General features: G+C 36.8%; 5 protein-coding genes across 5 annotated transcripts; 1 reads left to right on the top strand and 4 right to left on the bottom strand.

Annotated features, from left to right (window-relative positions):
* Nucleotides 1-35,569: 35,569 nt before the first annotated feature.
* On the bottom strand, nucleotides 35,570-36,337 carry LOC141638040 (putative mitochondrial protein AtMg00310). Its single transcript, XM_074447490.1, has one exon. The coding sequence runs from the start codon at nucleotides 36,335-36,337 to the stop codon at nucleotides 35,570-35,572; it is 768 nt and encodes a 255-aa protein (XP_074303591.1).
* A 2,629-nt stretch (nucleotides 36,338-38,966) lies between these two features.
* On the top strand, nucleotides 38,967-42,187 carry LOC141638044 (O-fucosyltransferase 36-like). The gene is made up of 4 exons (XM_074447493.1): nucleotides 38,967-39,125; nucleotides 39,357-40,671; nucleotides 40,940-41,189; nucleotides 41,736-42,187. The coding sequence occupies exons 1-4, from the start codon at nucleotides 39,032-39,034 to the stop codon at nucleotides 41,910-41,912; spliced, it is 1,836 nt and encodes a 611-aa protein (XP_074303594.1). The 5' UTR covers nucleotides 38,967-39,031; the 3' UTR covers nucleotides 41,913-42,187.
* A 7-nt stretch (nucleotides 42,188-42,194) lies between these two features.
* On the bottom strand, nucleotides 42,195-49,629 carry LOC141638039 (uncharacterized). Its single transcript, XM_074447489.1, has 2 exons — nucleotides 47,355-49,629; nucleotides 42,195-44,488 (listed from the first exon to the last, which is right to left on the bottom strand). The coding sequence occupies exons 1-2, from the start codon at nucleotides 49,545-49,547 to the stop codon at nucleotides 42,305-42,307; spliced, it is 4,377 nt and encodes a 1,458-aa protein (XP_074303590.1). The 5' UTR covers nucleotides 49,548-49,629; the 3' UTR covers nucleotides 42,195-42,304.
* A 1,982-nt stretch (nucleotides 49,630-51,611) lies between these two features.
* Nucleotides 51,612-56,215, bottom strand: LOC141638045 (methyltransferase-like protein 2). The gene is made up of 10 exons (XM_074447494.1): nucleotides 55,807-56,215; nucleotides 55,395-55,632; nucleotides 54,444-54,583; nucleotides 54,249-54,282; nucleotides 53,895-53,970; nucleotides 53,091-53,268; nucleotides 52,860-52,949; nucleotides 52,683-52,779; nucleotides 52,322-52,464; nucleotides 51,612-52,226 (listed from the first exon to the last, which is right to left on the bottom strand). Exons 1-10 carry the CDS (start codon nucleotides 56,161-56,163, stop codon nucleotides 52,215-52,217), a joined length of 1,365 nt encoding a protein of 454 aa, XP_074303595.1. The 5' UTR covers nucleotides 56,164-56,215; the 3' UTR covers nucleotides 51,612-52,214.
* Nucleotides 56,216-56,532: 317 nt separating this feature from the next.
* Nucleotides 56,533-62,900, bottom strand: LOC141638043 (protein STRUBBELIG-RECEPTOR FAMILY 6-like). The gene is made up of 16 exons (XM_074447492.1): nucleotides 62,468-62,900; nucleotides 61,285-61,417; nucleotides 61,108-61,179; nucleotides 60,945-61,010; nucleotides 60,709-60,780; nucleotides 60,550-60,621; nucleotides 60,277-60,348; nucleotides 60,108-60,173; nucleotides 59,960-60,022; nucleotides 59,582-59,865; nucleotides 58,883-59,166; nucleotides 58,274-58,542; nucleotides 57,937-58,069; nucleotides 57,513-57,637; nucleotides 57,266-57,422; nucleotides 56,533-56,885 (listed from the first exon to the last, which is right to left on the bottom strand). Exons 1-16 carry the CDS (start codon nucleotides 62,553-62,555, stop codon nucleotides 56,742-56,744), a joined length of 2,100 nt encoding a protein of 699 aa, XP_074303593.1. The 5' UTR covers nucleotides 62,556-62,900; the 3' UTR covers nucleotides 56,533-56,741.
* Between the last annotated feature and the right edge of the window lie 9,189 nt (nucleotides 62,901-72,089).

Genomic DNA, 72,089 nt, shown 5'->3' with positions numbered 1-72,089 from the left:
TTCATGTGATGCCATATTTCCCGCTAATTGCTAGTCTTTCTAAACGGTGGTTAAGTTATATCATCGTAAATGATAATTTTGAACTAGATATGTATTGCGTATTCATGTTACAAAACAAGTAAGCAATTTTCACACACATTTGGTTTGATGCTGCTGCGTTTCATGAACTCGTTTTTCGTGTGTTTTCCCGAAGTATATGCACATGTATATATATTACCTAAGTAATGTAAATGAGGTATTATGATAGTTGTTGGTCTCAACGTATGTTAAACTTGTTTCGTAATGTCAAGATTGTGTGGAGTTATCATTTCGTGTAGTTTGTGTAACTCGTCTTGAAGGTGAACTTCGGGGACGAAGTTCCTTTTAAGAAGGGAAGAGTAATGTCACATGAGGAAAAATGATAAATTATGACAAAGATATCATGTTTTGAGCTGACTGTTGGTAAAAGTTTATTAGGTTAGTTGTACTCCATTTTGTTTGCTTAAAATTTAAACTTTGGCTATGTGAAGGTAATGCACGTAGTTGTTAAGTGAAATTTGTTAAGTAAATTCAAATTGGTACATTGCTGAGTAATATAAATGTTGTGGAAATGATTTAAATCAATCTTACTCTATTATTGTATAAGTGACTGATAATTTACTATACATTGGTGATTAATAATTAATTATTATCAATGATTAGTAGTTGGATGAGTAAGTAGAGAGTTGTGCCAGATGGGTACGTCAGGTGTGGTGTTTAGAATCGTGCAGTGTTAAAATTCGGTTAGTAAGGTAAAAGTAGCAGTTGGTGTTAGTGTGTTTTCTCGTGTATGATACGTGATTGATGACCCGGTAGGAAGTTGTATCTGATGATCATGTTTGCAGAGGTAGATGATGATGATGATGAGTAATGGGCGTAAAAACATGGGTAGTATATGCGAATGGTTGTGTTTGTTCTTGTCGGGGTGAGTTGTCGTCAGTTACCTTAGTTCACGTTACACCTTGAGTTGCGAGCGGGGGGGAAGGGGGGGGGGGGGGTTATAAGTTGAACTTCGGCGGCGAAGTTCTTTTTAAGGGGGGAGACTGTAATACCTGTCCTGTTAGGGACCCGCTGACCGTCGTTGAGTGACCTTAGACACTTATCTAGACCTTTGGAAGCCGTACGAGTTTAACCTTGTGACATAGTAACCCTTTGAGTTTAGGAAGCTCGATCTAGTGCTGAATTCCAGTTACTTGATCGAGTACAAAATATTCTCGATCGAGTGGCCTCTACTCGATCGAGTCACTGAGCTACTCGATCGAGTCACTGATTTACTCGATCGAGTAGCCTTCGCTAGATCGAGCTTCCTAAACTCAAAGGGTTATTATGTCACAAGGTTAAACTCGTAAGGCTTCCAAGGTCTAGATAAGTGTCTAAGGTCAGTCAACGACGGTCAACGGGTCCCTAAAAGGATGGGTATTACAGTCTTCCCCCCTTAAAAATAATTTCGTCCCTGAAGTTCAACTCATCATTCCCCACAACTCAAGGTGTAACATGAACTAAGGTAACTGACGATGATTCATCCCGACAAGAACAAACGCAACCATTCCCATATACCATTCATATGTTTACGCCTAATATTCATCATCATCATCATCATATACCTCTGCAAACATGATCATCAGATAAAACTTCCTGCTGAGTCATCAACCACGTATCATACACGAGAAAACACACTAACACCAACTGCTACTTCTACCTTACTAACCGAATTTTAACATTACACGATTCTAAACACCACACCTGACGTACCCGTCTGGCACAACGCTCTACTTACTCATCCAACAACTAATCATTAATAACAATTAATTACTAATCAATGTATAGTAAATTATCAGTCACCTATACAATAATAGATTAACATTCATTTAAATCATTCTACAACATTTAACAAAGTTCACTTAACAACTACGTGCATTACTTTCACATAGCCAAAGTTTAAATTTTAAGCATTTAAGCAAACAAAATGGAGTACAACCTAATAAGCTTTTACCAACAGTCCACTTAAAACATGATATTTTTGTAATAATTTTACATTTTTCCTCATGCGACATTACTCTTCTTCTCTTAAAAGGAACTTCGTCCTCGAAGTTCACCTTCAAGACGAGTTACAAAAAAAACTACACGAAATGATAACTCCACACAATCTTGACATTACGAAAAAAATTTAACATACATTGAGACCAACAATTATCATAGTACCTCATTGACATTACTTAGATAATATGTATACATGTGCATATGCTTCGGGAAAACAAAATAAAAACGAGTTCATGAAATGCAGCGGCATCAAACCAAATGTGTGTGAAAATTAGTTACTTGTTTTGTAACATGACTACGCAACATATATCTAGTTCAAAATTAATTCAATATGATACAACTTAACCACCGTTTAGAAAGACTAGCAATTACCGAGAAACATGGCATCTCATGAAATTAACACAAACCGCATCGATAACACATGTAATATAACACGAAATATAGAAGCATGATTACTAAACACGGTAAAAGATGTGAGCACTCAATTCCTCTCACAAGTTCAAAAGAACGGGGTATAGAGTCAACAGGGGCTACTCGATCGAGTTGAAGGCACTCGATCGACTCCGGGATGGGCTACTCGATCGAGTAAGGCGCATTCGATCAAGTATCAAGAGATTAGTATACTGCCTAGGTTACACCTAGTAGGTACTCAGTCGAGTAGAGGGTACTTGATCGAGTATCCACTGGCCAGGTCACCCTCCAACGACAACAAAGAGTGAAGAAAGCATAGCCAAACTCCGGGGTTTCACCCCGACATGCACACCTGCATTACGAATCTAGACAATCCAAAAAAATACGGTCTTATGGCCAGTTACAAACCAAAAAAAATCCAATGTATGAAGAAACAAAAGAAACAAGTGTCACAAGTCCACGAGACAACAACAACAAGAAGAAATCACTAGAGAGCACCACCTCGATCCTCTACCATCTCCTCATCTCCTCCTCCTCCAGCAGATGTGTCGGCTTTAGATGTCCCTCCTTCTGTGGTAGCTCCTGTATTTGGGTCTCCTCCTGCTCGTCATGGCGCCAGACAACCGAAAGGATAGCTCTCATGAACTCTCTATGTGGCCGGATCCACTCTATAAGAGTGAAAAACTTGACTATCATTTTCGACACCTCGCCACCAAACAGGTTGGGCCAGGTTGGTCCCAATGCCCTGCATGGATGCCATCTCATGAAGATTATGGAGCACCAAGGTGTTGGACACCCTCTCTATGAGCTCACTCACCTGCATCTCGGGGCTAAAAGAGGAATGGTAGCTAGGGGACTGGTATTATGGATGCCTGGGCTGCACGGGCTGGGTCTCACCAACCTTCTCTCTCTCACTCATCTAGGACCTCTCCCCATCCTAGGTGCCTGGTCCTCAAGCCTAGCCTGGTCTCCCCTGGTCAGCTCCGGCATCACCTCCAAAAGACCATCATCAATGAGGTAGTATTGTCGGGTAGGGGCGGCCTCATCATCATCCGAGTCCGATGTAACCACCACCATAGCCAAAGGCTCGGACACAGGGAGATACTCTAGGTCGGGTACTCTCATCCAACTCATACCCCACACCCTCCAAGCTAACCCACTACCCTTCAAAGTCCTCATCCCTTTCTGGCCGATGAAGTAAGCTCTGTCCATAGTGGGCACAGCTGGGACCATAGGTTTGAGAGCCGAAATGGCCTCAAAGCTAGTCAACCTCTCAGCTAAATGGGTGGCAATGGCACCACAACTCAAGTACCGGGCCGAAAAGGTGGCTATCAAGGCCAAACTAGCACAAACGATGGTCGGGGCACTAAAGGAGACTCGCTCCACTTGGGTGGGGTATAGGTAGTTGACCAACAACATAGCCTCTTGCGAGTTTAGCTTACTCACATCCCTTCTATCTTAAAGCAAACAGGTCAAAACTCGGAGGATGATCTTCAGAGTGACATGTTGAACATCATTAATCAACATGCTACTCGAAGTAGGAGCAGGCCTACCAGTGAAACATCGCATATAGCTATTAGCCCCACACTCAGTCGGCATATCTCTAAGAAATCCCTTCTCAGGTCGGTCAAGTCTAAGGTGAGAAGCAAATTGTTCCATGGTCAAGAAAAAGCTGGTGTTCATAAGATGAAACTCTATAGTCTTTGCTACCGCGTCATAATCAAAGGAGCTCATAAACTCCAAGGTCAAGAAAGGGTAAGAGTGCTTCCTAAGATGATACAACCCCGTCAAACCCAGGGTCTCAAAGATATGTCGCACATCCACCTCTATCTTCGGGTCATCAAGAATGCTCGTGTTGATGCACCTAGTGGGTTTCATACGACGTTTCATCAACTCAGCAAAGGCATCTCTTTGCTTAAAATCAGTAAAGACGACGATAGGATACTCAGAAACTGGTGGGGCAGTAGGCTCCTGACTCCCCTCTCCCACCTTAGGCTCAGCAGCCCTCGATCTCTTGTTCTGACGGGTTACAGATGCGGCTCTTGGCATCTATTTCTAGGGTATAGGTGACTAATAATTTACTATACATTGGTACTTAGTGATCATTATTAGTATACGCTTGAATGCTTGATGATATGTGGTCATTAATCATTATTATTCAATCAATTTGATACCATGGATCAATGTACAATTATGGTCTTTATGGACAAATTCAATTTGATAGCATGATCTATTTCATTTATATTTCGTAGTGATAGCATGATTGGCATCTTAACTGGTTTGTTGGTACTATTGCAACTCATAATAGTTTATTTTCTTTCATCATTAGATGACGACCTCATCATCCAAAAAGAGGCGACTTTCCGAATCAGAAGGGCCGGCAATAGCTGATAATAATGTGGAGGAGATGGAGAATGTTAATGCTAACAAACCGGTAACACCTTTGCTACCTCCCCTGCCTTTAGTTCTCGGATGAGAGTATATCGCTGTCAAAAGACGAGCTGGATATTGGGTTCATTTCAGGGAGTATATTGAGAACAGTATGCGCAGGTCAGAATGCCTTCATTGTGAAAATAAAAAATTTGCATCTAATGGAAATAAGAATGGCTCAAAAAATATAAGAAATCATTGGCTTTCTTGTCCTGCTAATCTTAATGCTCTTGTAAACAACCCTCTAAAACTAAGCAAACCGAGTTAGTTTTTGATAAGGGAGCTAATGGCGGAGAAGGGGAATTGAAGGGTTGGACTTTGAATGTTAATGAGGTTAGAGAGGTTATAGTTTATATGATAGTCATTGATGAACTACCCGTCTTGTCGAAAAACCTGGTTTTCAGAGACTTATGTTTGTCACTTGTCCTAGTTTTAAAATTCCATCTTGTATGACTATTGCTCGAGATTGTAGTAAGCCCTATTTGTCTGAAAAAAATAAACTCAAAGAGATGTTTAAGGTTTCATCTCAGAGGGTATCTTTCACCATTGATACATGGACCAGTATCCAGAAAATCAACTATATGTGCTTAACAGCCCATTTTATTGACAATGATTGGAACCTACATAAGAAAATTATTGCTTTTTGCCCGATTCATAGTCATAAGGGTAAAGATATTGCTGCAAGTCTTGATAGCTGCTTTAAATCTTGGGGCTTGGAAGATAAAGTTTTCACTGTCACAGTTGATAATGCAAGTTCGAATGATGTTGCATGTAATGAATTGAAGAAACTTTATCAAAAGAAACATAATGTTGTTGCTAAAGGAAATTATATGCATGTTAGATGCATGACACATATTATTAACCTTATTGTGTGGGACAGATTAAAGCAGAACAACAAGTCTATTAGTAAAGTTAGATATGCTGTGAAATTTATTAATAGTTCTCCTGTTAGAGTGCAATTTTTTAAAGACGTTGCTTATAAGTATACAAAATGTGAGTTGCAACTCTCTCGATGTACGAACAAGATGGAACTCTACCTTCACTATGTTGGAAACCGCTTTGAATTACAAAGAAGTTTTTGCTGAAGTAAACGTTCTAATTAATCATGTGCGTGATGAACTTGAACCTAAATTAGATGATGCGGATGAATTTGGAAACCCCGTTGAAAGTGAAATTGAGCATTCTGGTGCACCAACGGATTCTGATTGCACTGTTGCTGAAACTTTGATATTATTCTTGAGGGATTTTAAACTCTTGACTGATAAGGTTTCTGGTTCTTTGTACGTGACTAGTGATTCAAGTGTTTTTTACATTGCTCGCGCACTTGCTCAATTGAATAAGTGGAATAAGAACAAAGATGAGGACATTAAACTTATGGCTGCTGCTATGAAAGAAAAGTTTGATAAGTATTGGGGGGATTTTGAGAAGATGAATGTTTTAATAATATATGGGGGTTATTCTTGATCCAAAAGTTAAGTTAGTAGGTTTAAAATTTATGTTTAATCGTGTTTATGGTTCATATGAAGATGAAGAACTCACTAATCAAGTGTATCGTAAAGCGAGTGCCTTATTTGAAGAGTGCATGAGGTTGTATGCTTCTGAGTCTTCTCAAACTGATCACTCTACACATGTAGAGAATTCTGTGTTTGGAGAAGATGAATCATTAGACTTCACGAAAGCCATAGAAAATCAAGTTCGAAGGACGCGGTCTGATGGAGGGTATGCAAAATCCGAGTTTGTTAGACATTTAAATGAGGTATTAGGTGAACATGATTTAAATTGTCCCGTCTTGACATGGTGGAAATTAAATGGTCATCGATATCCTATTTTAGCACGCTTGGCTGAGATGTTTTAGCCGTACCTATATCTACAGTAGCTTCAGAATCTACATTTAGTGCTGGCCGCCGTCATCTTAGTGCATTTAGGAGCTCTTTGACACCTAAGGTAATTTCTTTACTTAGTATTTTATTTACTGTTTTCTAGTTTTCTTAGTGATGATATTAAATTTATTCAAATATGATACATCATTATGTTATTTTAAGATTGTAGAAGCACTCATATGTACACAAGATTGGATTCGCCCAAGAAAAGAGAGTGTACTTGATATAGAGGAGAAGTTACAAGATCTGGAACGACTTCAAAAAGGTTCTAATCCCAACTTAATCTTTGTTCCATATTTCCTAATTCTCTAAGTATTAACAAAACGTACACTTATTGTTTTCATATATTTAAACTGTGTAGACTTGGAGAATACGACAATAGTTGATGAAGATCACCCGGATATTGTTATTCTTTGAACTATTGAGGAACTAGAGTACTATACTGAAGAATTGAGGAACTGGATAAGCGACATTCAATGACTTTTGAAATTTAGTTGGATACTTGGATTATCATTGTTTTTATATTTTGAGTTTTTATTTACATCCTAAATTTTTGTAATTTGATAAGCACACAAACACTACATTTTTTCAAAGTCTTGGAGCTTAATTAAGAAAGCTACATGGGCATTGGGCAGTGGCCACTAAGTTTACCAGTTACAGGACTACAAGCCTATATCATCAGGAAAACAACATTATTTACACGCCCGGTCCACCCGGTCCGGTTTCGGTCCAGGACCGGTTATACAAGGTCGGTCCGGGTCCTGTCCCTTAATAGCAGGTCCGGTCTTCGGTTTTGACTTTTATGGAGTTCCGGTCTCCGGGTCGAAGTGGTCCGGTCCGGTCCGATTCTGGACCGGTGAGCAGCCCTATCTGTTTCAGCATGTTTTTAGCCACACAAATCAGATTCTTACTTGATCAAAAAGGAATTTTCAAAACACACATGGATCGAGAAACAACAATTTAAAGTAAACCTTTATAACACAACCAAAAGTTTTCCAATTCACCTTACTCTCATACTTCATAAAGACGGTTTCATAGTTTCAAAGACCAAGTTTTAACCATTACTAGGTATATTGGAATCTTAATCCCCAAAAATAGCTTCACAAAAAGATTATTATTACAAAATTTGGACAAAAAATCAGTTTTGGGGCAGTTTTAAGACGAACATTTTGGGTGAAATTAGCCAAAATCAACACTAAACATGATACCCATAACATTTCTTACTCTATTTTCCCTTTTGGGTATGCAAACGATGAATAAAAATCAAATTTGTAGAACAAACCCTGGAAATTTCGGCCCAAACATACTCACAAATCGGTATGATTTTGCAATTTCTAGCATCAACAAAAATGGTTTTAAGTGCTTACTACCAAAATACAACAACTATTAAGCAAAAACTTGAATGTAAAATGAATTTTTTTCCAGAAAAATCCCCAACTTCCACATATACTAATTGATTAAAACAAAGAAAAAGGAATAACAATCTTACCTTGGATGAGTTACAAATAGGTTGAATGAATTAGCAAGAAGATTTCAAGACGATTCAAACACAAATTTCCCAAAACTTTGAGAGAAAAGGTTTTAAGAGGAATTTAGGGTTTGAGTGACAAGAAGAAATAAGGAAAGAATGAAAGAAATAAGGAGTAGGAATCCCGTATTAATCCGGGTACTGTAGCGACTTACTCGATCAAGTGACTTGGTTACTTGATCGAGTGGCCTCTACTCGATCGAGTTGGAGTTGCTCGATCGAGTTTCTGCTGGCAGATCCAACGATTTTGATCCAATAACCCAACTACTAGATCGAGTAAGGTTTACTTGGTCGTGTAGGCACTCGTACTCAGTCGAATAAGACTAGGAATAAGGTCAAAGGTTACGAATTCGGTTAACGGTTCCTACAAAACAACATCTCGTTCCGAGTCCAGGGTATACTTGGATCTCGTCACTGATTATTTCCATCCAATCTATATATATATATATATATATATATATATATATATAAAAGAGAGTTTTTTCGAGCGATTCTAGAGCGTCCACGTCATCAAAAATAAATTTAGGAAAGTATATTTTTTGATGTAAAAATAAAGTGGAGAATCTTTTAATTATTATAATATGTATATTTCCTAAATAATATTCAAGTGATATATCCAATTTTTATATCAAACTTTTACATTTCATTTGTCAAAAAAATATCGTTAAAAAATTATGAAAATAATATAATTAGCTTTGTGGTAAAAAAATGCTATCATTAGAGTATAAATTTCATATTATTTGGACATATTAAAGATGGTATTGTTGGAATATGTGTCCTCCGACAATAATGCGATCACGACTGTTGATCATGATGATCACATGTTTAAATCTCATTATATAGAATACAATTGGGAAGTAATATTGTTACTGTCAACTGGTCAACATATATCGGTAATGGTTGGCTGACTAGAGTTTGACATTACTTGTCGTGCGACGGTGGTGATCGATTGACCCCTAGGTCATACCTATAGGGCAACACTCTTAATTGATTATTTAATTAATCGTATAATGTTACGAGTTAATTAAATTACTTGAAAATTGACGGACGATTTTTGGAAGAAAAATTTACGTATCAAATTGAAATGTGATTAAATGAGATACGGTCTGAGTAATTGAAGTGTATCATTACTCGGATGAAATTATTGTTTAAAGAAACAATCAAAATTGAATGAATTATTATAAATACAATCTGTTGTGATTTATAAATTGGTAAAATATTTTGGCACAAGTAATTGTGAAATTACTAAGTCGATTTTTGTATGTGACGTATTTTTATTAATACGTTGATTTTTAATATGTTAAAAATTACATAACAAATTTATGTCACATATGACATGTGACATATTGACAATTGACAAAAATAAAATGGATTACTTGTTATCCAAATGTGCCGAAATTAGGGGATGTAATGGGTTAATATTGTGTTTGATTAAGATAATGGCAACACAATGATTACCTATTATTTAGCCATGCAAGCCTATTGTGTATTGTAAAGAACAACACTTGCATGTATTGGCTACCCAAAAAGCCCCCCTCCACCCGGTTTTTGATGAGAAAACCATCATTGGTTTTTCATCCAATTTTACCTAATATTACACTAAAATGTGTTAGTGATAATGCCATTCATTCAATCATCCAAAATTAGTATTCTAGAGAGATAAAAAGCTCTCTACTTCTCCCTCCATAATACCGAAATATATAAGTGTTTTATAAATTTTTGGTTCAATTTTCTACCTAATTAATATTATACTAGTTCTTGTAATATTAATTAAATTAAGAGAAAGCCTTGGGTATAAAGCTTAGGGAGAGATCCTATACTTGGATCTTTGTTCTTCCATAAGGGAAAGCTCAAGAACAAGAGAGAAAGGTGATCTCTCTTGTGCCCAATATAACCGAAATCCACAATGTAAGGACATGATTTCTCCTCTATTTATATTTTGTTTGCATGCATAAAATCCGTATTTAATTTTATGACAAATTAATTTCTACATATATGAGTATGTTAGTATGTATATGAATCTACATTTCCTTCAATCGGTATCAGAGCCACGGTTGTTTGCATGCAAAGCGGTTAAAAGTTTTTCCGAGTTATAAGAATAACAAATAAAACTTGTAAAATTTGTGTTATTATGATATATCACGAAATTAATCCATGCATGTTAATATTTCTGGTCCTAAAATGTTTTAGGATATTTTGGTTAATTTTTCGGATTTTTATTGTTCATATTTTACAATAATGACATTTAAATATGATTTTATGAGTAAAAATGTCATTCTTGGTCTAAAATTAGCTATGCTTCGAATTTTCACTTGGTTTTTGGATATGTTGTCACATATATTATTTTGAGATAACCTGTAAATTTTCATAATTTTTGGACTTGTTATGCTCGAAAATTGAATTTTTCTTTATTAAATTCGGATTTAAGTGAAAAATAGGTTAATATGAGTTAAATTTCGAATATGGTCATAGAAACTTAATATGTTGCACATGCAATTTTACAAGATGTGTGTAAAATAATTGGCTATAAAGAAGTCTTTTTTCATGATTTATGAATTTTTGAAGAAAAATAGCATAAATAGTGACATTTTTAGTGGAAAATTAATAAAACATAATCTATGACTTAGGAAAAACGTCTAATGTTGCATTTTATTATCTTTTTCAGATCTAAAATTGAAAAGTTAATGAAAATAATTTTTCCATGTTTTTATGATTATTTTATTAAAAAATCGATAAACCGCAACATTGTTTTTCCGGAAAAATTTCGAAATTTTTAAACTAAGATTTTGAACATTATGAGTGTCATGGAAATTTTCCAGAATGTTCATGAGTTTAAATTTCAAATTTTGAATTTATTTGAAATTTTGTGATTTATTTGAAGTATATGGCTTATTTTTGTAATTTTTGGTCCATTTATGAACAATTTTATAAAATAAGGGTTAATTATGGTCAAATTATTAGTGAAGACTAAATTTTGAGTCCTAAGAGGTTAGGGTAATTAACTTATGCATAAATATGAGTTTATGTATTTTTGTGATTATAAAATGTTAAAATCACGCAAATCCGTAAAAACCGAGTAATATACGATATTGGCTATTTAAAGGCGATTTAGCATTAAAATTGAGCATGTTCATACATATTATAATGCTGCATTTTCTTTATGATTGTCATAATTTTAATTTATGTAATTTTTGAATTATGTAATTTTACTTAGTATGGCCTTAGATTTAATTGGTATTTCCCGAAATGTATGGGAATATCGATTCGGTTGTAATTTTATTGTGATCTCGTATCACCGTTTTGTAATTTAATAGATTTATTTTATTTTTAGTTACAAATGTATAATAGGAAATTATGTAATTTATTATGTAATTTTATTCATTCCGGAGTTCCCAAAGACGGATTTCTTCAAGAATGGCGATACATAAAGACGATGTTACCTCGAGATGCATGCCACAACCGAAGTTCAAGGGACCAATGGAGTTGGTTTTCGAATATGTAATAGTTAAATAGTTTTTCTATTTTAGGAAAGGCCATACTAGGATTTATTTATCTTTATGCTTGCATTTTATTTTATGTCGCATGCATCGCTAAATCGCCATAACTAAAACATGCATCTTTTTTTTTATCGAGTTTATCGACCGTGTCAGTTCGAATTATCGTAGTTCACCTCTTTAGTTCACTTAAAACGTGATAGATAATAAATTGACATGACCTCTCGCTAAAACAATTAATTGAGACATAGCCTTACCAAATAGTAGAAACCATGAAAACCTATTTCGCGAGGGAGTGCACTCGGCTACCCCGGGGTACAAACCTTGTTACGTAGGGGAAGTGGGTGATGAATGTTAATCCACCGAATTCATGTTGATAAGGGATGTATCGGCTACCCCGTGCCCAAGTTGATGTGGGTTTGGATAATGGACACATTTATTCGAAATTTGGATTGAACTCAACAAAAGTAATTGATAAGGGTTGCATCGGCTACCCCGTGCCCTTGTTGATGTGTTTTGGGCTATAGATAAACATTAGAGTAATTTTATCGACCAAGAGTTCTAAAAGTAGAATCGATTAAAAGGTTAACCCACCGAGTTATATTGATAAAAGTTGCATCGGCTACCCCGTGCCTAAGTCGATATGAATTTGGGTCTTGGAATCATTTATCTAGTTGGGTAGAGGTCACTAGAAAAATGCATAAAACTTGTTTAAATCATACATTTTACAAGTATTATTAAAACGACAATTGTTTTACTCCTTATATTTTGTTTTGTAGACCACTTCTTTTTCATAACAAATGGCAACACCAACACCAACTCCTAATGCTACACCTCTCGCTAGTTCATCTTGGCTCCGATCCTTTATGGATCGATGTAAACTTGAAAAGAATGGGTCAAATTTCTCCGAATGGGATGCCCAACTCAAATTAGCCGCCGAAGGTGACGACAAGCTTCGTTACCTTACCGAGGCCTCTCCACCCGAACCCTCCACTAGGTCCACCGCGGCCACTAGGGAAGCATATGAGGCTTACCAAAAGGAGTCCGCCGCAATGAAAAATGTCTTAATATTTGCGATGGAGGCGGACCTCCAAAGGAGAGACTTTAAAATGGGCAATGCTAATGAGATTTACTCCAAACTTGTGACCATGTTTTCACAAACTCCGCGGATCGTCCAATATGAGACGGCCGCGGCATTCTTTGATCTCGACTTCAAAGAGGGCCAAAAGGTTAGCCCTCATGTGCTCAAACTCATGGAGCTTGTCGAGACCTTGAAAATTCAAAAGGTTGAAATCCCCAAAGAACTCATCGTAGATAGGATTCTACACTCCTTGTCTAAAGTCAAGGCATATGTGCAATTCCGGGTGAATTTTAACATGCAAGACAAGGACGTGTCTCTTGAGGAGTTGCACAAGTTACTTGTGCAAGCCGAGAGGGACATGGGGTTAAATGTGAACCCTCCCAAGGATGTGCTTAACATAAGCACAAAGAGTAAGGGAAGTTCAAGAAGAATGGGAGAAAGGGCAAGAAGCAAGCTCCCACATTCACCAAAGCTAAGTCTTGTGAAGCTAGCACCTCCAAAGTCAAGAAGGGTCCTCTTGATAAATGTCATTATTGTAATGGCATGGGACATTGGAAAAGAAATTGTTCCAAATACCTTGGTGATATCAAAGCTGGAAAGATCACTCCGAGGGTAAATGACTATCCTTCTTTTATGTTTCTAATTCAACTATGGTAATATGATGCAAAGTTGTGATAATGTATCTTCCTTTTTATTGTAAATAGGGCCTCCACCAAGCAAAGACAAAGGAAAGGAAAAGCAAGCATGAGAAACCATGGAGAAGCTAAGGATAGCTTTTATGGAGCTTTGCTTTTCATTGTCTTATTTTAAGTTGTGTTTTGGATTTTTAGAACTTTAAGTTTCCGTGTTCGACATGGAAAGGTATTTTGGATAATGGTTTGTATTTTGGATGATGGTGACTTGGTTTGCAACCCAAGTCACCCGTTTTATCATTTATCCTTTTATGTTCTAAAAATTCATCTTTAAATGCTTGCACTTTGAAACATAAGATTAGTCACTTAAAGTGATCTAATAGACAAATATAATGACGGGTTTCATTATATGTCCACATGCTTAAGGCTTGTGTATGATCATTTATAAAGCGATTTTGAGTCTATGAACTCTCATAAAGGAATGTCAATCACCAAGTACACATATGATATCAATAACTATTAGTCTATCTATGAGATAGTTCTCCTTATACTTCAACATCATTAATTTGTGTCTCATATGCTATCTTTGAATGTTTAGTGTATTTATTCTAAAGATAGAGTGGGAGAAAAATGAGGACACAACACACAAGGCAAGATAAAATTGTGTACTTGTGTATATGAAGATCTACGCAAGAGAGAATGATTTGAGTGAAGGTATATTTATTTACATAGTATGCCGAATAGATGAGATCTATGGTCTCAAGTTAATTCTATATGACTAAAGAGACCAAGTGTAGTTAACATAAGAGTATATTCTCAAGATAACTACACGAGGAGACCAAAAGAAAGTTTTGGAAGAAAATGACTAATGTAAAGTCTCAACAAGTTTTTGACTTAGTTTATGAAACATTTGACCAAAAGTTTCAACCTTGAGATTTACTTAAGAGCCTAAATGAATCAAAGTAACATACTAGTTATGATCGAGTTGCAAAGATTGATATACCGATATCTTCAATGACCAAAGTTTTAACCACGCAAATGTCATTGCTTAACCTCCCTATGAAATGGTTAAACCTCCTTCACAATTACCGTAATTGTGAAGGACGTATTCTAGATATTGTTTATATTTGAAAATGACATTACTACACATCATTATGACATGAGTGTGTTGGAGATTTAAAATCTCTTTCCGTAAGGTTAAGATGAGACCACTTCAAAATAGGTATTTTGAAAGGATATGATGGGAACATATATGGTTTTATCCTAATAACTTGGCAATGCAATTTATATTTCAATTCTTGAATAAATTTCGATTGAGAAGTCAATCTCGAAATGTGTAGAATTGAGTGGGAGTTAGGAAATTCTCATGTGAAGACATGGAATTTAGTGGGAGCTATCATCCTTGAATGTATAAAACTCATTACTCATTAAAGAATGACGAGCTAATATCTTCTTTCATAAAGAAGCTTTTGAGTTTTCAATTCTGGATGAAAATGGACAATGATGAATCCAATTACATCAAAGGATGTTGGATTAGTATTAAGAGATACACATCGTATCAACATTCACATAGGTTATTCATGTAGATGAAAATGGAATTGCCATTAGCAGTCATGGTCGTTCATTGAACCTATGAACGGTTGATCTCATGATTATTAATAACTAATGTTTCCGCCATTAGAATAATCATGTACATGTCCAATTATGAATCATATGCATAAGAGCTTGATGATTAATTGGTGAGCCATAATAGAAACGTCATGAATTCTCAAGTAGAATCCGATGAACGATTTCGGTGTTTGACGGAATACTCTATTATGTGATAAAAGGTTGCACATATTATAGAAAGTCCGAGCACATGTAAGGATTTATGAGAATCCCAATTCTTTCAAGCCTAGAAAGAGAAATGAGAAGTTTTTGGAAAGATGCTTGGTTGAATAAGAGGTTATTCAAGATAATCTTTCCTAGTTAAGCTAGGACTTGTGAGAAGTACTAAGCTAATAATCTTGACAAATTGTTACAAGATTCTACAAAACATATACCTAGTGCATTGTGTGTGGATGAAATACTTGATCAGTACAAGTTATATTATTCATCACAAATTCATTCGTTATGTGATAGTCGATAAGAAAGTTCTTTCAAGTTAAAGAACCGAAACCAAGGTCGTGAACCTTGATGTGTACTTGGTAAGATTCATGCTATGAGAGAGAACATGAATGTGAAGGAAATTGCAAGTGTAAGAAGTTTGAACACATGGACACATGGGATGTTAAACTTCTATTGCAATCAATAAGTGTTTACACTGACGATATACATCACAAGGTTGTAATATGATATTGACTACCCGAGTGTGATGTCGACATTTGTCGTTTGAGTTATTATTAACTCACCTTGTACATTGTTATATCCAAACGGGTTGTAGAGACAATTGAACCCCGTTAAAGTGAACATGGATTAACATTGTTTTTTGCCCATAGTTACTTGTATGAGGTGACGTCTCGAAGTGACTAGAGTGTGATGCGATTGATGGCAAGTTCAAGTGCCATAGAGTCATGTGAGATGAGTAGTCGATCACATAGGCAGACTGTTAGGAACATTTTGTCGGGCCTAATGACCGCTTATAGAGTTCTGGCAAATTTATATAGCCTGGTCGTGGCGAGAGCTACTATAGTATTCAAATGAGTCGATTCTTTTGACTAAAGACTATTCGCCTAAGATGGCACAGTTTCAGATTAACTTTGATTTGTGTTACTACGACCTTCGTAAATGGGGTCAAATGGGCATATTTGGGGTTATGATGACTGTGGCTAGTCAAAGGGAATGAGTGCGATAGGAATTGTCCACCCCTAGTCAGGGTTATAACAATATCTCAGGGCCACTCGAGGAGTAATGAACTGGAAATGCGTGGCCACGCTCGGAAGGTATCCAGAGTGGATAAATCCGGTCAATCAGTTATTCTCCAGATCGAGGAAACCACTCTCGATATGATCACTTGCAAGTACGACCTGAAAGACACCTTGCATTGAGTGGGAGATAGTAATAGGACAAGAGAATTGGTGACGCACACTTGTCGAGGACAAGTGGGAGATTGTTGGAATATGTGTCCTCCGACAATAATGCGATCACGATCATTGATCATGATGATCACATGTTTAAGTCTCATTATATAGAATACAATTGGGAAGTAATATTGTTACATGTCAACCAAGTGGTCAACATATATCGGTAATGGTTGGTGACTAGAGTTTGACATTACGTCGTGCGACGGTGGTGATCGATTGACCCCTAGGTCATACCTATAGGGCAACACTCTTAATTGATTATTTAATTAATTGTATAATGTTACGAGTTAATTAAATTACTTGAAAATTGACGGACGATTTTTGGAAGAAAAATTTACGTATCAAATTGAAATGTGATTAAATGAGATACGGTCTGAGTAATTAAATTGTATCATTACTCGGATGAAATTATTGTTTAAAGAAACAATCAAAATTGAATGAATTATTATAAATACAATCTGTTGTGATTTATAAATTGGTAAAATATTTTGGCACAAGTAATTGTGAAATTACTAAGTCGATTTTTGTATGTGACGTATTTTTATTAATACGTTGATTTTTAATATGTTAAAAATTACATAACAAATTTATGTCACATATGACATGTGACCTATTGACAATTGACAAAAATAAAATGGATTACTTGTTATCCAAATGTGCCGAAATTAGGGGATGTAATGGGTTAATATTGTGTTTGATTAAGATAATGGCAACACAATGATTACCTATTATTTAGCCATGCAAGCCTATTGTGTATTGTAAAGAACAACACATGCATGCATTGGCTACCCAAAAAGCCCCCCTCCACCCGGTTTTTGATGAGAAAACCATCATTGGTTTTTCATCCAATTTTACCTAATATTACACTAAAATGTGTTAGTGATAATGCCATTCATTCAATCATCCAAAATTAGTATTCTAGAGAGATAAAAAGCTCTCTACTTCTCCCTCCATAATACCGAAATATATAAGTGTTTTATAAATTTTTGGTTCAATTTTCTACCTAATTAATATTATACTAGTTCTTGTAATATTAATTAAATTAAGAGAAAGCCTTGGGTATAAAGCTTAGGGAGAGATCCTATACTTGGATCTTTGTTCTTCCATAAGGGAAAGCTCAAGAACAAGAGAGAAAGGTGATCTCTCTTGTGCCCAATATACCGAAATCCACAATGTAAGGACATGATTTCTCCTCTATTTATATTTTGTTTGCATGCATAAAATCCGTATTTAATTTTATGACAAATTAATTTCTACATATATGAGTATGTTAGTATGTATATGAATCTACATTTCCTTCAGGTATAGTTCTTAATATGTAAAATTGTGTACTTTTTAGTATGTTTTGTCCCACATTGGAAAATAAGTAGGTGTGGTGAACATACTACATATAAATAGTAGAATTGTCCCACATCGAAAGATTAGTATAAGGTGAGTTATTCTATAATTATAAATAGGAGGCATGCTTGGAACTAGACCTGGCAAACAGATCGGGTCGTGTCGGGTTCGTGTTCGTGTCACATGTAAATGGGTCACAAACCCTTCAACCCAAACCAGACCCGTTTAAATCTCGTGTCGTGTTCGTGTCGACCCACTTACATAAATGGGTCATCAAGCCTCAACCCTAACCCGCTAATATCGTGTCGGGTTCGGGTCGTGTTTTCGTGTCATGTCAATATTTGGAAAGTTTTAAGTATATTTATGTGATGAAAGATAAAAAAATTAGGATTAATTTATTAAACAGGTCATTCGTGTCGGGTTCGTGTTTAGAGAGCTCAACCCAAACCCGGCCCAATTAAATATCGTGTCGTGTTCGTGTCGACCCACTTAAATAAATGGGTCATTGAGCCTCAACCCAAACCCGTTAATTTCGTGTCGGGTTCGTGTCGTGTTTTCGTGTCGTGTCATTATTTGTCAGCTCTACTTGGAACTTAGGCATCAACCCAAAATATTTTGAGTCTCTTAAGTATTGTCTTGGAGAGCTCTTAAAATATATCATTATATTTTCTACCTATAGATTTTATATGTCCCACATTGAAAAATAATTTAGGTGTGGTTAATATACTACGTTTAAATAATATAATTAGAATTGTGTTAAAAAAATTCTATCATTAGAGTATAGGTTCATATCATTTGCACATATTTTAATTATGATAAAAATAAAATAAAAAACAAACGTATGAATATTAATAGATAATATAGTATTTGATTATTATTAAGTCGGGTTGGATGTCGAATTAGGTTCAAAAAATATGGTGTACTTTTAAATATGTTATTTGTCTCATATTGAAAAATAATGTAGGTGTGATAAATATATACTACGTATAAATAGTTGAATTGTCCCACATTATAAGATTATCATAAGGTGGGGTGATCCCATGATTATAAATAAGATCTATCCTTGGAACTTAGGTATCACCCCAAATATATTGAATCTCTCAAAGTATACTTATTATATAAGAGACTTTAAGCATAATCTTGAATTAAATGTTAAATTTTTAAAGTTGTAACATTTTTTTAGGTGGGAGAAAGATCGATAATATGGTCAATATTATAACGGAAATTTTTCATGGTACCCTCGAACTTTGTTAGATTACACATAATACCCCTAATTTTAAGTTTGTACATATAATACCCTTGTGTTTACTTTTTTCATAACGTTGTTACTCCTATGAGTAACTAGATGAGTAATTGAGCATGTCATGCTATTTGTGTTTTGTTATTTAGGTATTAAATGTTTGTTTATTAAATAAAATATGGATTTAAGAATTAGATGATGAAGTGTTTGTGTAATAGATAACAAAAGAAAAAGGCGTCAAAAGTCATAGGAGCAATGACGTTATGACGGAAGTTGTCAAATGGTATTTTGGGAAAGAAAAAGATGAATACAGGGGTACCATTTGTAGAAACTTAAAATTAGGGGTACCATGTGTAATCTATAAAAGTTCAAGGTTACCATGAGAAATTTCCAATATTATAATGATATAGTTAATTAAATTTTCATTTAAAAGAGACAGATATCCGTACCAATAAAATAATAAAGGGGTATTATTTTTTAATTGTTATTTTATTGCCACGCCATCAAACTTAACGTCAATTTAACAGCCTTTATATTAGGGGGTACCATGGGCAAAAAAATGGAACTTCAAGAATACCATAGGCAGATTCTTAAAAATAGGGGTAAAATGGAAAATCTGACAAAATTAAGGGGTACCACGAGAAATTTTCGTATCTCAATTAAGATAAAAAAAAAAATGAAAAAAAACGACGACAAATATTAATGGAGAGTACTTGATCATATTATTAAATTTAAAAGTAACTATTAGATATAATGAGTAACAATTAACTGTATTCGGTATTCGGGATCTGGTTGAATGTCGAACTAAGTGCAAAAAAGATGGTGTAATTCTGAGTATGTTATTTGTCCCACATTGAAAAACAATGCAGGTTTGATTATATACTACGTATAAATAGTAGAATTGTCCCACATCAGAAAAATAATCCAAGTTTGGTGAATATATTACTTATAATTAGTAGAATTGTCTCACATCGAAAGATTAATATAAGGTGGGGTGATTATATGATTATAAATAAGAGTTAACCCATGTATATATTAATCTTTTATTTTTTTTAAAAGAGATATTTTAATAATATGTAAACAAATCATTAGACATAGAATATAAACACTAAACCCTTATGTTTTTTTTATGGCATTATAAATAAGTTAATTACCCCGTTGCAACGTATGGGCATTCAAACTAGTTACTATCAATTAACACTAACTCATATGTAACACGATTATCTCAACCGAACACTGCACATATCATTCTACCATGTATCAACAATTTATAATGTATCCAACCACGACATATTTTAACTCGCATGTGCATATGGAACAACAACATTATTCTACTTTTACTTACGCATATCCAAATTCTATCATCCGACATGTACATACGATTTTTATTAAACATTACATTTATCAATTCAACTAGCACTTGTTACCCATATATACTCTATTGTTCGACATATCACAACAATCCGACAATCACAAGATATACTCACATTATTATACTTATTCACAGGGCATACTACATCTCATTCATCAGTCAATTTCCATGGCACCACATGACAATTAATACTATCTAAAGCACATATTGAGACGTTCAATTCATAACTAACTGCCACATTATCAGATACTCTTATACAACTTCTCGTACATCGCCATTCCTCATCATTCATACACGCATTCCCCTACACAACACTTAGAAATTCTTACGCTACCACTTGCACACACAAGACATTACCTCAGACTCAAATACACGTATATCCACTTTATATACTATACACAGCTATACACACACAATTCCCGACTCAATATTCCCATTAGGAGTGGCTGGCTTAAGCATATTGGGGCCAAGATTTTGGAATGAGGTCGCCTTCCCACCCAAAATCAAGCAATTGTCGGGACTTCCAACACACATACACAAGGTTCATTTTATTAGACTAACTACGTTCATTAGGCTCATTGGTTACAGGTTCAAAAATCGTCGCTTTGATACCACTTTGTATCACCCCCATCTACCAAGGAGCCTTAACAAGACCTTCCCCGGCAGATATGGGCGTTCCATCTCGGTTACCCGAGGAATAATAAATATCAAACGTCAATAAAAGAACAATTAAGTTTTATTACAGTTACTCAACAAAATAAAAAGGTACAACTGATGACATCTAGCAACTACGTGATACTATCTCTACCATGACTCGTGGTAGACTTATCCCACCAAAGCACTCAGCTAAGCTCCATATATCAACCTACTAAGACCGACTGTAACACCTCCATACTCCAAGTGCCTTACCAGGACCACTTAAGGCATGGAAGTACTACCATCTCGGTTACCCGAGGCAATGATAATCATAAGACAATAAAGAAACGTACTTTAAAAGTAAATATAGTTTAAGTGATTACATGATCAAAACCAAAACTGATAAACTGAAATACAACATTCTCAGACGGTCTAATGCTAAAACTATCAAAGCTATAAAACATCGTCTGACACAGCGGAAGACTTCTAACTGCCACGTGATGACTCATCTCAGTTATCCCATACGCGTCATATCATACCTGCTCAATAACTGCTCACCACCCCCGAATGGATCACCACAGTTTTTAAAATATTTAAACGGGGTCAGTACTAATTACACAAAAACAATGCCACAATGAAATAAGAGAACAAACAGTCCAAACAGCTCAAACAGTTCACACAAATCCCCAGTCTCCATCTCCAATCTCCACACAACTAACTACACACTAAAGTGTGTAGCCCTGCCAGAGTACCCATCGCAACAAGTACTCCACGCCGCCAGTGGGGGACCGCAGCCGTACCCACCAAATCCCCGCTCATCTCCATCGAGCGATAAACCCAAGTTCATTAATGTGCACATCCCTTCTGTGGCGGGTTCCACAGAAGGCGAATCAAGGGCGTGAAGCCACTCCCGCAAGTGACTCCACTCAGTCAGGGACGCACCCCGAAGAACACAGACAGAGAAACAGTAATCACAATACAACATCAACAACCGTCTGAAACAATCAACAATATGAAATCACAACCGTCTGAATCAACCAACAATCACTAACTACAGCACAATTCACCACACATATCATGTAACTAATACTGAGTAGGGAAAACCCTACCTGGAATGCAACACAAATATCAGACGATCTAGCAGCTGTCTCAAAACCTTTCCTCTACGAACCCTTCTCCTATACACATAATCATACAATCACTACCACATCAACATAAACATAGAAAACCCCCAATCCCAAAATTAGGGTTTAAACAACCTTAACCAAATGCTATAAAAATGGTACGTAGGACTTACCCTTGATGCAAGGATTACAATGATACAAAGAACGATGAAATCCGACCTCTCAAGCTCCGGGATTTGTCAATAACACGGATGAATGCGAATAACGTAATTGAATCTCTTTTCAATGTGATTAGGTTTGTAAAAGTGTATTATAAAGATGACGGAAAGATTTATATATTAATCCGTGTTATTAACAAAACCCGACAAAACATTACCCGTAAACCGAGCTACTCGATCGAGTAACTGACGTACTCGATCGAGTGCCGCCTACTCGATCGAGTACCAAGGCTACTCGATCGAGTACCCTACAGGTCAGAAACTATTTTAAATTGCAAAACACCCTTACTCGACAGAGTAAGGCCCACTCGATAGAGTACCCAGAGGCTCATAAAACCATAGTATTACAGTCTTCCCTCCTTAATAAGAACTTCGTCCCCGAAGTTCAACCCATACATAAAAACGAACATACTAACTCGGTTAAGACGCAACAAAGCTACTAAGAACTCAAAACAACACCCCAACTTATAAAACATGGAACTATGAACTCTTAACACTAACTCCACCAACTATTCCTACCTCCACACATCGCTCACGATGTCGTATCAACTACATCATAAACTCTCCCGACAGTAACTCCATACACTACCAACTACCATCCACTAACGCTGCTAGCTCCATAATATATCATCCACTACCAAATCCAATATCAAGACACTAATAGACATCAAACAGAATGTTACATTCTACCGCCCTTAAAAGGAACTTCGTCCTCGAAGTTTACTCATACTCATAACCTCATCATCCAGCTGTCAACACTAGGGAAATATTCTCACACTCCTAAACATCACACTACTACAAGCACGTCCATGACCTTTAATAAAATCAATCACAACAAAAATCAATCTTTCATTCTACATCAAGACTCAAACTTCCAAATCTACTACAACATGTACAATCATTAAACTTTCTTTGTCGCATCCTACTCCTCTTAATGTTACGTCCTCGTAACTCTCTAATACTAACTTCTTTGCTATACTTCCCAAAATCCTCATCACCATCGCATGTGAAAGGTATCCGCCTATAATCTAAACACTCGCCATTCCTATATCCTTGGCTCTCTTACTTAAAGAGCTCTCGTACCCCAACTCATTCGGCACACCACCTAAACTATACTACAAAATCGTTAGCTTAACCAAAATTTCAATTCTTCCACATTACCGCAACACGACAAACCTCTCTATATAAACTATATAAAACTCCTATGGCCAAAAGCATAACTCACGATCCACACTTGTTACGTACACTCACACTAAATCCTCCAGTTCTTTTTTTTCATTACCGCTAAACCCATACATAACTTAACATGACACTAATTCCCAACACCCTACACTCACTGTCCCAAAATCTGATTATGAACCACTGCAGGCGTCGGATCGGACAACACATGTTCCACCAATCACTTACCATGACTATGTCTAATGCCTCATCTTAAAACAAGATCAAAAGTACTGTAACAACTTCTGACAACTGTGTCCCATCAACAGAATGTCATTATATCATGACAACAATGAAAACATATACAACTCTCTTTCATGTCATACTCTACCCTCATTCCAAAACTTAACTGGTAAGAAACATCAATAAACAAAACAACTGTCTATCTGTACAAACTTAAACTCACAGGAAGCAACATCAAACAAAACAACAATTTATGTGTAACTGGTATGTACTTTCGAGACTCGAATCATAATCATCCCGCCTACTCCACCACAACTGGTGACGGCATCGCAACACCGCCACCAACAGCCACACCGCAGTGCGAAAATACCCGCATCACAACACTAAATACCGTGCCCGGATCACCACCCGAGGCACCACGACCACGTCGATAGACATCACAACTTACACAATCCCATAAGCACTGACTCAACATAACTTCTCGGACAAGAAAAAAAAACTTACTCAAATCCACTTTACTAAATCACAATGCAACATATTATATGCATTAAACAGATAATAACCTCATGAATATCATCCCCTTACCATATCACGGAATAACATATATCATGAATACATACAAGTATAACCAGTCATGCCAGATCAATCAAATTATTACATTTTTGAATATCATTCAATTAAATTACCGTGTCCAACATATATTACAGAACATTCAGATAACAGCTTTATAACTATCACACCATACCACTTCTCGTGAGGTCAGAACCTCACACAAACATTTATACACATCATAGACCCGTAATCACATCCAACTAGTCGGTCCTGATCACGTAAGTTACCACTCGATAAAGGTTACCTGTCGCCCGAGCTTAACTCATATGCCCCTCATAACACATTCTCCCATTCGCATAACCATCACCTCATGCTAAGTATAACCATACCATTACTATTCAACTATTAGCACCCGCCTCATCTAACCACATCTTATACTTTCTTACAACCATACATATCTATCCGGACTCTACAAAAGTAACCTCATTAGAATTGCTATCTTTCTTATCTATCATCACCCTTAACCACTAGTGACAACACCTCAACACTACCACTGTCCGGACATCAAACCTCTTACACTCATCTCTAAACATCACGATTTCTTTCCTATATTTGGTTGTCATCCCAAATAACGAACATCACATACATCAACAAAAATCACCTCAACACTATTTCCAGTTCTATCCTTAATTATATAGTCACCCGACTCACCACCAAAATCTCATATCGTGCAAATTCTTTACCCAACTATTACTTTCTTTAATTCCTCGAAACTCATGATTATCATGTTGTCCTGGAACTTCTATATACTTTAAACTCAAATCCTCATGATAGTATCGTACATCTCGACAATTCCTTACTTTTATATCACATAACCTCGGTGGACATGTTCCTAGTTTTACTCCCCTCATTCTTTTCGTCTACCCTCGACAAAATCCCTTAGTAATTCTACTCTTCATTATTTCTATCTAAAACTCTAGTGCTCCGGTTACCTTCTCATTGCTCCAAAACTCACATCTCATTATTTTATATCGATATCATCTCCCTCTTTCTTACCATCGATCTTTTCTTATCTTGCTATCACTCACCATTGCCACTAATCTGTCCATAGAATCAACATTTAATGTTCAAACAATTGCATCTCCTTTTTTTTTACATCTCTAGAAATCAAAATTCATTTTATACCGTTAATTGCCCAAGGAAATCACACATTAGTTCCACCTCATGATAATACAAATTCTCAAACTCACTCACTATCTGCAAATCCACATCGCGCCATATCTCCATTAAGTTCACTATATACCACTTTTCTCAATCCCTCTAAAATGATCTTTCATTACATATTTTCTTAACCAACACAATTCCTAACCATCTCCCTCCATAATCCCCTGCGAATCTCAAGTTACCACCATTTGCGTCCCTCATTTCAATCTTTTCATTCTCACGTTCCATAAACTCACATCATACATTGCCCACATTCATTTACTTTTACATTACTCAACACACAATCATATCACTCATCTCATCTCACAAAATATGCTTCATGCCTCAATAAACCATACCAATCTTCCTTTTTCTTTTTCCACTATCTATCACAACAGATAAACTCATGTCCTCCCACCGAACTCCTACTCACCACAGGTGCCACTCACTACACCATAAGATTGGGTAACTTACGTATTAAGACCAACATACATGTAAAACAATGCATAAAGAAGCAAAATAATACCTTTGGATTAAACATAATATGCAACGAAATCAAAAGATGAGCATATGACCCAAAACAGGGGTCACTAGATCGAGTACAGGCCACTCGATCGAGTAAAAGGCTTACTCGATCGAGTAGGTGAAAGTCAGAGACACGTATAAAAATTACCAGGGCTACTCGATCGAGTACCAAGGCGCACTCGATCGAGTAAGGGTCACTCGATCGAGTACCCTACGCATTTCTCAACACTGTCCAGTTTTCGTAAAACGGTCATAACTCACTCATTTCTTGGTCGTTTTGGACGTGTGACCTATCGTTAAAATCGTAAAAGAACAAGATATCACCTCCAATTGGAATCACATTAAAATCAATTATACATCTCAAGTTATAAAAGTTTAAAGACAACCTCACTATAATCGAAAACACAACTACTTGATTTTACTTCCAAACAATTTAAACGACAACATGGTAAACAAAAACAACTCGATGCTCATAAAACCAGTATCCCTAACCACATGTTACTAACTTCAAAAGCCAAGCAACAACATCCATTATGCACATGCATCATTCAATTTACCAAGCATGTATTACCTACATGCTTTTATTCTATAACCTTACGTAAACAAAATCACAAATATATGACATCAAGGAGTCGTTTGGTTGATCAAGGAACTTAATTTTCCTAGGAACTTCATTTTCATGGGAATTAAGTTCCTACATCCAATTCGGGTGAATTTGACAAAAGTGTTTGGTTGCTCATGTAGGAATTAAATTCCATGGGAATTTCCAATGACCAAGGGGGGAGTAGGTAAGCCAATTCCTACATCATTTAGGCATTGGAAGTTCCTGGGAACTTCTAATTCCCCCATTTTCCAAAAAATATGGCAACCAAACAACCCATTTTTTTGCAATTCATGGGATTTTCCAATTCCTGTGTTTTTCAAGTGTCAACCAAACAACCCCCAAGTCTCCTATTCACATGTTACTAGCATAACAACATTATAAAATCTCTTCCATCATATAACATGCGTTATCAAAAATCATATTATCATGCAACAACTATCATCTTTTTCCACCAATTATTCATGCTCTTACTCAAACTTTCAACTATATAAACTCGTACAACACTACCAACAACATATATGTATACATAACTCTATGTATAGCTCAAATCAAACAAATTTTCTTTCCGTATTTCTATAATGTCATCTTGTAAAACAACTATCATGCTTTTAATCAATAACTTACGAAATCACATCATCACCATCTTTTCTACACATTCCCCATTCTCCATATACATACATCCACTGATTCATGCTACGCATCACCATATAGGTACACAATTCACAAGATAAACACATAGCGATCCCGACTCATATCCCATGGTGACCGGTTCAAAATTGTAGGGCGAGTTCGCGACTTTAGGACGTCTCCTAAGTCTTTGCATTAGCTCCTACAACTTCTACCCCGGGTTCATTTTAATTTGACTCCCTATGTTCATTAGGTTCATTGGTTACAGGTTTCAGGATCGTCGCTCTGATACCATTTGTAACACCCCCATACTCCAAGTGCCTTACCAGGATCACTTAAGGCATGGAAGTACTACCATCTCGGTTACCCGAGGCAATGATAATCATAAGACAATAAAGAAACGTACTTTAAAAGTAAATATAGTTTAAGTGATTACATAATCAAAACCAAAATTGATAAACTGAAATACAACATTCTCGCATTTGGTCTCATCGCTAAAACTATCAAAGCTATAAAACATCATCGACACAATGAAGACTTCTAATCGCCACGTGATGACTCATCCCGGCTATCCCATACGCGTCATATCATACCTGCTCAATAACTCGCTCACCACTCCCGAATGGATCACCACGTTTTTAAAACATTTAAACGGGGTCAGTACTAATTACACAAAAACAATGCCACAATGAAACAAGAGCACAAACAGTCCAAACAACTCAAACAGTTCACACAAATCCCCAGTCTCCATCTCCAATCCACACAACTGACTACACACTAAAGTGTGTAGCCCTGTCAGAGTACCCATCGCAACAAGTACTCCACGCCGCCAGTGGGGGACCGCAGCCGTACCCACCAAATCCCTGCTCATCTCCATCGAGCGATAAACCCAAGTTCATTAATGTGCACATCCCTTCTGTGGCAGGTTCCACAGAAGGCGAATCAAGGGCGTGAAGTCACTCCCTCAAGTGACTCCACTCAACCAGGGACGTACCCCGAAGAACACAGACAGAGAAACAGTAATCACAATACAACATCAACAACCGTCTGAAACAATCAACAATATGAAATCACAACCGTCTGAATCAACCAACAATCACTAACTACAGCACAATTCACCACACATATCATGTAACTGATACTGAGTAGGGAAAACACTACCTGGAATGCAACACAAACATCAGACGATCTAGCAGCTGTCTCAAAACCTTTCCTCTACGAACCTTTCTCCTATACACATAATCATACAATCACTACCACATCAACATAAACATAGAAAACCCCCAATCCCAAAATTAGGGTTTAAACAACCTTAACCAAATGTTATAAAAATGGTACGTAGGACTTACCCTTGACGCAAGGATTACAATGATACAAAGAACGATGAAATTCGACCTCTCAAGCTCCGGGATTTGTCAATAACACGGATGAATGCGAAGAACGTATCTTGAATCTCTTTTCAATGTGATTAGCTTTGTAAAAGTGTATTATAAAGATGACGGAAAGATTTATATATTAATCAGTGTTATTAACAAAACCCGACAAAACATTACCTGTAAACCGAGCTACTCGATCGAGTAACTGACGTACTCGATCGAGTAACTGACGTACTCGATCGAGTACCAAGGCTACTCGATCGAGTACCCTACAGGTCATAAACTATTTTAAAATGCAAAACACCCTTACTCGACAGAGTAAGACCCACTCGATAGAGTACCCAGAGGCTCATAAAATCGTAGTATTACACCGACTGCTCACCATAGTGGATCACGGCAGACACAACATAAAAAGAAAACACAAATAACAACACAAGGTCAGTAACTGAAGGAACACACAACACTAAATACAACAAACATACACCCAACACCTCCTCCAATCGCCAACACTCCTCGGACTGCCTGAAGGTCAAGTCCTGCCAGATTACGGCCGCAACCAGTAATCCTCACCGTCAGTGGGGGACCCACCTAAGCCTCACTCATCAATACCGAGCGAAAACCCATGTTTAGGGTTGTTCACTCGCTGGTCCGGACCAAAGACCAGACCGAACCAGACCATTTGGTTCGGACTAGACCAGACCGAATTTTATTTGGTCCGGTCCACCTATTTACTCTACTTTGGTCTTCGGTCCGGTCCTGGACCAAACCAAATGGACCGCGGACCGGACCATGGACCGAACTTATATGAGAAAATAATCTTTAAAATTGTAATATTTTTTTTTTATTTTCTACTTTTTTTAGACGTATTATAAGATGTGTAATTATGTACTCAAATCTAGTAAGAAGAAAATGTTGCTTATTTTTATCGTTATGAACTTTTTAAGTTCTAATTTATATGCTAAACCATGTCAATGACAATCATATTTGGTCCACTCGGTCCGGTCCGGTCCAGTCCAGTCCAGTTCACACGTTTTTCTGGTCCAGATCGGACCAGACCAATATTAATATGGTCTGGTCCTCGGTCCACCTTTTAGCCCTTATTTGGTCTTCGGTCCTAAGAGTTTGGTCTGGTCCGGTCCCGGACCAATGAACACCCCTACCCATGTTCCTTAATGTGCACATCCCCCTTGTGACGGGAACCACAAGGGGCGAATCAAAGGCATGAAGCCACTCTCGCAAGTGACTCCACTCAGCCGAGGACATACCTCGCGAATCAAAGACAAACATACAACAACCAACTACAACCAATCCACACTACCAATCATAATACGAATACAATCAGACACTACAAACAACATATTAAACAACCAATAGTACTGAGTAGGAAAACGTACCTGTAGTAATCCGCAGCAAAACCGCATACGACCGTAAGATGACAAGCAACCACCTATTACAAACAATATGACAACCCTATTACTACTACCACAACCATAAACAGAACTAAGGAAAACGTTGATGATGATGACATACTTATACATAGCGTTCTGGTGACAATACCGCTACCCGAGTCTTGCTTCCCATCCCCAAGGTGTCTCAACTCACAAAGGGCTCCAAAAAGGATGAATATGGGTGAAACAGAGAGAGGTGACGGCAGTTAGGTTTAGGAGAAAAGGAATGAAATGATTTTGTTTCACGATTCCACGATTTATATTTTACCGCTGAACTCCAGTTACTCGATCGAGTACGGAACATACTCGATCGAGTGGCCTCTACTCGATCGAGTCACTGAGCTACGACCGAAGAGCCTCTGCTAGATCGAGCCTCCTAAACTCAAAGAGTTACTATGTCACAAGGTTAAACTCGTATGGCTTCCAAGGTCCAGATAAGTGTCTAAGGTCAGTCAACAACGGTCAAAGGGTCCCGAAAAGGACGGGTATTACAAGCAACTTACTTTCTATGCAAAAGGTTAGAGGTTTGACTCCTCTGAGTACCTTTTCAATAAATTCTCATTTTTAATCATGCAGTAATTACAGTTAATATGCATTAAATATTATTGCATTCAGTACTGTTACACATATAATATGATTCGGCTTCAAATTTTTCGAACAAAAATGACTTCTAAACCGAGTATACATGTAATTCTGGTCAATAATGAAAATTCTTCTAGTCTTAAGAATTTGTATGCGTACACTCTCACTCTCTCTCGTTATTGGAATCTAAAGTCGCCACTAATTTGATGTTTTATATTTTGTTGAATGTTTGCATCTCGTGTCTACAATTTATAGAAACGTCACCGCTCCTTCGAATAATAGTGCTTAAATGGAATAATCGTGTGTTTCGGTCTCCATCACATATCGCTTCCATACATGACTATTGATTTCAAGGTTGAGGAAATGTGGGATGATGAAAATACCGGGTGGGAGTGGGAAGTATTCGCTGAGTATTTGCCTACTGAAATTTTGCAAGCAATTACTTCACATGAAGTCATATGCGATGTTGACAGTGACGATGTCCTTTATTGGTCCCAAACACCATCGGGTCATTCTCAATTAAATCCGCGATCCGGCTTATAAGGAATGAGCCTAATGAAGAGAATGCGAGTTTTTGGAAATTGCCTTGGAAAACATGGCCATCTCAGAGAGTTCGATTATTCCTTTGGTCACTCTTAGATGATAGAATTTTGTCCAATTCGAACATGGCTCGTAGGGGTTTTGTTGATGACCCGAGTTGTGCTAGCTGCAATACAAATGATGAAACGTCCACACCTATTAAGAGATTGTCACATGCAAGAAAGGTATGGAGCCTATTCACTAATTCCTTTCCTGACGGATTTTTTTTGAACAATTCTCTTTGGGACTGGGGTAGTTATGAATCTGAAATCTGACCGAGGACCAGCAGGACTTGACGAGTCTTGGCCCATTAATTTTGTTATTGTGGTTTGGTGGTTGTGGAGGTGGCAGATTTGTCGAGTCTTTTGGGCGGCAAGAGGACGTTCCCAACAATGTGTTCACTTTTCTTATGCAACGATTATGGGAGGTGAGAAACGCGAGATAATCCTTGAATAACATTAATGACTCAAATAACCGGCGCAAGAAGGAGATTTTTGTGAGATGTCTTGCTCCTCCGAATGGCTGGATTGCACTTAATATCGATGGTGCCTCGAAGGGAAATCCGGGTTTAGCAGGGGCAGGGGGAATATTTCGTGAAGTGTCGGGGAACATGCTTGTAGCGTTTTCAGAAAACATAGGCTTAGCTACGGTGATGAGGGCCGAGTTGACGGTGTTAAAAAGAGGACTAGTGATTGCGAAGGAGCGTCTTTTTCAACGTATTATTATTCAAATCGACTCAGAAGTAATCATTGATCTACTCGAATAAGGAGGTAACACCCCATCTGCGCACAACCACCTAGTCTAAATTTGCAAGTGTTTCATCACTGACCATCCATGGAACATTGATGTTCATCGTGTTTACCGTGAGACTAACGCGTGTGCGGATTGGTTAGCTTACCGCGGAGTGGCTCGGACACAACAACAGTTTCTTATTGAAGCAGGGGAAACTCCGAGGCAGTTTTTCAGGTTGATGCACCAGGATATTGGCGACGTGTTCTGGCCTAGACTCGTCCCCAATTGATGTTTTTATAGTTTTTTTTTTTGTTTCTTAGTTTCATTTTTTGGGCTTCCTCCCGCTTCTTGTAACAAAAAAAATCATATTTTAATTCTTTAACTTAAAACTAAAATAAATGCATTTAAATATAACTTCGGATTAAATTATTGATACAACAACAACATCAGAGCCTTAATCCCAAAATGATTTGGGATCGGCTGACATGAATCATCCTTTCGGTGGTCCATGGGTGAACGCACGCCTCAAAATGCGAATAAAAAAGGGAAAATGAAAAACAAGAACGAAAATGTAATGGAAAGTCAAGGTAAACTTAGGGGTTTTAAAATCGAATTCCGGATTTCTTTAATAAAAATTTAAAATTTAAATCGAGATAAAAGATTAAAATGATTTTGAAAACCGAAATAGAATTAAGGGTCCGGAATGCCTTAAAAGTGGTTGGTAAAAACGTGTAATAAAGGAGAGAAGAATAAATAATTTAATTTCTTTAAATTAAATAAAAACACTAAATATGTCAAAAAAAACCCTCAAATACTAAAAATCCACATGTATCCTTTCCCTCCATTGTGCCCTCTCCGTCACCATACTCTCCTCAAGCCCCGGAAATCTCATATCGTGCTCTATCACTCTCAACCATGTCTGTCTCGGTCTTCCTCTGCCTCTAGGGACCTAGTCTGTTCTCCAAGTCTCCAGGCTCCTAACTGGTCCGTCCATAGGTCTCCTTCTTACATGGTCAAACCATCTACCATCTTAGTCGGTTTTCCATCATCTTGTTCTCTACTGGCGCCACTTTTACCTTTTCCCTAATCACCTCATTCCTTAACCGATCTTTCCTTGTATATCCGCACATTCACCTCAACATACGCATCTCCGCCACACTCATCTTTTGAATGTGACAGTGTTTCACGGCCCAACACTCGGAACCGTAAAGTAAGGCAGGCCTAATTGTCGTGCGGTAAAATTTTCCCTTTAATCTTTGGGGCATATCTTTATCGCATAGAAACCCTGAAACACTCTTCCATTTCAACCATCCCGCTTTAATTCTGAGAGCCACATCTCCGTCTAACTCCCCATCTTTTTGAATAATAGATCCTAGATATCTGAAGAAATCTGACCCCTCAACAACATTCCCATCGAAAATAATACTCCCCGCCTCTGTCGATCTCAACCCCGCCACTTTAGTGAACTCACCCCTCAAATACTCAATCTTACTCCTGCTCAGCCTAAACCCACGAGTCTCTAAAGTCTGCCTCCACAATTCCAACTTTCTCTCCACCCCCTCTTTCGTCTCATCAATCAACACAATATCATCAGCAAACATCATACACCAAGGGATGACGTCCTGAATATCCCTTGTCAACTCATCCGTAACTATAGCAAAGAGAAAAGGACTAAGTGCGGAACCTTGATGCACCCCCATGGTAATGGGAAATTCTTCCGTTCTCCCAACATTAGTGCGAACACATGCACTAGCCCTCTCATACATGTCCTTTATGAGGTCAATATATGAAAATATATATTATTGATCCCCTTGATTAAATTATTGATCCAAATATGAAAATACGTGTTACTGACCACAATAATCTAACACAAATCTAAATAGATAGATATTAGCATTAAGATCTGGAATGAGACTAGACATAAAGATCTCAACAATCCCGAGAAAGACAAGTCCACTAGAATCAACTCTAGTAAGGAAGAAATCTGGTGGGAGGAATCTAGAAACAGTTTCCTAAAGCTAAATTTTGACGGCTCGAGAATAGAAGGCAATAAAATTGCTTTAGGATATTGTATAAGAGATCATAATAGTAAAGTCGTTTTGTTAGGAGTAAAAAAGTGCGGATCTAATAGTATTCTTGTTGCGGAAGCTCTCGCTTAAAAAAAAAAAAAAAAAAAAAAAAAAAAAAAAAAAAAAAATCTAAATAGATAGATCACCCTTTAATGATCTTACTGATTCAATGACATACATAAACCTAACACGTCGTAAGACTGCTCGATAACCTGTTTTAACTAAATCCATAACCGGCTCAAATAGCTCGAATGCTCGATAACCTGGAAACGGTGTCGAGTCGAAGACGTCTCAAAACTATTACTGACTTTTTTTTTTTTTTTTTGACAATAATGAACCGAAATATATTAAAGAAGCACAGCTAGGATACAGAGTTAGCCTGTTGCCAGGCGTACAGACCAGAAAGGATAAATTACAAACAAAGCACGGATTTCCCGAAAGGAATGCCGCACACTAATTGGGACTGGCAAAGAGGTTGCCAGAACTGCAGATAGTTTACAACAAGGGACTAAGAAACAAACAGAACTCAGACCCAGAGAATGGGCATAGCGCATAGCACATAGAAGGGCCCTGGTGGCAGCGTCGAAAGGCGAACTTGCGCGAACAACACATGACTTTGAAAAATCCAGCTCGGTACTGATAATGCAGTAATTGAAACAGTTTGTGCGTGGGACGTGGCATGTGGAAACATAAAAAGAAATCGCACTCCGTTGAGGTAAAGATGTATCTGTGACAACACAGGGTGTAACAAAGTCAGTAGAGGGGTGCAACTGTGTAGGACGTACCTTGGAAAATTGCACATGATAGTGCAGTAGATTCTCAATGAGTCGACAGGTGAATACAGGGTCACCATTGTGATTTCGAAAAATCACAGCATTGCGAGTAGTCCAAATGGCCTGGAGAACACAGCAAAAGTGAAGCAGGAGCCACCTTTGATTAGGCACCAAAGATTGTCTGTAAAGGTAAGACAAGAAGTCTCCAACCCAAGATATAAAGGAAATAGATGGGTTAGCCATGGCGTTAATCCCAAGGGCGGATGCGTTCCAGACATGTTGGGCCGCTTCACATGAACGAAATAAATGGTCTTCAGTTTCAGTGGATGAATGACAGAGAGTACACGTTGAGTCAACCGGCACATATTTGGATATTAAATTAACATTTGTTGGCATAATATTATGAGCCAGACGCCATAACATAATTGAGATCTTTGGTGGCATTTCTTTTCGCCATACTTGTTTCCAAGGAAAGGTATGAACAAAAGATCGAATGCAGCGGGCAGCAGAAGATTCAGACCATAGGAGCGAATAACCTGATTTTACCGAATAAGAGCCATCCTCTCGTATATTTCCGAGAGAAAGTCATCAAAATTACGAGTGGGGTTCCAAAGCAATAATCTCCTTTGCACAAATAGAGGAAAAGTAACGGAAAACCATAGACGGATTCCAGTCACCGGATTCCAGCAAGAAATCAGATAGAGATGGTGAAGGCTCTGGAACTGGAACTGGAGCGGTGCCAAATGGCTGCTTACCATTAATCCAACGACTTGACCAAAGGTCAAGTAAACGCCCATTACCAAGCTTCCAGCAAATACCATTATTAGCCGCAGAAACAGCCTTGCAAATGCCGGACCAGATAAACGATGGTTGAGATACTCGAGAGGTTGCTAGAGGAATAGGCAAATCACGGGCATATTTTGGGGACATATATCTTGCCAGAAACGCAGTCGGTTGTGAATGAATACGCCAAAAATTTTTAAGAAGCAAAGCCTGGCTTAGCAGATGGGTGTTTTTGAAACCAAGACCACCATATTCCTTTGGCGCTTGCAGTATACTTTTTGAAGTCCAGTGAATAGAGTGCTTATTCCAGTCATTGCGCCACCAGAAAGCCGTTAGCAAGGCATCTATTTTGCGACACACACCAATAGGAATAGGTACCGCAGAGAAGACGTGATTCAAAGAAGCAAGCAAGATAGCCGAAATAACTATCAATTTACTTGGTTGGCTGAGATGGAGAGCAGACCAGGATGAAATGCGAGTAGTGATAGCATCAACAAAAGGAAGGAAAATGGCAGACCTCTTGCGAGGGATATCAATAGGAACTCCCAAGTAGGTACCAAAAGTGGGAAGCTGAGCCATCTTCAAAATCGAAGTCAGATGCTCTCGGAAGTCCGTAGGTGTATTCGGACTAAACTTGATATATGACTTACTAAAATTAATCATCTGCCCTGAAAATGCTTCGAAGTCCTTGAAAATATCCCGTAAAGTCTCAAAGGACAAAGGTGTTGCCTTACGAAAGATAGAAAAGCATCATCTGCATAGAATAAGTGTGAAAGCGGTGGTGCATATCTTGAAATCTTGATGCCGGTCAAGGAGCCAACTTTTTCAGCTCTGATCAGTTGTCGCGACGGAATTTCCATACACATAATAAAAAGGTAGGGAGACAAAGGATCCCCTTGACGAAGTCCACAGTCTGATCGGAAAGATTCCGACGGTTCGCCATTAATAAGAACCCTATAAGAGACTGTAGAAACACATTCCCAAATAATATTTCTCCAGAAAGTTGGGAAACCCATACGCTTCATAATCAACATGAGAAAACTCCACGACACACGATCAAAGGCCTTGTTCATGTCAAGCTTAAGCACAAAAAACAAATTTGAACCCTTTGTTGTTTTGTTAAGATAGTGCAAAGACCTCATGAGCGACGAGGCAAAATCATCATCACCGGCCAGGGACAAAAGCTTGTTGCGAGTCGATACAATAGATGGAATAACCAAATTAAGCCTATTAGCCAGGCATTTAGATGCAATTCGGTAGATAACATTACAAAGACTAATAGGCCGATCTTCAAGGTTATCAACTCAGGGTGGTCCACCTTCGGAATAAGTATGATATGTGTCTGGTTCCATTCTTTCAGCATTACTCCAGAATTGAGAAAATGCAAGATTGCCGTAGTTACAAGATGACCAATCTGAGGCCAGAAAACCTGATAAAAACGGGGAGTAATACCATCCGGGCCAGGTGATTTCGAACCATCCATACTACGAATCACCCGGAGAACATCGATCTCGATAAAACGGAGCGAGAGAGAATAGAACAATCGGGCCGGCGAAAGCAAAGGAACATCCAGGTCATCAAGAAAAACTGCCGTGGACTGAAAAATATCAGCCGGAGACGACTTGTGACCTCCCAAGAAAGATCGGAAATAAGAACAAATCTCGGCTTCTATATCAGCTGGGTCATTAATCCATGTTCCGTTAGAAGTGCGTAGAGAAATCAGTCGTTGCTTGGAAGATCGTTGTTTAACACGGTTAAACAAAAAACGGGTCGGAAGGCCATCCAGAACTTCTTTACGCGTCTTGTTTCGCTGAATCCAGTAACTATGTTGCTTGGAGAGCAGCTGAAGGTGGGAAGCTCTCAGGTTGTGGTACAAAAGGGCGTCATCAAAGTCGGAAAGAGAAGTAGATGCTTGAAGAAGATCACCTTCAAGTGAAGACCAATTTATACCATAGCAGATACGGTGTTGAATAATCCAATTCAGAATAGCAAAACGAGCAGCAGCTAACTTTCGGGATAAGACATAAGAAGAGGAGCCATAAACTGGAGTGTTCCATGCATTCGATACAAGAGTCATCACTTCCGGAATTTGAAGACACCAGTTGTCAAGACGGTATGGCCTCTTACGTGATTTTGGTTGCGGCATAAAACGTAGCATAATTGGCGAGTGATCGGAAATAAGAATAGGTAAGTGAAGAACCGAGGAAGCGGGAAAGAGATCAATCCAGTCTTGGGTTGCATATGCACGATCAAGGCGTTTCATAATACATTGGTTATCAAGTTGGCCATTCATCCAGGTAAAACGAGGACCAAAGAAAGGAATATCCACAAGATTGTTATGAAATTTCCACGCTGTAAACTCAGCTTGACCTCTTATTGTTAAAGATCCACCAAGTTTGTCCGAATGTAATTCCACAAAGAAATTAGGATAACCAAGATGGTGAGTCTTCGTTGTTGCTATGTCGACATTAGTATGAGTCTCTTGCAAAAACAAAATCAGCGGATGATATTTAAGGACACACTGATGTAGATACGGAATTGTAGGATCATCCGCTTCTCCAAAGCCCCTACAATTCCAACAAAAGATAGTCATTGATACCCGGGTGGTGACTTAAGGCCCACCACCTGACCTAAACGATCCGTCCTATCTTCAGCGCTGTGAGAAGACAGGAAAAGAGACGGAAAAACAGTTAGCGACGAAAAAAGGAAACCGCACCCACTGTCAACAGAACATCTAAGACGTTTAAATGAACAAATTTCCAGGGCCGAATCTGAACTCATAAATTTGCGTTTATTCGGCCCACAAACACCAGCAAACCGAACTAAATCAGGCGATTTAGGTTTCGTGTAACTGAAGCCCGGTAAACCCAGGAAAACAAAGAGACACTCAGGGGGGAGTGCTCGTGGCTCAAAGACAGACAAGGACGAATCCAAAGTTAAGTCCATAAACTTAGCACGACAAGATCGTTTAAAACGTGGACAACTCAGACGATGCAGCTCATAACTTACCTTGCGCTTGAACACAAATTTCAATTTCCTACCAGACGAGTCCATAGGAACGGAATTACCAGAGCCAGAGCTAGGCCCAGCAACCAAAGGGTCACGAAAAAGGATGCCCACATCCACATGACGCGGGGGGTAACCGGTTCAGGCAAACCAAGATCCATGATAGGATCCAAGTCAATCCAGCCTAAATTGGGAGAATTCGAGACTATCTGACCCGCTTTAACTAATTCATAACTGATTCGAGTAACCCGATCACCACTTTCAAAGATGCGAATTGTGAAGTGTCAACCTCCTCCACCGACGACCAAATTGACGCTTCACCAATGTCTAGTTCATCACTCGAAGCAACTGCTCAACACAAGTACTTGATTTTCTCAATTTAGTACGCAAATATTTCCTCATATTGTATAATCATAACCCTAAATCCCCAATTCCCCCAATTGTCTAACCCTTTTTGTAAATTGGGTACACTATTCTTCAATTTATCACTGAAATTCATTATTTTTTCAAATACCCAGATAAAAAGTTCGAATCTTTACCCACTTTCATCAACTAGTTAACCCCAATCTTCACTAAATTTGTTGAACTTTAGTGAAAATGATGAAAGAATTGGGAAGAGAGGGTAATTCTTCAGATGATGAGGAAGATGATCGAAGGAACTTGATTAATCAAAACGACACCGTTAAACCCACTTTCCAGATTGATGATAATGGTTTCGGGGCGTCGCCGCGACGTCGTTTCAAGCTTGATCTTTGTAAGTTTATGAAAAAGAGGTATCTTTTTTTAGTGATCTTAATACCATTGTTAGTTTTACTTTACTTTTCAATAGATTTTCATGGTAATTCAAGTGATTGGGGTGTTAGTTTGATTAAATCATCTTCTGAGCAAATGAGGGAAGCTGAATTGAGGGCTTTGTATTTGTTGAAAAAGCAGCAATTAGGGTTAGTTAATTTGTTGAATCATACATTTAGATCAAATGTTACATTTAATAATAGTAGGAGTAATGATAATGGTGATGGTGATAATAGTACTTTTGGGTACTTGAATTTGAGTGGAATGCCGGTCGTGAAAGCGGGTTTTGAGGATTTGAAAGGTAGGATTTTTGATGGGTTGATGTTGAATAAGGAAATTCAGCAGGTTTTGCTGTCAACTCATAAGAATGGGAATGGAAATGGAAATGTGTCGGAATTGGGTGTCGAAAGTAATGATTTGATGGATGGGGGTTTTAGTATGTGTGGAAAAGTGGATCAGAAGTTGGCAGAGAGGAGAACTATTGAGTGGAATCCGAAGTCGGATAAGTATTTGTTTGCTATTTGTGTGTCGGGGCAAATGTCGAACCATTTGATTTGCCTAGAGAAGCATATGTTTTTTGCTGCGGTTTTAGGTAGGGTTTTGGTTATTCCGAGTCATAAGGTTGATTATGAGTTTAATAAGGTGTTGGATGTGGAGCATATAAACAAATGTTTGGGGAAGAATGTGGTTGTAACGTTTGAGGAGTTTGCTGAGGCAAGGAAGAAAGAAATGAGCATTGATAGATTTATTTGCTATTTCAAGGATTGTTATATTGATGATGATCATGTTAAGAAGTTGAAGTCTCTAGGTTTGTCTTTGCCTAAGCTTGAGTCACCTTGGGGGGAAGATGTGAAGAAACCAAAGAAAAGGACAGTTGAGGATGTTAAGGGTGCTTTTTCGTCTGATGATGCGGTTATTGCTATCGGGGATGTCTTTTTTGCTGACGTAGAAAAGGAATGGGTAATGCAGCCTGGAGGTCCTATTGCTCACAAGTGCAGAACTTTGGTTGAGCCCAGTCGCCTGATAATGCTCACTGCCCAGCGTTTTGTCCAAACCTTTTTGGGCAAGGATTATGTTGCCCTTCACTTTCGAAGACATGGTTGGTTAAAGTTTTGGTATGTTCGGTACTCTGCACTTACTCAGCAGTAGGCTAGTAGCCAAGTAGCTATATTCTTCAATGTTTATTGATGATGTAAGCTAGTACTCTTTCCGTCTCATTCATATGTTCACCTTTTATATTCGTTGTGAGCAGTATTTTAATCAAAGATAAAGAAATGATTGGCACGGAGGGAGTAGCTAACAAGCCTCATTATTCAGTGTTCATTGACGTTGTAACTTAAATGTCATTATGAATCTCTGACGTTGTGTTCAACTGATATTCAGCAATGCAAAAAATCCGAGCTGTTATTATTCAGTTCCTCAAGCTGCAAGCTGCATTTCAAGGGTAGTTACAAGGGCCAATACTCCAGTTATATATCTTTCGACTGATGCTGCAGATAGTGAAACTGGATTACTTCAGTCACTAGTTATTGTTGACGGTAAAGCTGTACCCCTTGTTCAGCGACCAGCACGAAATTCAGCTGAAAAATGGGATGCTTTGCTGTATAGACATGGCCTTGATGGGGATTCCCAGGTAAGAGTTTATTTCACTGAAGCATTTACTGCAATTGCCCCTCGATTAAAAATATTAAATTTCTTGAACTTATCAAATATCTTTGTGATTCACTTGCGACATTCATCAATGCTAATTTCTAAGGGCCAGTGTTTTCCCTATTTATAGACTGTGATTTAGGTATTCTCCTTCATGTAACCTCATCTTATTTTCTACATTGCCATTGTTGTTTGATGCTTCAGTATAGAATCATTAAATTTTAACTTATCTTGCTGGCACGAAAGATGGTATTCGTGACCTAGTTTCCATATTGTGAAGAAATGTTACTACCCGTTGTTTACAAAAACCCATGCCTTGTAATGCCAGAGGGTCAGAGATCAGTTCAGCTTCCGTCGGAATGTATCACCCTAATCCGCTATAAATCCACCCACAAGTTCAAACCTAACGGATAAAGGCATGAATAAACTTGCAAAATATGGCCTGTTATATAGGAACTTTCTTTAACTTGCAGAATTTTAAAATTATTCTTTAGCAGATTCTCATACGTGTAGTGCTTTCCTTATGAAGGTGGATGCAATGCTAGATAAAACAATCTGTGCAATGTCGAGTGTATTCATTGGGTCTTCCGGATCGACTTTCACTGAAGATATAGTTCGGCTAAGACGGGGGTGGGCATCAGCATCAGTCTGTGATGAATACATCTGCCAGGGTGAGCTACCAAACTTCATAGCCGAGGATGAATGACTTCGAAGACAGTCTTCGTTGATGTTTAATACTCCTACTTACCTGGGTATTACTTTGTAGCGATTGATTTTATTTAAGGTTTACGATATATGTTTTCTTTTTCCCGTCTCCTAATTCATTGATTCAATTTGGTAGTCAGATTTTTTGTTGTTACTGATGGAAGTAAAGACCATCAATATTGTTGTGCTCAGAAGACTGTGAGTCTGAATGTTTATATGATGTACTGTTTGTTGTGTAAGTTTTCTTTTGTGATTGCCAAATGATTTTGTGATAAACTTATGAATTGTCACTAACATCTATTAAATCCTCACACAATGAATTTCTTTGATAAATCCGTTTCAAAAATTACCAGCACTGCATTTTTTTTGTTGCCTGATTGTAAGGATCTCCTTTCATCGCTTGTTTCTGTAAAGGATCGTTAATTGGGGGATTATTTTAACTGCAAAAACTATTGGAAAGATGGTTGAACTTCCAATTATAAATCCATGTAGAAAAGGGTTATGTTCTATTCTCTCATTGGGGGTGTCATGATGTGGCTTTTCTGGATGCGATTGGGGAGAAGAAGGATCCTGCTGAACCTGACTAAATAACCCTGGGTTCCCGACATAGCTCGTTTCCGTGAAAGTATTGAACTGGCCGCCTGTTGGTATCGGTCCTGTAAGATTGTTGTAGGATACATTGAACATTGACAAAAAGTTCAGTTTTTCAAGCGAAACTGGAATTTCTCCTGTCAAGCTATTCTGAGACAAATCCAACATTTCGAGATTTGTAAGACTCGAAAATTCTGGTGGTATTCTGCCTGAGAAATGGTTTTGTCTGAGATCCAATACATGAAGGTTATGTAATTGACCCAGCTCACTTGGGATATTCCCTGTGAGTTGATTCCCCCCAAGATATATAGCCGGGGGCAAGTTTGCAAGCTGATTATAGTCGTTTCTACTCGAGTTTTCAGGCATGACAAGTAGAGGGATCTCAAGATAACTTCGGCTCAGATTGTTCATAACCATCTCTGAACTTAATGCTGAGAGCCTACCAAGTTGTGAAGGTAACTGTCCTGAAAGAAGATTGGCAGACAAGTCCAAGTAGAAAAAGTTCGGTAGAGTGTCAAACCAACCTGGGATTACCCCTGTAAGTTGATTATAAGACAAGTCTAAAATCTCTAAGGTCTTGAGGTGAATCAACCAACCCGGGATTTGACCTTTGAAGTTACAACCTCCCAGTGCAAGAACCTGCAAACTGTTGAACTCATCAGGCCTAATAAAGCTTTCTTCACCAGGTAAAACTTCACCGTAAAAGTTTTTGGATAGCGTTAGCAGTGTGAGGCTTTTACAGGCCGCGAATATTTCAATGGCCTCGGACACGTTGGTGAAGCTATTGTTTGAAAGAGAGAGGAAAGACAGTGATTCTAGAGCCACGACATTGGCTGAAATTCTTCCTGCTAATCTGTTGGTAGCGACTCTTATTGCAGTTAGTGACTTGCATGAGAATATGGACTCGGGTAAGTTCCCTGTGAAATCGTTGTTTCCAAGGTCGATGATTTGGAGCCTTCTTAGTCTTGAGAAATCTAATGAAGAGATATTTCCTTGCAGGAAATTGACCCTCAAAATGAGTTGGACAAGATTTGTGCAATTCATCAAGGATGGTGGTAAGAACCCTTCGAGATTGTTTCCGTGGAGGTCTAATTGTTCTAATTTTGAGAGATTCCCTATATTTTGAGGGATTGTGCCATGAAAATTATTGAAGTGTAACCGAAGAATTCTGAGCTCGGGAAGGCCAACTAAGCCTTCTGGTATGAACCCAGATAAGCTATTTGCAGGAACTGAGAACTCAACCAATGATTGCAGTCTAGAAATGTCAGCAGGAAGTGACCCTGACAGATAATTAAGGCCTGCTCGAAAAACTTCAAGTCTCGAGCATCCACCTAGGCCAGCAGTAATCGGTCCATTAAATTTATTGTTGGAGAAATCGAGTTTTTCGAGAAGAGGGCAGTTGGTACAAATTGATACAGGAATCTGACCAGTGAAGCCATTGTTGGTAGCATTAAAAATCGTCAAATTCGATGCAAGAACAAACCAGGAGGGGTCAATGTGGCCATTGAGCTGATTATTTGATACATCTACAACCTGGATAGTGGAAGGAAAGCTACCCTCTACCGAAAAAGATGCTGATAAATCACCCGTCAATTGGTTCGAGCTCAAATCAATGATCTCGAGACTCTTCAACGATTTAAACAGAGAATCAGGGAGAAATCCAGAAAGAGCATTACAAGAAAGATTGAGCTGAGAGAGACTTGTCAGCGTCCCAAGTGAAGAGGGTATAGTTCCTGTTAAACCTCTTGAAGGTAGCCATAGACGGGTAACCCGACCAGTGCCATCACAACCGATCCCGTCCCATGTCGAGCAGCAATCAGAGACGGAACTCCAGTTCAGCGATATCGATGAAGTAGCCGAAAACTGATCAGAAAAGGTTAGAAGAGCTTGTTGATCTTGCGGGTTGCAAACTTGTTGGTAAGAAAGAGTGATTGAATATAACAAAAGAATGAACAAATGTAAGTAGTGAGTTTGAAGTAATGAAAGCTTTAACATGGCTCAAATAAATGAATCGTAAAGGTTTTTAGGTTATTCAGTCACTTAGTTTTACAGTAATGCTTATGTAAAACGGTGTTATATAAGAATTGTCGATTTTTGTGAATGATTTATGTTGTTATTATGCATTTGTGTGTATTAAACATTTCAAAGAGTGTTCTTTTTATACCCTTAACAATGGAGGCAAACATCATGATCTACAAGATAGTAATATGATTCTTTTAATAGGAAAGGATCTCTGGCTCTTGGTCATGTCACCAAATTAAGGAAAGGAATTTAATAAAACTAAGTCAAATATAAGTTGCCAAGAGTAGTTTAATGTGGGCAACTAGGTGATTAATCTAATCTACTAATGCTTGGCATTAGCCTTGTTTTTTTGGGCGTAAAAGGAGCGATTTTGATGCTGACGGGATTTGAATTCAGGTCATGAGTATCACGCCTAGCACCTTTCATACTTTAACGGACTTACTATAGTTGTCATTACATTGGTGAATACACCTTGAGCCATATGGGTCCCGGGACACCGACAAGAATATATTTTTAATGTATTAGCTTAAGTTTTATGAAGAAAAAAAAAATATATTATACAATTTTGTGAAATAATATTATTGAAATATATTATAAGGAAATCAGAAACAAAATTTTATGGGTCCGTCGTTACTCGTTAATGAGGATGGGGGTGACGTTTAATTCTTGGATGTGAGAAAATCTTACCAATTGTTGAAACATCTGAGAAAATCTTGGCTGTGACGTTTAATTCTATTTCTATGTTTTGATATACAAATCATGAAGTTTCATATTGAATATCCATTGCAAAATCTTAGTAAAACTTGCCATGCTTTATAATAAGAGAAGATCTCTTACAAATCTTAGGTGTATCATCCATCGGAATCGGAATTGATATAACTGTTAGCTGATATAGTAATATAAATACGAGAATAATATATGTGATGCGGGTTAGAATAACAAATTTGATGCGGGTTCAATTGTTCGAACGGTTTTATATAGATAGAGTCCCTACCCCCGGAAATAAGCAAAAAGAGGCATTAAAATTTCACCGGAAAATTCACGTGGTACCCTCAAACTTTGCTATTTTTCACGTGGTACCCAACTTTTTAAGTTTGTGCACATAATATCCTTGAAATTTGATTTTTCAAGCACAACGTGCCTTTTTATCGTTTTTAAAATTTTCAATTGGTCATAAATTATAGACCAGAAATCGGAATTAGCTAAATTTTTTTTTCAAATTGATTACCTCTTCGAGATCTATAAATTGATAAAACGAAAATGGTCATTCGGAAATTTAAGATCGAAGATATGATTGATTTGAGATTTTCGTTAAAAAAACCCTATAAAATGTCAGTCGACAATTTTTTTTTCACAAATCGTAGATTATGACGAGATAATCATTTTAAGAAAAAAATTTGGTCAATTCTGAATTCCGTTCTAAGAGTTATGCGCAATTGATTTTTTTATAGCGACAAAAATGGCATGTTGTGCATAAAAATCAAACATGGAGGGTATAATGTACACAAACTTAAAAAGTTAGGTATTATGTGCAAAATGGAAAAGTTAGAGGGTACCACGTGAATTTTCCGAAATTTCAAATTTGCTTTTAAATTGGACGGAAAGAAGCGAGTACACATTACGCCATACGGATACTCAATCTAGGGGTTTTTATAAATTCTTATTTAAGACGATTGTAAGTTTGAAACGAGTTCAAACAATTCATGTACCTGGTTAGCAATGAACATTGACTAGCATTTGAGATATGTTTTTGGATTTTTCATACTTCATTTAAGACGGTTCTAAAGAGAAACAAACTAATGAATTTTAGCCTTTTGGATGAAAAATATGAATTCCTTTGCCCTAACTTTCAATATAAGACGAGAAACTTTATTTAAACTTCTAGCATTCTCTCCAACCAGGTTGATGGGTTCGACTCTCGCAGTAACATCAACGTTCTCATGGCTGCAATCAGGTGGTAGTAGTGTAGTATGCTTCTAGCAATATAGCATTCCAACATTTCTCCAAGGTTATGACTACTTACGACAATAATAATATAGCTTTCATTCCAAAATGTTTTCGATTCAATTAACATACATCAATGACCAATAATATAGGGAAAACAACGGTTTTAACAGTGGCGGAGAAAAAAAAAAAGAAAAACAATAGAAAACATAGTGAGACCATGTTTGTGTAATGTTCAACGCCGACCTGAAATGTTAGCGTCTAGACTGTGCCCTCTTGCGGCCTGAGGATTGAGAACCCAAAAGGTGGAGTTTGGTCTTCAGAAGAGAAGGGTAGAACACGAGTTTTCAGTATCCATTGTGAGACCATGAACTGTGAGAGAGATATTAGGTTCGAACTCCTTGCCGCGGCCTTTGCCCAACTCCACAGGTCAGAGATTAAAGATTGCCATGGTTCTTTGTGAAAAATGGGGTTTGGAATGCAGGTGCTGGTATGAATAGCATTTGTACCGAAGCTGGTATTGTGTTCAATTCAATCTCGGAGGAAGACGGTAACAAAAAAAAGGACCTTCATAGATGAAACGTTATCCTAAGTTCCGTGCAACTAAAAGATTTTCATCCAGCACACATTTCTCTAGCAAAAAGCTCGATGCATCGAGCAGGCCTTGGTCCTGGAACATACTCCAGCAGCAAATCTGACATACTTTCGAGGGAAAGAATTTATATGACCACAAACCAAGATCAGGTTCAGGTTGAGTATGTAAACTTATATATGCTTTATAAACTGTCACAATTCACAAACTCTTATTAAATCCTTTGATATATTCGCTATCAAAGTAAAAACACTGCAGTTTTCCTTGTTGCCTGATTGGATGGATCTCCTTTCATTGCTTGTATCTATAAAGGATCCTAAATTGGGGGATCATTTTAATTACAAAAACAGTTGGAAAGAGGGTGAGAATACCAAATATAAATCCATGTAAAAGAGGGTTATTTTTAATTCTCTCGCTGAGGGTGTCGTGATGTCGTTTTGCTGGCCGTGGTTGGAGAGAACAAGGATCCCGCAGAACTTGACCACATAGTCCAAGGTTCCCGACATAGCTCGATTCTGTGAAAGTATTGAACTGACCTCCTGTCGGTATCGGTCCTTCAAGATTGTTGTAGGAAACATTGAACTTTGACAAAAAGTTCAGGTTTTGTAGCAAAGATGGAATTACTCCTGTCAAACTATTCTGGGACAGATCCAACATTTCGAGATTTGTAAGACTCGAAAATTCTGGTGGTATTCTGCCTGATAAGTGGTTTTGGCTTAGATCCAGCACATGAAGGTTATGTAATTGACCCAGCTCACTTGGAATGTTTCCTGTGAGCTGATTGCTCCCAAGATATATAGCTGGGGGCAAGTGTGCAAGCTGATTATAGTCGTTTCTACTCGAGTTTTCAGGAATCACAAGAAGAGGGATCTCAAGATAACTTCGGTTCATATTATCCATAACCGTCTTTGACCTCAACGCTGACAGCCTGCTGAGTTGCAAAGGTAACTGTCCCGAAAGAAGATTCACGGACAAGTCCAAGTAAAAAAGGCTCAGTAGTGTGTCGAACCAACTTGGGATTGTCCCTGTAAGTTGATTATAAGACAAGTCTATAATCTTTAAGCTCTTAATATGAACCAGCCAACCTGGAACTTCGCCTTTGAAGTTGCAGCCTCCCAGTGCAAGAACCTGAAGACTGTTGAACTCATCAGGCCTAATGAAGCTTTTTTCACTAGGTAAAACTTCACCATAGAAGTTTTTGGATAGTGTTAGGGTTGTGAGGCTCTTAGAGGCCGAGAATATTCTGATGGCCTCGGACACATTGCTGAAGCTATTGTTAGACAGAGAGAGGAAAGACAGAGATTTCAGAGCCACGACACTGCGGGAAATTCTCCCTGTTAACCTGTTGGTAGCTACTCTTATTGCAGTTAATGACTTGCAGGAAAATATGGTCTCTGGTAAGTTCCCTGTGAACTCGTTGTTTCCGAGGTCGATGATTTGGAGCTTTCTTAGTCTTGAGAAATCTAGTGAAGAGATGTTTCCTCGCAGGAGATTGATCCTCAAAATCAGTTTGACAAGATTTGTGCAGTTCATCAAAGATGGTGGTATGAACCCTCTCAGATTGTTTCCATGGAGGTCCAGTTGTTCTAATTTCGAAAGATTCCCTATGTTTTGAGGGATTGTGCCATAAAAATTATTCGAGTATAATCGAAGAATTCTAAGCTTGGGAAGGCCAAGTATGCTTTCTGGCAATAGCCCAGATAAGCTATTTGCAGGCACTGATAACTCAACTAGTGATTGCAGTCTAGAAATGTCAGCAGGAAGTGATCCTGACAGATAATTAAGACCTGCTCGGAAAACTTCAAGTCTCGAGCATCTACCCAGACCGGCAGGAATCTGTCCATTAAAATTGTTCTTGGAGAAATCAAGTTTTCTGAAAAGAAGGCAATCGGTACAAATTGATGCAGGAATCTGGCCAGTGAAGGCATTGTTGGCAGCATTAAAACTCGTAAAATTCGATGCAAGAACAAACCAGGACGGTTCAATCTGGCCATTGAACTGATTATTTGATACATCAACAACCTGGATAGTTGAAGGAAAACTACCCTTTATGGAAAATGATGCCAACAGATCACCAGTCAAACGGTTGAAGCTCAAATCAATGATCTCAAGGCTGGTCAACGATCTAAACAACGCATCAGGGAGTGACCCCGAAAGAGAATTACAGGAAAGATTGAGCTGAGAAACACTTGTCAGCATCCCAAGTGAAGAGGGTATAGTTCCTGTTAAACCTCTTGAAGGTAGCCATAGACGGTTTACCCGGCCTGTGTCATCACAGCCGATTCCGTCCCATGTCGAGCAGCAATCAGAGACGGAACTCCAGTTCAGCGATATCGCTGAAGTAGCCGAGAAGTGATCAGAAAAAGTTAAGAGAGCTTGTTGATCTTGTGGGTTGCAAACTTGTTGGTAAGAAAAAGTGACTGAATATAACAAAAGGATGAACAAATGAAAGTAGTGAGTCTGAATTCTTGAATCCTCTAACAACATGGCTCGAATAACTGAATCATAGAGTTTTGTTTAGGCCTTTAGGGTGATGACGATGGCAAACACTCTGATATAAAATACTGCTCACAAAAAAATAAAAACGTAAAGAACAAACTGAGTCGGAAGTACTACAAGATAGTTATGACTTCTTTCACAGGAAGCGGGTGTAACATGACATTAAATCAGAGAAGGGTGTTAGTAGTTTAATAAAGCTAAGTCAAATACAAGTTGTTGTCAAAAGTAGTTAGTTAAATAGGGGCAATTGGATTATTATTCTACTAATCCTCGTCATTAGTGAGGACTGTCGGATCATGAATCATGATCCAACTAATTCGAGATAGATTGAATCATTTTTAATCACTCTACCGAACACAATTATTGAAATTTTTGGCAAAAAATTGGTCTAATTCAATGTTCCGATATAGTAATGACGATGTTTCAGATCTTCCCCATTGCCAAGTTTTATAGGAAAAACAATGATGTGATGTTATCTGCTAATCCAAGTTAAATTTGTTGTATTGCTTCTTGTTTAAGATGAATACTAGTATTGGTGCCCGGCTTCGCCCGGGCTACCTCTACTTACCATTATTTTTTTTTTCATTAAATAAAATTACTTAAAGTTGCATAACCCATAAATTTATCATTAGTATATTTTTCTATGACATATCCTAAAATTACGATGAAATAAATTTTGAGACAAATTCACTACTCCCGCTAATTTTTTACTCTTATTAATGAAACAATAGTAATAACATTTCACTACTTGTCCGTAATCATTGTTAATTTCACTACTCCCGCCGTAATTATTGTTACTGTCACTACTGCCGCATTAATATTGATAATTTCACTACTCCCGCCGTAATTATTGTTACTGTCACTACTGCCGCATTAATATTGATAATTTCACTACTCCCGCCGTAATTATTGTTACTTTCACTTACGTCTCTATACATCTAATAAACTTTAAAGTTTAATAAAATTGCATGAATTTTAAATTTAATATACAATTTTATGATAATAATAATTAATACCATAAGTGTGCATGTTTATACTAATTAATTATTTTATTTTAAGGAAATTGACATCTTCTAGTGTTCTATAAATATTTAGGAAAATTACCATGCATCTTCTCTCTTTTAGTCTCCTTGAAATTAACCATTTTAATTAATTATTTTATTTTAAGGAAATTGACCATCTTAATTAATTATTTTATTTTAAGGAAATTGACCATGTTTAGGAAAATTATCAAGCTTCTATATAATTTAATTTTAGCCCACACTATATAATATTTGCATTGAGATCCCTTAATCGGGTCCATCACACGGTGCTATTGATTTAAAACTATATAGTATAATTAATTTGTATAACTTTCTTTAATTACATTGAAGTCCCTTGGTTTCTGGAATTAATATATAGTATTGATTGATTGATATCCGTTTTAAATTAAAAAAAAAAAAAAAAGGTAAAAATATATCACTTCAAGTCCCTAATGGTAAAACGGATATGTCTCTCCTAGGTGAGACTAACTAATTTTATTGAATTAGCCTCGTACTTTTTGGTCGGCCAACAAGGCCAATTCAATAATAAATTGAATAAACTGCAGGAAGTATTGTTATTTTAAAAACTTCCAAAAACTAGTTATTCTTTATAGAAATTATTATCCCCTCTCAAATAAATAGAAATAGGCCACCTTACACAAATTGTGTAAAACTTTATTGTGTAATGCCACCTTACTCGAGAAATTGTACCGAAACTATTAAAAAGTCAAAGTTGATTTTAAAATTGTATTTGAGGGATCTATACATTATGGCATCCTCAATCACTGGATTCTAGCCTTTTGGACAAAAAAATATATTAGAAAGTCAACTCTCCTTTTACCCAAACTTTTTCAATAAAAGAGAATTTATTTCAAATTCTTGCATTCTCACTCAGTTAAAACTTGGCTGCCATGTTGATGGGTTCGACTCCCGCGTTAACATCAAAGTTCTCATAGCCAAGAACCGTGTTCAGGTAGGAGCACCATCAAAGTTCTAGAAATATATAGCAGTGCAACATTATTTTCCCAGGCAAAAATTTTAAGAGCTTTTGATTTCACTTCAATTAACATGAAAGCACCAATGATATAGTGAAAACAACGAGTTTAGCGCGGGGAAACAGAAAAAGAAAAGGGATAGAAAACAAGAAGAAAATAAATCATGTACTGTTATTTTAAGCGCAGACCTGAAACACTAGAGTCTAGACTGTGCCCTTCTGGCAGCCTGAGTAATTGAACCCAATGGTGGAGTTCAGTCTTCCAGAAGTGAGGACACAACTTCAACTTTCAAAATCCTTACAGACCAGGAACTGTGTGAGAGACGCGGTGTGACCTCCTTGCGCGCCTCTGCCCCACTCCATAGGTCAGAGAATACTGACTGCCAGGGATCTTTGTGAAAATGGGGTTTTGAATGCAGTGATTTATCAACGAAATCTGCTAACTAGTGGCGATCATTTGATTCCATACGCTGACATAAACAGCGCTTGTACTGAAGCTGGTATGTATGCAATTCAAGCTCGGAAGAAGGCAGTAAAAGGATTTTCTAGATGCAGTCAACAAAATCATGAAAGAGTACCACTCCCAAGTACATGTTCCGTAACTGACTTTGTATCTCTTTGCTAACAATCTGCTGTGAATCAGTCAATGTGCTGTGATGGTGTTCAACAATCCGAGTCAACAATCAACATAAATGCTTGTTGGGAAAAGGCATACTTGCATAGTGATATCTTCAGAATGTACATACCTTTGTTTGTTGAGAAAAGTATCTCGCTTCTTGAAAGTGAAGGGGTTCATTGCCCCAAGATGTCCATCCGGCCGACATTTCTCTAGCAAAAAGCTCGATGCATCGAGCAGGCCTTGGTCCTGGAACATACTCCAGCAGCAAATCTGACATATTTTCAAGGGAAAGAATTTATATGATCACACCCAAGTCAAAGTTGAGGATTGTTTATCAATCAAAAGTAATGAAGGCTCAAGACTGGATATGAAGAGACTGTTGGATATGAAGAGACTGTAATTGGTTTTGAAGAAACGTCTACTGAGGGACAATGAATCCAGAAAATAACTAAGATTTATAGAATGAAAAAGTTAAAAGATTGAAGTACCTCCCACTGGTGGCTTTCTTGAGTAGTCGCCTGGAACGCTGATCATAACTTGATCATCCTTCAATGCCTTTTTCAACAATATCTCAGAATTGGAATCCTGTAACAAATCCCTCAGACTAGGCTAAAACTGAGAAATTAAAACACGATTAAAAGGTGAAGGATAAAGGAAAAAATTACTTGTTTGCCAGTGTAGCCAATGAGAAGGCATTCGTAAGGCCTGTGATGAAAGAGGTCAAGATCACAAATCAAGGACCCATCAGCTTTAACCTGCAATATAAGACATATTTTTAACATCAAGCATTGATGTTCCCAATAAAAAAATGCCAACCTACCAGTGAAATGCGTTAAAGGAAATCGAGCAGAGTGGGATGGAATTGGGCGGATAAGTAACAACTAACAAGCACATACCTTCAGCCAATATAATGTAGCAGCATATGTAACTCCCCAAGCCGGAAATAATTCGTTCTCAACAAAATTCCGCAACTTCTCTCTGTTTGTAACCCATAAGGCTACAAGAGCTCCATTCGTATGAGCAAATTTCCTGATAGGAATGGACAAGAAGTACCGGTTTGGCAACGTAGAGTACCTACAAGAACAACGTAGCGGATAAGCAAAAAATATCTATAATGTTTAAGAGTATACCAGACAGCTTTAGATACAGTTCATGAATAATCTGTATAAGCCAACAGCAGTACCCCAAAGCCAACTCTATGTTGAAAACAGGAGAAATCGCTTTTGTATTTACATAAAGAACTGCATTAGCCGACTATGGCCTTACAATATAAGAAGTGTGGTCGTGGAATAGTACAATGTTTTGGTGTCATTTAGCTTGATTCCATTATATTCCAAATCCAATACACAGTCTTTGACTCTTTGGCTCCATTAGAAATAAAAAAGGTGTTTAGTCATTGTCATAAAACAGAACTATGACAGGAGAGCATTTTTACACGCTACATCGCTTTGTCTGCCATATAAGGAGAGTGATACAGAGTGACAAGTGAGAACGCAAGATCCAAATAATTGTGTAACTGTAGTTCTCAGGATTGAACAAAACAAATACGTAGTACAGTAGTAGTTGCTAGTTACTACCATGCCAGATTTCTGTAGAGAACCACAACACTAGGCAACAACATTTTGTAACAGCCTAACAGGTGTAACAAGTTGAATCAGGAGAGACTGGGAATGGAGAGCGAAGAAAGAAATCACACGTACGCTGACTTCTGATAGACACTTCTGTTTTCCCAAGGCGGATCAACCACTATAAAATTGAATCCACAATCTGCATCAGCTGTGATGTCCACCAAATTCAGGAAGAGAGAGAAAGTATCAGAATGTTGCATATTCACACTAGCTGACGAAATAGAGGCCTCACTTTATAATCACGGATAAGGAAGAATGCACTGATAATTACGAGTAGAAAAAGGTCAACACTGACATGATTCAGCTTTCCGTGCCAATAAAGATGGAAGTTCCGGCATGATGATATTATGCTCTAGACTAAAACTAATGCTGAACTACATGCGTAATGAAACTTTATGCAGAGAAGGAATTTCATCACACCCATACCAGGAACAAGGTTGTGTATCCGCCCCAGGTCAGACTTTGACATGGATAAAAGAGGAAGAAAAGTATAAGTAAGCAATTATCAAAATTAACATAGGACTTTAGACTTAGCATAGACTTTAATGAGATGAGACACCAAGAATGTTAAGTATGGTAACATAGCTAACATTACTTATTCTAAAGAGGCAAACAGCTTACCATGTAAAAACAGCTCCTCTTTGGTAAAACGTACTCAAGAGTCAAGAATTCAGCCACCGCATCATTATCAGTCTCATTGGAGTTTAAGTTATTGAACAATGGGAGTAACCTTGGATCATAATGTCGATCAGTTGTGGAATCTGCAGACCAAGCAACTCATAAGAAGCTTCCAAGACATGGCAGTGTCGTACCTCTGCTAAAGAGTGACACTGATTTTTGAGAAAATTGACTTATGGCAACTACAAGAAAAATTAGGCTAACATAGATGGATGTAATGACGTATACACTGCCACTACCACGTCAAAAATAACCAACTTCAAGCTCAAGTAAAAAGATGCCACAAGTCATCTTCCACGTCGGTTAATTTTAATTTTTAAAGACAATAACAGTGACATTGACAATAATAGCTTTTCATGATATCATAACTTCTGATCTTTACTTCTGATTTTTAACAATTCTTTACAAGTACGTACAATTACAGCTTTTTTCTAAGGGCGAATTGGGTTTTGATTCTTTGATCACAGCTTTGCAATACATATATACAGTAATAAAAGGCTCTATAACGAAATACAAACTTTGTAGCTCATGAGTCAGGATGAAAGGTAGGGCAACATAAGTTTAGCGATTTCTTAGCACATTGTGGACTCAGACTATTGCAAGACTGAAAGCTATTGTACATCATCAGCTACCGATCAAATAACATATTTCCAAAAGCAATAGTAAATCAGACTTTGTTCATCAGAGCCTGTCATCATTCTCATCACCGAAGGTATTTTAGCAGAATTTTCATAGTTCCTTCACTAAAAATGAAAACATGTATCGTGCTTAAGCATTAACTAACAGTCAAATTTTTAGCTCAAAGGCATTCAACAGCTATTTTGCACAACCAGCTAAACTAACCAAAACAACAAAAGCAAGGCAAATGAAAAGTCAAAATCAAAACAAACTAACCTCCATCTTCTTCAATCTCCTTACTAGCCTCGTTAAACCGAAGAGCGATTTCATAAAATTGAGCTTGCCAAACCTTTCCAAGCTCGACAAGCGAGAGCTCTTCCTTAACTTCCTCAGAATTCAAGTCTATACAACGTTGCCAACCCTCAGGTTCACAATTAAGCTCACAAATCACATCCAACACTTCCTTAGCTAGTAATAATTCTTCATGTGCCTTAACTAGTATTGGCCTAATTTCCTTCAAACAAAAACAACCCAAACTTAAACATCAAACATCAACAAAATATACCAAAGATTGTAACTTTAATAAGCAGCAAACAACCCAGAAATGAAAATGCATTACAAATAAATAGAAACTCAAATTAAACCCTAAAAACTCAAAATTAGAGACGAAATTGATCAGAAATTATACCTGGTGACGTTGATCAGCAAGTAATTCTTTCTCATTAAGACCAACACATTGCTTCTTGTTCTTATTCTTATTGTTTTTCTTTTGATTCCTCTTTCTTTTGGTATTTTTCTTAAGAAACCCAGAATTTGAATCTTCCCCAATTTGTTCTTGTTCTTGTTCATGTTGTTGTTGTGGTTTGTTAATGGAGGAATTGGAATTGAAAAATCGGGAGTAATAAGAAGAAGGAGAAACCCTAAATTGAGAGTAGTTATTGTTGAGGATTCGAACAGGGTCTATGAAGGTTGTGTTTGAATTTGGGAATTTGTAAATTCCAGATTTCAGGAAATTAGTGAGATTGCTCTTCTCTTCCCCCGCCATTGTTGCTCCCTTCTTTTCGATTTAATTTCAGTTTACTTCGGTTTACCTTTATATGTACTCGTTGAGTTCAATTTAACTCATATCAGTTCAGTTTAGTTCGGTGGATACATATTAGGGCCGAACAAGTCGGCTTAAGTAGAGCTCGGGTTCTGCAAATTGTGTTGCCACTGAAACACGTCGTTGAGTTGGGTCGAGTACAAGTCGTTCCGACTGAATTTTTAGGGTCATTTCAGTACATGTCTACAATGATGTTCGAAAAATTCAGTACAGAAACTATTGTAGTGTCGTAGTGACTCTTTACGACCACAAAAAGAGACGACAAAAACGTAACATTAGAGGATGATTTGTGAGCTAGTAAACGAAGACGAATGGTCACGGAAGAGGGTGCATAATTGCATATATACATTATACAACAGAGGTGGTAATGTTACAAGTGGTAAAAGAGATGAAAGAAAAATAAGGGAGGAGTTCGCCTCCCTCCAAGCACCTTGCTACGGAATAAGAAATGAAGATATGAAGTTGGAAAACGACTAATGAGGAAGAAACAAATATCACGTGTGATGGGCCGACAATGCCCTTTAATTGACACTATCGTTGGTATCTGAACTGTCAGCTGTTCGAGCACCATTTCCGACTGTTCTCTTGCTCATGTTTGCTCGTTGAACTAACCGGACTAGCGCTTGCACAACCTCTGACATTGGTGGTCGGAACTCTGGCTCAGGCTGTTCAAACAGAGACAAATTTACAACAGTGCGAAAAATAGAGTGCGCAAAAGAAGTAACTCTGATTCAAGGAAAAAAATTGTGACGGGTTTTACATCACGGTGAGTCTCTGATTCCACTAGAAAACGATTCAGTTTTCAGTGTATCAGTAATCCAGTTTAATTTATAATGTTCCTATTGGTATCTAACTACAACAGTAGTTAGACTGGAGAAAAAATGTGACGGGTTTGACTTCTTAAGTCGATGGGTTCATGAAAAAAGAAACGGGTGGAGAAATGGAGTGCAAGGTTCATGCAAATGCATATAAACCAGGAAGGTTAAGGTCTTAGTGTCTTGTTCTGAAACCAAGGAAACGGAATACATCAACCAGCGAGAAATACCTGGACACAAAGTGCAATAACATCAGCAAAGCGAGACAAAGACTTCACCGGGAATAGTCCTTCCAAAGCAGGATCCACCATTTTCGTTAAAGAATCGATGTCATGAAGCTGGGGTGTTGCCCACCGAACTAGAGATTGTTCAGTCCTTGTCCTTGAGCTGTATGCATTACAGCATTATCTTAGAAAATCATTATAAATTCCAAGTTGACTTCAATTTGTGCCGAGGGCATGAGTTTAGTCAGTTTACCTATCAAAAGGTTTCCGTCCAGTGAGAAGCTCTAACATGACCACACCGAAGCTAAAGACATCACTTTTTAGAGTATACTGACCAGAATCGGCAACTTCAGGTGCACATGTGTTGTGATTCATCACCTGCATACAACACAAACAAAAATCATTTAGTGGCAACCATGAAATTGCAGTTACCGCGCTACCTTTCCACAGAAAAAACTGTATACAGGTCTTATTTCTTAGCATCAATCCTTGTTATTAATAGCCAACATTTTACAGGAAATTGTACATACTGACCAATTTACATCAACAGGTATGAATGTGAAACATGATGATTGATCTTTATGGGAATTGGGAAACATAAAAGTATAAAACCCTTCATAGAGATAGGCCGATAGCTAACCGATATATTTCACCAAGCATAAGATTTACCATTTTACCTGATTCACATTTGGAAGGATAGTAGCTAGTCCACAATCGGATAGATGTGGATTCAGCTCTCCATCAAGTAATATGTTCTCCGACTTAAAATTCTGATGAACTACCGACGGTGAGCAAACTTCATGCATATACCTGGGAATTTCGTAACAACAAGCAGTTAACAACAAATAAACACTGAATTCCGTTTTGAGTCATATACATGCAATATTCCAAACATTGCATTTGTTGATTATCTTAATGCTCTGGCACTCAACTAAAAGTAGGACTAGAACAGTTAACAGTTAGAATCTTGTAGGCTTTTTTTTCATATGACAGTAAAATATCATCTTGACTTACTCAAGAGCACGTGCACTTCCCAAAGCAATATTGACACGAGTGTTCCAGGTCAGCAGTTCACTGTATTCATCTTCAAGATGTAAGAAGTCATGCAACGAGCCATTCTTGTGGAATTCGTAAATTAGCAAGTGTTGACCATGTTCTGAGCAATAACCAACAAGCTCAGTCACATTTGGATGATGTAACTGGGAGATACTGGCAACAACCTCGGTGAAATCTTCACTGTGGTTCGCAATCACGGATGAATCAATCTTTTTCACAGCCAGCACCTATCGGAATGGTAAATTTTAGAAATTAAAAACTTGATAGTTGATACGCATCCAGGCTTGAGAGAAGCATACAATTACTTGTTCACTCACATACAACAAATAAATCTTATTCCAAATCTTCCAAAAAATCATTTCTATTGGTCGCATTGACTTGTTCGATCCGTCGATTTATAATTTTTCACCTTCGTCTATACTTACAAACATCCATTTATATAGATTACCGGCCCATGTATGATGTGAATTTATCAAATTTGTAGGACTTTTGACTATATTGTAATTGATAAATTTTGAAAATTAACAAATGACTAGGTAAGCAAACAATGCAGGTGGCGACATTTACCTTCCCGTTTTCAAATTGAGCACGATAAACACGTCCGATAGACCCTTCTCCAATAAGATTCTCAGAGCTGAAACTGGCAGTAGCCATCTGCAAATCTGCTATTGAATATGATTTCACATTGCCAGGCACTGGTGTAGGCACCTTGGTCACAGTTGTCTTATTTGAGAAGTCCTCGTTATCAAATGATTTGTGGCGATCCAGTGGCGGTGGCTTAAGATTTATTGTGGCAACTGCATCAAGTGTGGTTGTGTTTATGGAGGATGATGAATGCACGGATTTCAATTCTGCAGAACACAAGGCCTTAGTGTCTTATGCTGTCAACTAAATCATTCTAATACTTAAACATCAGGTCAATAGGAAACAAAGGGAAACTAAGCTAAGTTGGACTAGTCACTACAAGAAAGAGTTTTGGGAATATAAACTATGTCGATACTCGACAGTGTTCTTTCGAATACTATTTATATACTCTATAGATCAAATCCATCAGTTATGACAAAGTTAGTTTCTCAGTTATCATCAAAAGAATGCAGTGAAGGAAACTGTAAGTCAACAGAAGTGGTTTATCTTCTCGATAAAATGACACAATAAATCTTGATAGTTCATCTAAAGAGGCAGAATTTACAAACATATTTCTGCACTTTCGATAATATGGAATGTTCATTGAGAGCAAAACCAGAAATGCCAAGAAAGCAGAATTACCATGCACATCATTTGAAGCAATTGTGACAAATGGCTTCTTAATGTCCATCTTCTCTATGTCGGGGGTTGGCCTCCGTGATTTTTTCTTAAATATGACAAAACCCACAATTGCTACAACCACAGCAATAGCCAAAATTATTCCAACTACAGCACCGGCACTTATACCAGATTTACTAGAGTTAGAACTCTGTGATGACTTTTTGTGGGTCGCAGACTTTTTAGGAGTGTGTGAACCAGGTGGAGCTGGCGGTGCAGGACCTTCACTCCATGAGTTACCACCTTTCCTGTCAAGGGATAATATTTCAGTATAAAGACAATGCACCATAGAAAGTATCAATAACACACAGATGGAGACATGGAGTGTCTCGAAATGCATACTGCAGATTTATGTTTTGCAATTGCCGTGGAATCCATCCAGTGAAATGGTTATTTGCAACATTCCTGCAAAAAAAAAAAAAAAAATCATGAAGAAATCATTTGTAGACAAGCGTAGTTAAAGTGATTATATAGACAAATAAATACTAACAAGGTCCGAAGAGGTAGGTCAGCAAGGACATCAATTGTGCCAGTGAACTGATTGTTCTCCAAATTTCTGCGCAATGTTAATAATTAATCTACAGGAAAAAAAAAATTATGAAAGCAGATGTCATAAGATGAAGAGAAATAGAGGGGAGTGACATGGAGAGAGCACTAACAAAGAGGTCAAACTTGTCAATGAACGCATGGATGATGATAGGTTCCCTGTAAGAGAGTTGCCAGAAAGATCCCTGAAACATCAACTATTAGTGAGTTATCCTCAAATTCATTTTTAAAGAAAAATACAGTCAAATCTTTTTTACATTTACGTGAAAATAAAATGCCTGAAAAATTAGAATCGTTTAAATATGAGTAAGTAGCAACATTATAATGCTGAAGCGATGGAACTAATAAAGACACACAAAAATTGGATAGATGGGAAGACATCTTACATTGATGATAGTGAAGGTAAGTCTGAAAAAACGACGCCGAGTTGTCCACTGAATTGATTATGGCTAAGGTCTCTATTCTCAAGCAGATAAACAAACATTAGTGCCGTTTCTTACAGATTTTAGTAAAGAGCAACATTGAATCAAAAGCAATTTACTTACAGTTGTTGTAATGATTTCATAGTAGAAATCGAATAGGGAACTGCTCCATTGAAATTACAACTAGCAAGATTTCTGCACAAGAAACAAAAGCCTAAGATCATAAACAGTAAATAGAAAACTAGATAAGTTGAATATAAAGACGAACAAGGAATAGAACTGAAACTACAGTGACAGAAGTCCTGTCATTAGAAAGTTAGATTGACTAGAACGTTAAGAGCCGGAATAAGAGAACATACAATCGCAGCACATTTAACGGAAGGTTATATGGTACAGTGCCTCCGAAATTATTGTGACTTATGTCGCTGCAAACAAAAGCACAAACGAGTATAAGAGTATTTATTAAAGCACAGTATCTGTGAACAAGTTGTGAGAATCATTGTAGATAACTAAGGATATTACAAGTCAGTCAGCGCGTCCATATTTTGAAGTGAATATCCTATTGAACCAGTAAGTCCAAGATTCGATATTTTTCTGCAAAAGATTATGAAACCAAAGGATGAGAATTTGACAGAATCGGTAGATGGCCGGGACCAAAAAAAACGAAAAGCAAATGTATAATGGTAAATGGATGGTTACATTTGTGTTACTCTTGAGCCTGAGCAAGTAATGCCTTTCCACAATTGACCACACGGATCACCAGCAGATGAAGTCCATCCAGTGAGTTGTGACGGAGAATTCATGCTGCTGTACATGATGTTAAGAGCAGAAACTGTGGAATGAAACATGAAAATTCATGTCAAATGTCACCATATATATACTTTATCACAGATGTGGGTACATTCAGATACTCCTGGTTCGATCCAGTATGACTTGAACTTGCTATACATCTGTTACTCGCAGATGCACAGAAACTCATTGATATTGTTATTTTTCCCTCCCGAATAGCCATTTGATTCTAGAAGCCACTACATAAATAATTCAACTCAAAGGAACTATGGAAGGCATCTCTAGGATTGCAAATTTGCAATTACACGAGCTCAGAAACTCGGTGGCCCCAAAAGTTAAATGAACATTACTATAGTGCAATTTAGCACGATTGTCAACATAACTTGCACAAAGCAGTTGAAAACCAGTCATATCATTCATCCCGCCAATCAAGGAATTACCCATTTCACTAACCCTCCGCAGGAAGATGCCAAACCAAATCAATGACTGAAAATGCACCATTGCTAAGAGGTGGTACACTGGTACTACTACTCATGATTAGTCATGAACAGGTTTCGGAACCCGTCTTCATCAATAATCCCCTTGAGCTACTACGGGTAAACTTACAATCCCCAACAACACAAAAAGATAAATGAAAAAAGCAAGTTGACACCAACTCCATGTCTTGAATCCAAAAGTGTCACCACCAAAAAAAACATGTATTCCATACGTTTGTTCAATATACGTGAGGTGTATTTTAATCAAACGTAAGAAATTGACTTGAACGGAGGGAGTACTCAAAAAGCAAAAAGGGTAACAAAAACCAAACTTTTACAGAAAACACCAAAATACAAACATTCAAAACAATGAATGTACGCATTGTCAGAAAGGAAACAAAACAAAAACAATGAACAAGCACCCAAAGTTCCATTCTTTGCACATAACCCACCAGCAAAAATGCAAAAATAACATCACCCACTTCACAATATGCAAAATTAATGTAAAACCAGCATACATTTATCTGCAAAAATCTTGAAAAAGAACACAAAAACCCAGAAATGCTACTTAAAATACTAAAGATAACAGTAAACAGTTAAAAAAATTAATTAATTACCATCTTTAGAATCAGTATCACCATTAATTGAGCTTAAACCCAACATTAAAATGCAGATTAACAGCAACATCCATAGCTTTATCATCATCTCTTGCGTTTTTTTGTTAATTAAATTTTCTTGATTATGTTTCTTTAATTTGGTTTTTGTAAAAGCATTTTAATTTGTGAGTGATAATTGAAATTTGAAGTAGAGGAGAATACACAGTAAAATTGTGAATATTGGTGCAAAAATGTCAGAAATGTTTGGGACTATTTATCTTTGTAAAGCTGGCATGCATGGTTAGACACTTAGACCAAAAGAATCCTACCCTCTCTATTTTCAATATTTTGTCTCTTTTTATGAACACCAAATCTCATTAAAGACGGACAATATCTGTCATAAGTTTGTGACGAATACCGTTTCCTCTCACAAAATAACCATTGAAAAGTGAGTGGGAAGCACATGAGGGTGCCCCATCTTATCCTTTTTCCCTTTTTATGAGAGATCACAAGTTTTGTGACGGAATTAGCCCGTCACAAGCAATAAGCAACACTAGCTGTTTTATGAATCATACTCGTACTATTTTGCTAATTTTTTTAATCGGATAATTCACGCGGTACCCCTGAAAGTGGCCAACTTTGCACAAAATACCCAAATTTTTGATAAAAAAACTTAAAGAGGCCATAACTCGTGTTTACGAACTCAGAAAGTGAATATTTTTTTTTTCAAATCGATCATCTTTCCGAGTACTACGATTTGAAAAAAAAGTTTGGCGAGTTTGGAACTCGTGACCAGGAGATATGCTCACTCAAAGTTTGTTCGGTCGGAAAAACTTTGACGCACAATAACTCCTAGTAGCGGAATCCAAATGCGACAATTTTTTTTTTCAAATTGTAGTACTCGGAAAGATAAGCGATTTGGAAAAAAAATTCGTCACTTTTGGAACTCGTAAACACGAGTTATGACCTCTTTAAGATTTTTGGATCAAAAATTTGAGTATTTCGTGCAAAGTGGCAAACCTTATGGGTACCGCGTGAATTATCCGTTTTTTAATTTGGTAAGAAATTCGGTGGGATATTTTTTAAAATTTTAATAATTTGTAGAATTGTAGTAATATTATTTACACCTGACAACTGATACGGTATTTTCAACCGCAAATCTTGCTTGTGACGGTGACAACCCATTTAATTTCTAACATTATTTAAATTGATATAAGTCTCACAAATTCGACCTAACCTGAGTGACCCGACTCGAACCCGAGCAACCTTGACCACACAAGACCCAAAATTACGACGCAAAAACGAACCGACTCGATGATGACCTGCAACAGTTCGACCCAACACCTTTGTAACACAACCTCAATAAGATGGGATGAGTACATTTGGCTCCATTATTTGGACTCACTTAAGCTCAAAAGTACAAGTTCTTGTTACTAAGTAGTTGGTGGAATCTTTTATAAACATATCAGAAGCTTCAACCTCTTATTTTCCCGATGTGGACAACTTAATCTCAATAACTTTTGGGGTGTTACATGACCCGTAACCCGAAAAACTCGATTAAGGCCGACTCGACCTGACCGCTGATCCGACCAAAAAATAACCCGAAATTGACCTGAAAGCTTACTCGAAAGTTGCCGATCCGAATGATAACCTGCCATTATCTCGAAGATATAACTTCGACATGAATGAAAAGACAAGAAATAAATCGACATTATAAAACAACTTTTTTATAAAGTATTTAAAATTAACTAACCTTATAACTTATAAGTTATAGCTTCGCTAAATAATGACCATAACTCGACTCAAACTGGTAAAATAATCGGAAAATATTGGCTTGATAATAAACTGTAGTACCAAATCAAGCAAAACCCGACTCAAACCAATGAAAACCCGACCCAAAGCCGACTAGACACGACAGATTTTCATAATTACCTGACCCGATAATGACCCGACAATGACCCGACTCAGAAATGAGCCTAATAATGACCCGACACTATGATGACTAGATCCAACCAAAACCTGACAGTCTGACACTGCCCGACCCGACAATGACCTGAACCTGACTCGAGTTAAGAATTAACACGAGTAACATGACCAAAATCCGACCCAGACATAATCATGACCCGAATCTAACATGACTCGACCCAACCCGAATGACCGCCATCTCTTCAAAGATAAGAATTTGTGACTTTTTAATACATGAGAGAGATTGAATGTTTATCTTTAGTTTCATTTTTCATTATAAGTGATAAATACGCTATAATACATTGTAACTTGATTTGCCGATTCGTTTTTTTAAACTACTTTACTTTTCAGTTACAAGCCTTTTTGTCATTTTGTGGACACCAAATTTTATATTTTTGGTATCTATATATTTTAAGGTGTTGATTTTCGTAGTACAAATTTTACTCATTGTAGTACGTTTTTACCAAATTACCCTTCTCATTTCACCCCTCATTTGTACTACATCAACCAAAAAAAAAAGAAATTCCTAGAAATCCCCTTCCCTACATTCTCTACCACAAACACTAACCCACCTCCGGCCACCCACCCACTCATCACCGGTCATTTACCTATCGACCGCCAACGACCTAATTCTTCCCCATCGACTCGTCGGCAACCCTAGCTTGCCTCTGCATCCAGACCACCTCCGCTCCCTTTCCCTTCACGCACCCTCTCCCCTCCGTCCACCAGCGACGTCAACGTCGTCCCTCCATGAGATCGCACCCCTTCCCTCCACCAGCGAACCAGTCACTCCCTCCCTGTCGCCACTCAACAACCAATGCCAACATAAAAACCCCAAAACCGATTAACAAAATCTTATAGAAAAAAAAAAGAATGTTAATTTGATCAATAATTTGCAACTAATGAATCAAATACATTTTTTACATTTAAATCATGGTATAATTGGATAAATTTGGTTAATTTGAGAGGTTGTATGATTGTGAATTTGAGAGAATTAGGTTAGTGTTTTTTTAGTAGGGGTATGCAAATGGAAAGTTATGTGCTAAATGTACTGAATTGAGTAAAATACGTACTGCGAAAATAAATTGCGTTATTTTATAATATCTTTAGTATTTTAGAGATAATTATCAGAAAAATGATGTGATAATATCTCAGGATACTCTAGAATATATCGTCTTGCCCTTCAAGCTACTGCAACTATAAATATAGAGGTTGTGTTTAAGGTTAGATGGGGCTTGGGGAGCAGATAGATAAAGTCTCAAAACGACCCTATCTTCCTACTACCAAATTGTAGGTAAGATGAAATAAGTCAAAAAAGACTCCATCATCTCTGTACGAGATTAAAGTCGATAAGACCTCCGTAGTATTATCAAAACCATAAATCTCTTAGAGATGGAATCAAGAGAGTTACGGAAATTGTAACCTTCAATCTTTTAATAATAAAACTCTTGTTTTCCATATTGTTTTCTTTCCTCTTTATTGTTTATTGTAGGTTTTAGAAAAAATTATGGTTTACATGCTCCAATGAAAAATTACAACACTTTGTAACTTATACGGATCCTATTTTATTACTTTCATTCAATAAAAAAATTTACTTTTTCTTTTTTATGGTTTACACGCTATATGGTTTGACAAAAGGTACAATGCTTTCAAACTGTCCTTGTTCACTCTCTCTCCAAAGTTGTCTACTTGCTTGAAATTTGTGTTACAAATATTGCACAAATACTATTGTAATGCTCTCTCCAATGGTTCATTTAAGCACAAATACTATCCTACAATCAGTTGTACAGTAATATTGTACAATTGCCTCAAACTTGTTGAGCTCTTACACAAAGTTGTTGAGGTATTTTACATGTTATTGAGCTATTTTATGAAATTATTGAGTTTAATAATTATTCTGTTAAACTCAGTAACTTTGTATCATAACTTGATAATTTTGTTAGTAGTAGAGCTCGATAATTTTATAACAAAGCTCAATTGCTCAACTACATTAAATAAGTTGTATATACAGCCAGTTGTATAATACATTAAAAAGTATTGTGGTGGTGTAAGATAATTGGAGAGAGGGAATGTATTATTGTGGGATAAGATGATTAAAATAAGTATTGTAGTGAGGTAAAATGATTAAAATAAGTATTGTTGTGGGGTAAGGTGATTAAAATAAGATAAAGTATGGGTATTGTGGGGTATTGTTGTGGGGTAGGTGATTAAAATAAGTATAAAACTTTACTAAATAAGGAAATGAGGAGAGTTATATGAATAGATGAAAAAGGAAAAGGGGAGAGTTAAAATGAATAGGAGGGAGTACTAGTTTAGACCTCATGCAATAAATGCACGGTATATAGAGTTTTTTATAATGACTTATATAATAATGGTATATCTCATTAATTGTTCATATTTCTCGTTATTTTATTTTGTTTTGAGAAAAAAAAGTTGTAACTGGTAATTAATCAAGAGCATTGAGTAATGTGGTGAAATATATTTTAAACAAAATATTTTTTTACCACAAAGCTAATGATTTTAATTTTTAAATTCTCTATTTTTTTCGTCACGAAAGTAATAGTAGCGATTTACTGTTTTGTTTTTTTACGTAGTATGGGTCAGGTCATTCTTAAATAATAGTATTAATAAAAATTTTAGCAATTTATAGTTTTATATAAAATTTATTTATGTTTTAATTAAGAGATTATAGTTTAGAATTTAGTGAAAATAATATAATTTGATAAAAAAATAATTTTAATGAAATAAAATATAATTGTTAGTTTCCTTACTTCGTAAATAGACTTAGTTGAATTATTTTCCTTATTTGAGAAGATGATTTTTGGAAGAAATTTTTTTAAATAATCCATCTATTCTTGTAGTAGATAGAGGATTGGAGATGAAATAATTAGATTTAGCTTGTAAATATTCGGTCAGGATTCTCTCAATTACTTGAAAAGAAATGGACTCCATTACTTTAATTTCGAACGGTTTAGATTAAATCTTAGGACGATCTAGTGGTTGTAATTATTTCATAAAAGTAACGTTTTAATTAATGGAGATAAAAAATATATTAGAATAAGAGTATACTAGTATTGGTGCCCGGCTTCGCCCGGGCTACCTCTACTTACCATTAATTTTTTTTTTCATTAAATAAAATTACTTAAAGTTGCATAACCCATAAATTTATCATTAATATATTTTTTTGTGACATATCCTAAAATTACGATGAAATAAATTTTGAGACAAATTCAATAATCCCGCTATTAATATTTTACTCTTATTAATGAAACAATAGTAATAACATTTCACTACTTGCCCATAATCATTGTTACTTTCACTACTCCCGCCGTAATTATTGTTACCATCACTACTGCCGCATTAATATTGATAATTTCACTACTCTCGCCGTAATTATTGTTACTTTCACTATTGCCGCATTAATATTGATTATTTCACTACTCCCGTTGTTGTTTCTATTACTTTCACTAATCTCTCTGATAATATTGTTACTTTTACTATTCAAATGAGTGATTACTATCATATAACTATATCCAATATTACTACAATTCTTTCTTTACTCACGAAATTACTTTTACTAAGTATGTAATTTTAAGAGGATTCTATATTTATATAAATATATTACATATATGCACCAAATCAAATCGAAACAATTATGCAATATTATATATTATGAAATCTAACTTGAATTATTTTTAACCTACTTATATTATATTTTTGTATGTTAAATAATTAACATCTTTATACATCTAATAACCTATAAAGTTTAATAAAATTACATAGATTTTGAATTTAATATATAATTTTATGATGATAATAATTAATAGCATAAGTGTACATGTTTATACTAATTAATTATTTTATTTTAAGGAAATTGACCATCTTCTAGTCTTCTATAAATATTTAGGAAAATTACCATGCATCTTCTTTCTTTTAGTCTCTTTGAAATTGACCATCTTAATTAATTATTTTATTTTAAGGAAATTGACCATGTTTTAGTCTCTTACAAATGTTTAGGAAAATTACCAAGCTTCTATATAATTTAATTTTAACCCAAACTATATAATATTTACATTGAAATCCCTTAATCGGGTCCATCACACGGTGCTGCTGATTTAAAACTATACTCCCTCCTATTCACTATATTCTTCCCCTTTTCTTTTTGCACAAGGAATAAGAAATCGATTTTGGACCACACAAAATACACTATCTCACATGTAATTTAATTTGGACCACACAAATCAACCCAAAAAAGGAAATAGGGAAGAAAACCCGAATAATCCGAATAAGGAAATAGGGAAGAAAATGGTGAATAGGAGGGAGTATATTATAATTAATTTGTATAACTTTCTTTAATTACATGAAAGTCCCTTGATTTCTGGATTTAATATATAGTATTGATTAGAGAGAAATTGGAAAGAAAATAATAGAGAGGATCCAAATTGGTAAATACTTGTATTGTAGCTACTAACTACCAAAACTACATGGTTTTGTTGAAAAAATAAATAAATAAATTTTTATTAGATAAAAACATTGCGGGACCTATGCAAGCTACAAATTGTTGTAACTTATCACTTGAGCGATATGGAGCCGAAAAGCTAAGCATCTTAAAATATTGAGTTGACAAGTCAAACTACAATATATTGTAACAAAACGTCTTGCTTGTGACGGGCTAATCCCGCCACAAGTTGAAGACCTCTCACAAAAAGGGAGAGGGGATAAGGTGGGGCACCCCCATGTGCTTTCCCAATCCCCACTCACCTCTCATGGGTATTTTGTAAGAGGAAATGGTATCCGTCACAAGCTTGTGACGGATATCGCCGTCTTCAATGAGATTTTTTGATATTGTAATTGGTCATTATAAGGAGTGGTGAGGGTAAGATTATTGGCAGTCTTGAAACAAGACTTTGGTAAATTTTAAGACAAGACTCACTCCAAGACTATCAATAATCTACCTAAGTCTTAAGTTGAATCTTGAAAATCTAAGACTCAACTTAGGGTGAGATTATCAGTAAGACTCTCACAAGTCTTAAGACTCTGCACAACAGCTTTTCACTAATTTTTATTATTTATTTATTGTTTAGACTCATCTCAGACTTTATAGATTATCCGTCAGATTCACCTCAAACACTACTTTTCCACTTTACTCTTTTTTTTCACAAAAAGGAAATGACACGTGTGATTCACTCATTGGTTAGGGTGAGATTATCAGTAAGACTCTCACAAGTCTTAAGACTGCCTCATCAGTTTTTCACTAATTTTTATTATTTCTTTATTGTTCAGACTAACCTCAAACTTTATAGATTATCCGTCAGACTCACCTCAGACTCTCCTTTTCACTTTACTCCTTTTTTTTCACAAAAAAGAAATAACACGTGTGATTCACTCATTGGTTAATTTCCCTTTAAGGTGGGGTCAAGACTCACTCAAAGTCTTAAGTTGAGTCTTGGATTTCCAAGACTCAACTTAAGACTTTGTCAAGACTACTAGTAGATTATTAGTAGTTTTGAGTGAGTCTTGCATTAAGACTTACAAAAGTCTTGACTCAAAACTACTAATAATCTAACCCTTAAGACTTTGGGTGAGTCTTGACCCCACTTTCAAAGAAAATTATCCAATGAGTGGATCTTATGTGTCATTTCTTTTTGTTCTTTTTTCTTTTTAAGTTTGTAAAAAGAAGAAGTGAAATGGAAAAATAGAGTTTGAGGTGAGTCTGACTGATAATGTATAAAGTCTGAGGTGAGTCTGAGATGAGACTGAGCAATATAAAAATAATAAAAGTTAGTGGAAAGTTGATGTAGCAGAGTCTTAAGACTTTGGTGAATCTGACTGATAATCTCACCCTAAAGGGGTTAGTATAAATGATCGTCTCCCAATTGTAGTTTTGAGGATTACTTTTAGGCTCTATTTGACATAACTTTTAAGTTACCTGTTTTGACTAAAGTTTTTATCAAAAGTTTCATGTAGCGTATTCTTTTGACAGTATTTGACAAGTAGCTTATTTGCCCAAAACACTTTTAGTCAAACAAGTACTCCCTCCATTCAACTCCACATTACAAGTTTCTCTTTTGTACACTATTCACAAGTGAACATTCAATGTTAATTTTCTCTCGATATATAAGTGAAAATATATTCATGTGAGATCTTATTTGATTCGTCTTTAGGAGCACATTAAGAATATCTAACTTTTATAATTTTTGCAAATACGTAGCTAAAGATATTTATCGCGTAAAACACGCGTTGGCAAACGTGAAAAAGCAAACTTGTAATGTGGAGTTGAATGGAGGGAGTAGCATTTTAGATTTTCAAGTACCTGATTTTAGGTTATATTACCTTTTTACCTCTTTAATCTATAATTATTATATCTTTTTATGTTATTTTATCAAAATAAGTTACCCTTTTAGTTAGTCTCCCAAACCTTTTTTTATATAATCACTCAACTTATCAGCTCGTAATTTTCAGCTACCTTTTTAAATCCGGATTTGTAAATATCGTCGACGTTTTAGTAAATATCGTCGACGTTTTCATTTCAAAAGACGATAATGCCCTTTGCATAATTACACTATTTTCTCTCTCTAAACAATTTTCTCTCAAATTCTACTAAAAATCAACTACATTTCGATCTGTCATTGCATTAAACCAATTAAAAGATGTTAGAAATTAACGCACATCGACTAGAAAACTTAAATAAATTTAAAAAATCGGCAAATAAACGTATTAAACACGGTTTTTTTTTTTTTAAAAAATGAACTAGTTCATGGACTAAATGTTGAGATTCAACAATCGACCACGGACCAAACGTGGGAAACTAACGTTGGCCGTGGTCCAAACGTGGGAAACCAACATTGGCCGTGGTCCAAACGTTGGAATCCCACGTTTGGCCACGGAGAATCTTTTTTTTTTTTTTTTTTTTTTTTTGGCAAACGTTGATTTCCAACGTTTGGTCCATGGCTGAACGTTAGATCTCAAAGTTTGGTCCATGGTTCAACCTTGAGGTATAAATTTCAAATTTACGCAAACAATTAACAATATGTTATTTACAAAATTAATGTCATGAACTAATTAGGCTGACATATTGTTAATTGTTGTTGTTGTTGTTTTTTGTTTTTAATTTAGTTGATTTTGAGAGAGATTTTTTTAGAGAGAGAAAGTCAAAAGGGCAGTAATCGTCTTTTTTATGAAAAACGTCGTTGATATTTACTAAAACGTCGTCGATATAAATCAGCCCCCTTTTAAATATAAGTTAATTTTTTAGTTTTCATACCTTTTCATCTTGTTTTTAAGAAAACCTTACTTTCTTTTGTATTTTGCATATAAAGTGTTTTTTTTTTGGAACGTGGGTAATATTTTGTCTGTTGTTCTTCTTGGAATTCCAAGAGGACATGGCTTTGCTAATTCCTAATTGAATAGTCCTTTTCAGTGGACACAATCACAATATAAAATTTTTGTTTTCTCTTGTTCTTGTCTATATTTACGCCAACAAGGGTGAGTTTTGTAACACATTGTTGAATTAAATTAGTGTAAAAGTGTTACAAATAACGTAAATAGATATGCCTATAAAGATATTCACTAAACTCACTATAACTACGAAAACATTTACAATGAGGATCATCGGATCGTTATATGGTAGAGTTGGTATAATTCACTATAGAGAGTTACTCCTAATATAATACACTGT

The sequence above is a fragment of the Silene latifolia genome, unplaced genomic scaffold, assembly GCF_048544455.1.
Source record: "Silene latifolia isolate original U9 population unplaced genomic scaffold, ASM4854445v1 scaffold_167, whole genome shotgun sequence".
Lineage (NCBI taxonomy): Eukaryota > Viridiplantae > Streptophyta > Magnoliopsida > Caryophyllales > Caryophyllaceae > Silene > Silene latifolia.
Note: the sequence above shows the minus strand (reverse complement) of the source record. Positions and strands in the feature narration are given on the sequence as shown.

Bases quoted from the DNA above. Each gene is read 5' to 3' on its own strand.
- LOC141638045 (XM_074447494.1), bottom strand. From the start codon at position 56,163: ATGGCGGGGGAAGAGAAGAGCAATCTCACTAATTTCCTGAAATCTGGA. The intron at 53,971-54,248 runs GTATGGGTGTGA...TGGACATCACAG, and splicing joins GATACACAACCTTGTTCCTG to CTGATGCAGATTGTGGATTC. The intron at 52,465-52,682 runs GTACTTCAATCT...AAAATATGTCAG, and splicing joins AAGAAAGCCACCAGTGGGAG to ATTTGCTGCTGGAGTATGTT.
- LOC141638044 (XM_074447493.1), top strand. From the start codon at position 39,032: ATGCGAATTGTGAAGTGTCAACCTCCTCCACCGACGACCAAATTGACG. The intron at 39,126-39,356 runs GTACTTGATTTT...GTTGAACTTTAG, and splicing joins GAAGCAACTGCTCAACACAA to TGAAAATGATGAAAGAATTG. The intron at 41,190-41,735 runs GTAAGAGTTTAT...TTCCTTATGAAG, and splicing joins GCCTTGATGGGGATTCCCAG to GTGGATGCAATGCTAGATAA.
- LOC141638039 (XM_074447489.1), bottom strand. From the start codon at position 49,547: ATGTTGTTAGAGGATTCAAGAATTCAGACTCACTACTTTCATTTGTTC. The intron at 44,489-47,354 runs TGAAAGGAGATC...GCCATGTTAAAG, and splicing joins TCCTTTATAGATACAAGCAA to CTTTCATTACTTCAAACTCA.
- LOC141638040 (XM_074447490.1), bottom strand. From the start codon at position 36,337: ATGGCTCAGCTTCCCACTTTTGGTACCTACTTGGGAGTTCCTATTGAT.
- LOC141638043 (XM_074447492.1), bottom strand. From the start codon at position 62,555: ATGATGATAAAGCTATGGATGTTGCTGTTAATCTGCATTTTAATGTTG. The intron at 60,174-60,276 runs GTTAGTGCTCTC...AACATTGCGCAG, and splicing joins TTGACAAGTTTGACCTCTTT to AAATTTGGAGAACAATCAGT. The intron at 57,638-57,936 runs GTAAAATGGTAA...TGTTGTATGCAG, and splicing joins TCCTTCCAAATGTGAATCAG to GTGATGAATCACAACACATG.